Source organism: Oncorhynchus gorbuscha, linkage group LG01, assembly GCF_021184085.1.
Source record: "Oncorhynchus gorbuscha isolate QuinsamMale2020 ecotype Even-year linkage group LG01, OgorEven_v1.0, whole genome shotgun sequence".
NCBI lineage: Eukaryota > Metazoa > Chordata > Actinopteri > Salmoniformes > Salmonidae > Oncorhynchus > Oncorhynchus gorbuscha.
In genome coordinates this window covers 1,766,005-1,838,093 of record NC_060173.1, presented here as the reverse complement: position 1 = coordinate 1,838,093, position 72,089 = coordinate 1,766,005, and the positions used below count along the sequence as shown (strand labels likewise).

Sequence of the window (72,089 nt, the reverse complement as noted above, 5' to 3'; positions counted from 1 at the left end):
AATCGAGAATCTGTGGAAAGAATTGAAAACTGCTGTTCAAATGCTCTCCATCCAACCTCACTGAGCTCGAGCTGTTTTGCAAGGAGGAATGGGAAAAAATGTCAGTCTCTCGATGTGCAAAACTGATAGAGACATACCCCAAGCGATTTACAGCTGTAATCGCAGCAAAAGGTGGCGCTACAAAGTATTAACTTAAGGGGGCTGAATAATTTTGCACGCCCAATTTTTCCGTTTTTGATTTGTTAAAAAAGTTTGAAATATCCAATAAATGTCGTTCCACTTCATGATTGTGTCCCACTTGTTGTTGATTCTTCACAAAAAAATACAGTTTTATATCTTTATGTTTGAAGCCTGAAATGTGGCAAAAGGTCGCAAAGTTCAAGGGGGCCGAATACTTTCGCAAGGCACTGTAAATAAGATATTTCTGTGTGGGGGGGGGGGGGGGTTCTATAAATTTGCTAAAATATCTAAAACCCTGCTTTTGCTTTGTCATTATGGGGTTTGGTGTGTAGATTGAGAGAATAAGACTTTAACGGTCAAAGTAAAAAGGATCTGAATATTTTCCATTCTATATTCTCAAATACCTCATGCCCTCCCCGTAGTGAGTTTAAACTTTAGGCCAGGACAAACTGCCAGTTGGTCAGCAATATCTTAATCCCCTTGATAACAGTCACGGCTGACGTAGCGGGGTTAAACTTCAACGTGTGAGCGTCTCCTTTTGTACACCTCTCTCTGAACACGTAGACGGAGCCGTTACAGCTGGCCACCTTCCAGAAGGACGGCACACAGCTCCACACCTCGGGGAAGCGTAGCCTGGTGAAGCTCTCCAACAGCGGGTTGTAACACACCAGAGAGTCCCCCTCTGCTACGATAAACAGCAGATCCCTGTGGGCGGCGGCGTGCATCACTCCCGCCAACGGCAGGACGTAAGGCTTCAATTGGCACTTCTGAGTCTTCGTGTCGAAGCACTGGATGAGTCGTGACGGCTTGGTAAAGAAGTCCATGTCGTTCTCTTCCCCCCCCAGTATGTAGATGGTTCCTCCCAGGTTAACCCCCGCTGCCCCGGACACCGCCGTATCCAGCTGGCTAGTCTCTGTCCACACGTTGTCCTTCACCGTGTAGTAAATCACTGCGTTGGACAGTGTGTCCTGGAGCGTCTTACCTCCCAGACTATAGACGGCATCCTGGTGCGAGACTGAGACCATGGTGTGGCTGAGACGATCTCGGGGCAGCGGGGCACAGCGCTCCCAGTCCATGGTCTGCATGTTACACTTCCACATGCGACGAGGGATGGACCCCCCTACCACGTAGAGGTCCGGCCCGTGTTTACAGGCTGCTGTGATCTGGTGACACAGGCTGTTCTGGCCGCAGACGCTGATGGCATCGTCCTCGTCACAGTGCAGGGAAATGGCCAGGGAGTGGGTCCTCGTCTCCTCCTTACCTATCAGGTAGATGTGCACCATCTCACCGATCTCCTGCAAAGACACAGTGAGGGACTCAATAGTCACTACATGTATAACTAGAATGATATATACTAAAATTGTAGGGGGAAAAAACTAACATTTGTGTCGGTGAACATGTTTTAGCTACGACCTCCGTAAAACTGGGTGCATCTCAAAAAAAGTCTCCCCAATCTGAAATATTAGAGACGTGCAGTGGAGTTTTGGGTTCTAGAATGAGAACACTGTACCTTGAGGTTCTCCTGGAGAACAGTGGAGAACTCTTCTCTCTCCACCTTGTTGTGGTTGATCCAGGATTGGATGGCGACCGTGGGGTTCTGAGAGGTTGGAACACCGTCTGGACAACAGAAACACGGGTAAGGGCCTGACAAAATGGCCGCCGTGGCATTACCCAGGTGGGTGATAAATATGGTGGTGGGTTAGGTTTCCCCCATTACTATGTAAATCAAATCAAGCAAGAAATCAATAAGTACCTTTGATAATGTCCATGAGGAGACAGAGTGGCAGGTTGAGGAACTCATCAGTCTGGTGAAGTTGGACCAGGTGGATCTTAGCACAATGTTTGGCTGCAGTATACAACTCCTGGTCACTGTGCCTGTCTGCCAGCCACATCACCTACAGCAGGAAGAAGTCAATCAACTGACAGTACTTCAAAAAGCTACCGTGTGGAATAAGATGACAAGATGGTCAGATTGACAGCAGCTACACAGATCCAGTACCTTGACGAATACAATTCACATTTCTATCTGAGTCCTTCCTATCTACAAAGGGAACACACACGTGCTCATTAATTCAGACACCAATGATTGGCTGTATCAGGTCCAGGAAATAGAAACGCAGCCAATCAGCTCACCTGTAGGCAATTCTTGACATCTACGGTGCGTGACAGGAAGCGGGAGCATTCTTCAAACAGAGCAGTCAGCTGGTACATGTCAGCCATCTCATAGGTGTCCTGCAGCTCCTCCACTGTCAGCTTCACTGTCCCGTGGTAGATGTAGTCAACCAGCAGCTGGAAGACTGATGCGCTGTGTAGAAAATAGACTTTATTGTCCAATTGGTGAGAAACAACTCATTGAGCAGTTTATGGGTCAAGTGCCATGTACAAAGGGCACAACGGCAGGCGATGGCACCAGGGATTAGAGACCAGCAGCCTTACCTGACGTCCTTCAGTTGGATGCTACGTGTATGAGTCTCTCTCAGGTTGGATGTGAACATGGATCTAAAGAAGCTGCTCTGGGCTGACAGTACCAGGCGGTGCAGGTTAAAATCCCTCCCCTCCACCTTCACCGTCACGTCAGCAAACAGACCGTCCTGAAGACACGGGGATATAAGATGGAGGAACCGTTAGTGTCATCATACCTCCCAAACTAATGCTGCACTGGGAGACAGACTTCAAATGAATGGAGCATATATGATTCCTTGGCCCTTTCTCAATGTTCATCTTTCCTTGATTACTCACATCCTCTCTCCTTGCCTCCTCTTCAAACCCCATTGGAGGTGAAGGCCTGAGGGGAGGGAACCTTCACCTCTTATAAGTTTTGAGGAGATAGGATGCGATGAATCAGAGAAAGTTGAATTGAGACTCCTTACCTGCAGACATAGGTCCATGATGCTCTGCACCACGCGGCTGGAGTGGGAGCGGTCTGTAAAGGTGTAACCTAGGAAGTAGTTCTCCTCTGCCACCAAGGAGCCTGCTCCTACACTCTGTCCCCCGAACCTGGCCCTACTGGACTCCATCTCACCAGCTAGCAGGGTTAGGCTACATGAGAACCATCGAGAAACACAACAGTTAGTGTGTATAGTTAAAAACACTGGCGGTTTAAGACAACTAAAAAATAACTAAAAAGCAGACTACGAATATGCAGAGATTTAAAACATGCTGGTTCGTGTTTCTATGCGAACTTAAATCACACGGGTTTTAACTGGACTAACGTTATGTATTATTTTGGTTTACGAAACCAGAAAAATAGATAATGCTCATTCATTGACTGTCAGTAAAAGTTAAGTTACTGTAGCAAGCGAAGCAACCAAACGGTACAAATCCTTACCGCGCCACTATGCTGACACCAAACACGCCGAGTTGTTTAACTAACAGTTTAATCAATATCAGATTCTGGTTTAAGATATCATTTATTGGCTAGTAAATCTTTTCAGCCTACCTTTGCTCCTCTATCTGATCTATTTCATCATACGGAAGACGGCGTAATATTCACCGGAAGTAAACAAACCTTTTTCCTGGCCAGCTCAGCTGATGCTGATGCCAGAGATAGGTGCTGCCACTGTGTGGTGGAGATATGTTACAACAGTCTACTTCATTTTTTGTGTGTGTAAATCGCAGGTCTCCAATCCTGGTCCTGGGGCACACAGGGTGTACCGAACTTTGTTTAACTACTACACATTCAGTCATAGGCTTAGTGATGACCGTAGTTGAATCGTTGAATTGGGTGTGTAGGCCTACTAACGTGATGGAACATAAGCCTGCGCACCCAGTAGGTCCCTTAGGACCAGGATGGAACAACTATGCTGTAAACTTATGAGCCAACTGGCCCTCATGCCTTTTTCCTAGGTGGAAGAATGTATGGCATTCTAGCCTAGACTCGTGGCTATCGGACTGAGTTTTATTGAAGAGTAGCAAAGGATAGACGGAGACAGTGAAATCATCATGCAATCAGAGGTATACAGTCATAAAAGAGAGATGGTGGTAAAACCTCGACCAAGAGTTCTCATATGGGTCACCGTAGCGATGGTGTGGTGTCAAGATCTTTTAGAAGGTGAGTTATAATTGTTTTTAAACTAACTGTGAATGAAAGATATGTTGTGTTTTGAATGCAATGCATTCATAAATGGATATAAAATAGATGGATTGTATATCAAGATTTACATTCGCATGTAATTGAATACCGCAACAGGTTCTAAGTGGAAGTTGAGTTAAATTAAGTCCTATATTTCTGAGAGTAACATTATTCATTTTTATCATGAAAAGACCAACTTTCTCTCTCTCAGATGTGTCTGGTACCGTACATGGCGGTCTTCCTTCCCAGGGCTTGGGCCAATCCATCACCGATTCAAACCTGATGTTTGAGGTTGGAGTTACACTTCTATTAGCCTGGTCCCAGATCAGTGAGTCAGTCTGGTCTTGTAGACAATTACCATCAAAGTCAGCAAGAAAGAACAAACAGATCTGGGAACAGGCTTAATTTATATGAGCATATTGTATTTTCTCTTTTGTAGTTTCTGTTTTGCCCCACCATCTGTTTCCTCAACTTCTTTCTTGTACACATGTTATTACACTACCTGACCAAAAGTATGTGGACACCTGCTTATCCATTAATATGGAGTTGGTCCCCCCTTTGCTTCTATAACAGCCTCCACTCTTCTGGGAAGGCTTTCCACTAGATGTTGGAACATTGCTGCTATATCAGCCTCCACTCTTCTGGGAAGGCTTTCCACTAGATGTTGGAACATTGCTGCTATAACAGCCTCCACTCTTCTGGGAAGGCTTTCCACTAGATGTTGGAACATTGCTGCAGGGTTGTGCTTCCATTCAGCAACAAGAGCATTAGTGAGGTCGGGCACTGATGTTGGGCAATGAGGCCTGGCTCGCAGTCGGCGTTCCAATTTATCCCAAAGGTGTTCGGTGGGGTTGAGGTCAGGGCTCTGCACAGGCCAGTCAAGTTCTTCCACACCGATCTCGACAAACCATTTTTGTATGGACTTCACTGTGTGCATAGGGGCATTGTCATGCGGAAAGAGGAAAGGTCCTTCCCTAAACTGTTGCCACAAAGTTGGAAGCACAGAATCATCTAGAATGTCATTGTATGCTGTAGCGTTATGAGTTCCTTTCACTTGAACTAAGAGGCCGGAACTATGAAAAACAGCCCCAGACCATTATTCCTCATCCACCAAACTTTACAGTTGGTACTATGCATTGGGGTAGGTAGTGTTCCCCTGGCATCCACCAAACCCAGATTCGTCCGTCGGACTGTCAGATGGTGAAGCGTGATACATCACTCCAGATAACGCATTTCCACTGCTCTAGAGTCCAATGGCAGCGAGCTTTACACCACTCCAGCTGACGATTGGCATTGCTCATGGTGATCTTAGGCTTGTGAGTGTTGCAACCGAGGACTGGCGATTTTATGCACACATTTTTATGCACTACACGCTTCAGTACTCAGTGTTCCCGTTCTGTGAGTTTGTGTGGCCTACCACTTTCGGCTGAGCCGTTGTTGCTCCTAGACGTTTCCACTTCACAATAACAATACTTACAGTTGACCGGGGCAGCTCTAGCAGGGCAGGAATTTGACAAACTAACCTGTTGTAAAGGTGGCATCATATGACAGTGCCACGTTGAAAGTCGCTGAACTCTTCAGTAAGGCCATTCTACTACCAATGTTTGTCTATGGAGATTGCATGGCTGTGTGCTCGATTTTATATACCTGTCAGCAACGGATATGGCTGAAAAAGCCGAATCCACTAATTTGAAGGGGTGTCCACATATTTTTGTATATATCGTGTATCAAATCAAATCAAATGTATTTATATAGCCCTTCGTACATCAGCTGATATCTCAAAGTGCTGTACAGAAACCCAGCCAAAAACCCCAAACAGCAAGCAATGCAGGTGTAGAAGCACGGTGGCTAGGAAAAACTCCCTAGAAAGGCCAAAACCTAGGAAGAAACCTAGAGAGGAACCAGGCTATGAAGGGTGGCCAGTCCTCTTCTGGCTGTGCCAGGTGGAGATTATAACAGAACATGGCCAAGATGTTCAAATGTTCATAAATGACCAGCATGGTAAAATAATAATAATCACAGTAGTTGTCGAGGGTGCAACAGGTCATGTGTATCTTCCCACATTTGATTTTTACCTCTCCATACAGTTCTTGTTGGGTGGAGTAGAGATCGACAAAGACAACAACATCGCTCTGCTGGACCTGGAGATGGCATCTATGAGGCAGGGACGAGCTTTCCTGGCTCACATCAACGACAACATCCCCAAGACGCTCTCTTCTATGGAGCAGATGGTGAAAGACCTGGAGGACAAGAGAGGGCCTCTCCCTCTCGCCCAACCCCGCTTTGAGAGCCTCATCCTGGGCATGGTCTACTCTGCTCACCAGGCCAAGCTCCAGGAGAGAGAGAAGGACCAGGAGAAATGGGGAGAGGTGCTGATACGTCTGGCTAATATTACAGTCAACGAGCTGCGTAGACTGGAGACCATCACAATATTCACTTAGATTAAGATACAGACTGTTCATTAGTCCCAAGCTTGTAATTAACTTTTTTCATAGAGTATACAAAAGGATATATACAGTAACAGTCAAAAGTTTAGACACACCTACTCATTCAAGGGTTTTTCTTCATTTTTACTATTTTCTACATTATAGAATAATAGTGAAGACATCAAAACTATGAAATAACACATATGGACCAAAAGTAACCAAAAAAAGTGTTAAACAAATCTAAATATATTTTAAATTCTTCAAATTAGCCACCGTTTGCCTTGATGACAGCTTTGCACACTCTTGGCATTCTCTCAACCAGCTTCATGAGGTCGTCACCTGGAATGCATTTCAATTAACAGGTGTGCCTTGTTAAAAGTTCATTTGTGGAATTTCTTTCCTTCTTAAAGCATTTGAGCCAGTCAGTTGTGCTGTGACAAGGTAGGGGGTATACAGAATATAACCCTATTTGGTAAAAGACCAAATCCATATTATGGCAAGAACAGCTCAAATAAGCAAAGAGAAACGACAGTCCATCATTACTTTAAGACATGAAGGTCAGTCAATACGGAAAATTTCAAGAAATGTGAAAGTTTCTTCAAGTGCAGTCGCAAAAACCATCAAGCGCAATGATGAAACTGGCTCTCATGAGGACTGCCACAGGAAAGGAAGACCCAGAGTTACCTCTGCTGCAGAGGATAAGTTCATTAGAGCTACCAGCCTCAGGTAATCGGCAATTAACGGCACCTCAGATTGCAGTCCAAATAAATGCTTCACAGAGTTCAAGTAACAGACACATCTCAACATCAACTGTTCAGAGGAGGCTGCGTGAATCAGGCCTTCATGATCAAATTGCTGCAAAGAAACCACTATTAAAGGACACCTATAAGAAGAAGAGACTTGCTTGGGCCAAGAAACACGAACAATGGACAATAGGCCGGTGGAAATCTGTCCTTTGGTTTGTTGAGTCCAAATTTGAGATCTTTGGTTCCAACTGCCGTGTCTTTGTGAGACACAGAGTAAGTGAACGGATCTCCACATGAAGCATGGAGGAGATGGTGTGAGGTTCACACCCTGAAGCATGGAGGAGATGGTGTGAGGTTCACACCCTGAAGCATGGAGGAGATGGTGTGAGGTTCACACCCTGAAGCATGGAGGAGATGGTGTGAGGTTCACACCCTGAAGCATGGAGGAGATGGTGTGAGGTTCACACCCTGAAGCATGGAGGAGATGGTGTGAGGTTCACACCCTGAAGCATGGAGGAGATGGTGTGAGGTTCACACCCTGAAGCATGGAGGAGATGGTGTGTGGTTCACACCCTGAAGCATGGAGGAGATGGTGTGTGGTTCACACCCTGAAGCATGGAGGAGATGGTGTGTGGTTCACACCCTGAAGCATGGAGGAGATGGTGTGTGGTTCACACCGTGAAGCATGGAGGAGATGGTGTGAGGTTCACACCCTGAAACATGGAGGAGATGGTGTGTGGTTCACACCCTGAAGCAGGGAGGAGATGGTGTGTGGTTCACACCGTGAAGCATGGAGGAGATGGTGTGTGGTTCACACCGTGAAGCAGGGAGGAGATGGTGTGTGGTTCACACCGTGAAGCATGGAGGAGATGGTGTGTGGTTCACACCCTGAAGCATGGAGGAGATGGTGTAAGGTTCACACCCTGAAGCATGGAGGAGATGGTGTGTGGTTCACACCCTGAAGCATGGAGGAGATGGTGTGAGGTTCACACCCTGAAGCATGGAGGAGATGGTGTGTGGTTCATGATTTAGTTAGAATTCAAGGCATCCCATCTGGGTTGAGCTTAGTGGGACTATCATTTGTTTTTTTAACAGGACAATGACCCAAAACACACCTCCAGGCTGTGTAAAGGCTATCTGACCAAGAAGGAGAAAATGGAGTGCTGCATCAGATGACTTGGCCTCCACAATCATCCGACATCAACCCAATTGAGATTGTTTGGGATGAGTTGGACTGGAGAGTGAAGGAAAAGCAGCCAACAAGTGCTCAGCATATGTGGGAACTCCTTCAAGACTGTTGGAAAAGCATTCCAGGTGACTACCTCATGAAGCTGGTTGAATGCCAAGAGTGTGCAAAGCTGTCATCAAGGCAAAGGGTGGCTACTTGAAAGAATATAAAATTGATTTAGATTTTTTTTAACACTTTTTTTCCGTTACTACATGATTCCATATGTGTTATTTCATAGTTGTGATGTCTTCACTATTATTCTACATTGTATAAAACAGGTAAAATAAAGAAAAACCTTTGAGTAGGTGTGTCCAAACTTTTGGCTGGTACTGTATATATTTGTTTAAACAAATTATCATCAGCAACAGAGGTTTACAGAACACCTGAAACACAATTAATACTTTGAAACACAGTGGAACATTGTAAGACATATTTCAAACATTTGTGGTGTCAATCATGATTGTCCATGTTTATATCCATTCCAGCATTTGCTTTGTTTGTCAATGGAAGTTTTGAATAAAAGAACATGGTTCGAACAACTAAAATATAATAAATCAAATCAAACTTTGCCACATGCGCCGAATACAACAAGTGTAGACCTGTTTCCTCCAGCATCTTCACACGGTCCTTTGCTGTTGTTCTGGGATTGATTTGTACTTTTCGCACCAAAGTAAGTTCATCTCTAGAAGACAGAACGAGTCTCCTTCCTGAGCGGTATGAAGGCTGCGTGGTCCCACTCTTCCTTAACCATGTCTCAGTAATGACCAACACATCTGGATTGGAGCTGTGAACCCACACTTTCAATTGATCAATTTTAGGTAATAAGCTTCTAGTATTAACGTGCAGAGAACCCAGGCTTTTACGAGAACAGAAATCAGTGAAGCATATATCATATCAGAGCACAAGTCAGAATTGGGGCTAGCAACAGTAGATGGGCCAGGGTGTACATGCACATTTCCACATATTATCAACAGTAAAACAATCAAGGCACGGCATAGTACAGGGAGATCTCTGCAGTGCTGATTTATGACATCTGAATGTGCATCAGATGGCAACAAGATCATATTATACAGCAGTTTCATCAGGTAACATGAATACAAAGCTGGCGAGAGGTGGTTAGAATAGGATGGGAGGCCAGAACTCTGTGTAACCAATAGAGAGAGTCCCGGGTGTTGGTACAAACAGTCTCTCCCACGGCTGGCTACAAAAGCAAGTTCATAGTCACCAAAGCACGCAGGAGTCATGAGGCAAATAGCATCAAGCACAATAAAAAAAGATAACGACTTGGGGCTAGCCATTGTAAGTTCAGAGTCACTCGCCCCAACAGTGCGTGAGTGCTGGAGGCGAGAGCGAAAGCTGCGGAGAGAGGGGGGAGTGTGGCGGGGGTACCTGTACCATACAGGGGGAGACAGACCAGGGCAGACGGTGAACAGATCGCAAGGAGGAACCCAAGCAGCAGTGCGGCAGGCAACGGGAGGCTTCTCCATTCCTCTACCTTGACTTCTGCTTTGATTGAGATGCCTCAGAAGGAGCCTTCTCAGCCGGTTTCCTTTCTGACTGTGTGCTGGGTGCAGAAATGAAGCAATCAGCAACTAAAAACAGATCACTCTTATTCAACACAAAACAGTTTGTCAACATACAGATATGATATCCGATGCCTCAACTAAAAACACATCACTCTTATTCAACACAAAACAGTTTGTCAACATACAGATATGTTATCCGATGCCTCAACTAAAAACAAATCACTCTTATTCAACACAAAACAGTTTGCAGATATGTTATCCGATCTCAATTCACTCTTATTCAACACAAAACAGTTTGTCAACATACAGATATGTTATCTGCCTCAACTAAAAACACATCACTCTTATTCAACACAAAACAGTTTGTCAACATACAGATATGTTTGAGATGCCTCAGATATGTTATCCGAGCCTCAACTAAAAACAAATCACTCTTATTCAACACAAAACAGTTTGTCAACATACAGATATGTTATCCGATGCCTCAACTAAAAACAAATCACTCTTATTCAACACAAAACAGTTTGTCAACATACAGATATGTTATCCGATGCCTCAACTAAAAACAAATCACTCTTATTCAACACAAAACAGTTTGTCAACATACAGATATGTTATCCGATGCCTCAACTAAAAACAAATCACTCTTATTCAACACAAAACAGTTTGTCAACAACTAAAAACACATCACTCTTATTCAACACAAAACAGTTTGTCAACATACAGATGCCTCAACTCTAAATAAATGGAAAATACAGGCACAGAATAATTCCTCGTTATATGTACATATCTACCTCATTAACTCGTACCCCTGCACATTAACTGGTACCCCATATATATAGCCAAGTTATCATTTGTTACTCATTGTGTATTTATTATTACTTTTCTCTATTTTATTTCTCTCTACATTGTTGTGAAGGGCTCGTAAGCATTTCACTGTTACACCTGTTGTTTACGAAGCATGTGACGAATAAACATTTATTTGACATTATTTATGGAAATTAGCAGTTATGGAAAAAGTACCTAGTTGTCATACATGAGTAAAAGTAAAGATACTTTAATAGAAAATGACTCAAGTGAAAGTCACCCAGTAAAATACTAGAGTAAAAGTCTAAAAGTATTTGGTTTTAAGTATACTTCAGTATTAAAAGTAAAATGATTTGCTAAAATATACTTAAGTAGGCAATCCAAACAGCACAATTTTCTTGTTTTTTTAAAATTTATGGATAGTCAAGGTCACACTCCAACACTCAGACCTAATTTACAAATGAAGCATGTGTGTTTAGGGAGTCTGCCGCATCAGAGGCAGTAGGGATGAACTGAACCATTTTCCTGTCCTGTTAAGCATTCCAAATGTAATGAGTACTTTTGGGTGTCAGGGAAAATGTACGAAGTAAAAAGTACAATATTTTCTTTAGGAATGTAGTGAAGTAAAAGTTGTCAAATATGTAAATAGTAAAATAAAGTACAGATACCCAGAAAAACTACTTAAGTAGTACTTTAAAGTATTTGTACTTAAGCACTTTACACCACTGGAAATTAGACCTTTCCAATGAATTTATGACTGATGAAATGGACTTTTCTCAACACGAATACAAACATACACACTTTTTGGGTAACTATCACTTTAATTTAGGAACAAAATTGGAATCAAACACACTGATCGACAGCTTATTAAACTCACATTTACTGTAGCTAGATGGTTGCACAAGAACAAACGAAAACGGTAGGGGGAAAGGGCAGACAGCCAGACTGCATGTAATGCATGTTCTTCAAATTACTTGATGCACGAGTTCAACATATGTGTTGAGCTCCTTGTACTTCGTTTTATTGCAATTTCCATGCTTACACCACACGTGTTGTGTACCTACTCTGTAAGTTACAGCTTCTACCCAGTAAGCGGCAGTGTTGTATAAATGGCTTTTATTTGGAAGTTCCGGACTTTTTTCGTTTACCAGAAGTAGTTGGGAGGAACTTCCGTTGGTTCAGTCTCCGCTGATTGGTTAAATTTGAAAAATATTTAGTCCGCGAGGTAGAGGGAACGTTGGAGCTGGAAGCAAGAAATCAAACCGTAACAATTCACCATGATACGACCTACGTGAGTAGAAAAATTACAATTTCAATAAAGAAAACATGATTTATCATTAAAGTTATTTGTAAATAACCGATATCTTTAGACCGCTATTTTCGTAATGTAAACCGCGTCAAGTTGTCGTTAGCTGGCTAACGCTAGCCGACCAGGTCAACTAAGGCTAACTTGGTTACCTGTTGTTGGGTTTTTCATTTGATTTGCTTAGGAAGCATAAAACCCCCCGTAGAGCTGCTCCAAAGAAGACATCCAGCAACCAGAAGGACCCAGTTGGTGTAAGTAAACGACAAAAACATTCCTTACTAACTAGTCAGCACATTTGGGAAAAAATGTATCTGCCACTGAGTTGGTTACTGTGATCAGTTTAATGATTTCCTCAATTCTCCTGCATGGCAAGAATAACTTAACTAAATCCATTTGGAAACTTATTTTGTATCTATATATGTTACTCATGTGCTATAATAAAGCCACAGCAGAGCTACATGTATTGAATGTCTGGAGACTGGTGGGTTGGGATGTGTTGAATGTCTGGAGACTGGTGGGTTGGGATGTATTGAGTGTCTGGAGACTGGTGGGTTGGGATGTATTGAGTGTCTGGAGACTGGTGGGTTGGGATGTATTGAGTGTCTGGAGACGGGTGGGTTGGGATGTATTGAGTGTCTGGAGACTGGTGGGTTGGGATGTGTTGAATGTCTGGAGACGGGTGGGTTGGGATGTATTGAATGTCTGGAGACGGGTGGGTTGGGATGTATTGAGTGTCTGGAGACGGGTGGGTTGGGATGTATTGTGGGCTGGGATGTATTGAATGTCTGGAGACGGGTGGGTTGGGATGTATTGAATGTCTGGAGACGGGTGGGCTGGGATGTATTGAGTGTCTGGAGACGGGTGGGCTGGGATGTATTGAGTGTCTGGAGACGGGTGGGCTGGGATGTATTGAGTGTCTGAGACAGGTGGGTTGGGATGTATTGTGGGCTGGGATGTATTGAGTGTCTGGAGACTGGTGGGTTGGGATGTGTTGAATGTCTGGAGACGGGTGGGCTGGGATGTATTGAATGTCTGGAGACGGGTGGGCTGGGATGTATTGAGTGTCTGGAGACGGGTGGGCTGGGATGTATTGAGTGTCTGAGACAGGTGGGTTGGGATGTATTGTGGGCTGGGATGTATTGAGTGTCTGGAGACGGGTGGGCTGGGATGTATTGAGTGTCTGGAGACGGGTGGGCTGGGATGTATTGAGTGTCTGGAGACGGGTGGGCTGGGATGTATTGAGTGTCTGGAGACGGGTGGGTTGGGATGTATTGTGGGCTGGGATGTATTGAATGTCTGGAGACGGGTGGGTTGGGGACCTGATCGAGCTTCATCACATTGAAATTGTGCCCATGGAAGTAATCTAATTGGCTAACTATATGATCCAGCCACTTTAAGCCAATGAAAACCATGTCTGTAAGTGTTTGATAAAGTCTGGATAAGAGCGTCTGCTAAATGACTTAAATGTAAATGTCCCCCAAATTTCCTATGTAGTACACTCCTTTTGACCAGAACCCTACGCCCCCCAGTCAAAACTAGTGTACTAATATAGGTCCAAATTAGTGCACTAAATAGGGAATGTGTTATTTGGAGCTCAGTCTGAGAAAGAGTTGGGGGACGTCAGGCCACTCCTACAGGACTACGCTGAGGTGTGTCACGTTGTAATTGTTTTAGCTGTAGTTATTGTTTTGATGCTGTCTCTCAGGTTTACTGTCGTGTGAGACCTCTTGGAGTGGAGGATGAGGAGTGTTGCATTGAGGTGATCAGCAACACCACCATCCAGCTACACGCTCCTGACGGACTCAAAGCCAACAGGAATGGCGAGTTCAAGGAGGTATGTTTGTCTGAAACCTCTGTGTGAAATGGATTTGTGAAATCTTGGCTATTTCCGCTGCTGAAGAAGAAACTGAAAAGCATGAGTTGACAGACACCCTAAGAATTTTGGGGCGGCAGCGTAGCCTAGTGGTTAGCGCGTTGGACTAGGAACCGGAAGGTTGCGAGTTCAAACCCCCCTGAGCTGACAAGGTACAAATCTGTCGTTCTGTCCCTGAACAGACGGTTAACCCACTGTTCCCAGGCCGTCATTGAAAATAAGAATGTGTTCTTAACTGACTTGCCTGGTTAAATAAAGGTTAAAAAAATAAATAATAATAATTATGTAGGAGTGCATGTATAGCCCATATACAGGTTGTACATGGCATATCTGGGCACTGATTAATGCTTCAATTGGAATGCAGTGGCTGTACAGTAAAATGCTGTACACGACGACAGAGCTCTGGCTCTGCGCTTCAGGTCGCTGTCATTTTAACAATGTTTACATACCGCTTTACTCATCTCGTATGTATATAATGTGTTTTTTTATTTCTTAATTCCATTTTACTTCTAGATTTGTGTGCATAGGTTGTGAATTGTTAAATACTTCTGCACTGTTGGAGCTAGTAACAAGCATTTCGCTACACCCGCAATAACATCTGCTAAATATGTGTATGTTGCCAAAATAATTTGATTTGTATGTGTTTTGTCTGACAGCTGTCCCATCCCTCCTACTAATTTGTCAACTTTTGCAGAAAAAATAGTTTTCTGTGGGAAATGCTGGATAAGACTTGGTGTATTTTGAAAGATCAGATGTTGAGGAATGTAATACTTTGATCTCAAACAGCCGCCGTGGCCAACACACTGAAGGACTCCATTCTATGCACACCACAATTATCCTTTTCCTTGAATTGCATTGTGAAAGACAACACTAAGATCATATTTCATCATTGGGCTAGTCATATTGGCAATATAACATGCTTTCAAAAGATGCCCACTGGAAAAATAAAATAAAGTAATAGTGATGGTGGTAAGTCAAGGGGTATGAATACTTTCTGCAACCACTGTTAACCTGTGTTTCGTGTCTGTCATTAAAGCTAAACAAGGTGCTGTATGTGTCCTGGGATCAGACAGAAGGCCAGAGAGATTTGGGCTAACAGACGCTTTGCTTTGACAGACGCAGTACTCCTTCAAGAAGGTGTTCTGCATTAAGACGTCCCAGATGGAGTTGTTTCAGGATGTTGCCAAGCCCCTCGTGGATGATCTCATTCACAGTAAAAATGGTAAGGGGGAAAACCGGTTCCCTTTCATCTTCTGTTCTGTTGCCCAACAGCTGGTCATCTGTGATCAGAGGCTCGACACTCTTCAGCTGCTGTTTGACAGGAAGATACACAGTGGGATGTTATTACAAGGTCCGGGTCAATAAAACCCTCATGACCTGTACCCTGTATTGGTATGTTAATGGGGGTGAACTGCATACATGACTTCTAGATGGGTTGCTTAGCAACAACCTCAACTATGGTATTGAAAAAAACTGACTGGGTTGGCTGAGATTGTTGACAACATGTATCTATAATTTGTCTCCAATGTTTATTGAAAACAAGATACATTTGCGCAATGCACACTTGTCTCAATACATCGTTATAGTGGTGGTTACCTAGATTGCTAATATGGTTAAAATGAGCTTAGACATGACATCAGTCAACACCTCAAAACAAGACATTGTATCAACAACGAGATGAAACGAGCCACCTAGGATTCTCCACATGGCAGCTTGTTGTCATTGTAGCTAGCTGTCTGGCCATTCAGAACCATAACAACACATAGCAGCTTGTCATTGTAGCTCGCTGTCTGGCCATCCAGAACCATAACAGCACATGGCAGCTTGTTGTCATTGTAGCTAGCGGTCTGGCCATTCAGAACCATAACAACACATAGCAGCTTGTCATTGTAGCTAGCTGTCTGGCCATCCAGAACCATAACAACACATAGCAGCTTGTTGTCATTGTAGCTAGCGGTCTGGTCATCCAGAACCATAACAACACATAGCAGCTTGTTGTCATTGTAGCTAGCGGTCTGGTCATCCAGAACCATAACAGCACATGGCAGCTTGTTGTCATTGTAGCTAGCTGTCTGGCCATTCAGAACCATAACAACACATAGCAGCTTGTCATTGTAGCTAGCTGTCTGGCCATCCAGAACCATAACAACACATAGCAGCTTGTTGTCATTGTAGCTAGCGGTCTGGTCATCCAGAACCATAACAACACATAGCAGCTTGTTGTCATTGTAGCTAGCGGTCTGGTCATCCAGAACCATAACAACACATAGCAGCTTGTTGTCATTGTAGCTAGCTGTCTGGCCATCCAGAACCATGACAACCTTTTTAAAGCGGAGCGTTGTTTTTGTGACGTTGTCAGCTAACCTGTGTATCCACTTGGAACTAAACTGCAGGAAAAGGGGAAGAACGACCTGAACTCTTCCATGAGTAACTTGTTTTCCATTGCAAAATGTTTTGTTACGGTGTGCACTAATGCATGTACGACCCTGTATTAATCAGGACGTCTGTTCTTTTCCTTCTCCAGGTCTGCTGTTTACCTACGGGGTGACAGGCAGTGGGAAGACCTTCACTATGACTGGGTCTCCAGGACAGGGGGGGCTCCTGCCCCGCTCCCTAGACATGATCTTCAACAGCGTCGGCCCTTACCAGGCCAAACGATTCGTAAGAGAAATAACTTAACTTTTTTGTTTTGATGTTTTCTTCTTCAAAGCTGGTCTAATGTCCATAATACATACCGTGTGTTATAATGATGTTGGGACTTGGTTAGAGAAATCTCCCAGCTTCGATCCATATTGAATGGGACAGTCTGGTACTATTTAATTCCACTGTGATGTGCAGGTGTTAAAGACAGATGATAAGAATGGTATGGAGGTCCAGAATCAGGTGGATGCTCTGTTGGAGCGCCAGAAGAGGGAAAACCAGCCAACTGTTGTCCCTAAAACACCCTCCAGGTGAGTGTTTTCTAACGAGGAAGCCTGAAACTCAATCTCTCAAATATATTTTCCCTGTGTGATTGTAATACTGTATGTCAATGGAATATGTTTTATTTCGGGCCCTATAAAAGTTGCAATGTGGACAACAGAATCACGGAATCAAGACATTAAAACATAATTAAACAATATTCAAATGTATGGAATCAACTAAATGTATTGAAAATGAATGAATTTGTCCAAGTTTATCATAAGACATGAATAGAATGCATCAGTGATTCGTATTTCCTGTAACTGTGTAGCCGTTAGCGATCATGCTAATGAAAAGTCTTCTGGCAGATAGGAAAAGCTTTTCCTAAAAACACGTGATTTTGTTAACGAAAACCTACAGAAAACAGTGAGAAACTAAAATGGCCCCAAATGAATTTTATGGGAATCGCAATTCAATCATATACTGTAGAATCCCCATACATATGGTGTCGGGACCTCTGTATGGTGATAATATTGTATTGTGAGGTCCCTGGCAGTTCTCAGCCCGATGTAATACTAAGGTGCTTTAAATGACCACCTGCCAAATGTGTGTAGATTTAGGTATTGGCAGGTGAGACTGTCTATTTCACCAGCCACGTTGGCGGGTGGTCAATTTTCATGTCTCTACAGTGTGAGCATTTTGTAAACTGTTTATTTAACTAGGCATGCCAGTTAACAGATCTTATTCACAATGACGGCCAAACCCGGGAAGACACTGGGTCAATTGTGCGCCGCCCAATGTGATTCGCTATCATGGTCGGATGTGATACAGCCTAGATTCGAACCAGGGACTGTAGTGCACTGAGATGCATTGCCTTAGACCGCTGCGCCACTCGGGAACCCAATATTAAGCATTACATTTGCATATTATAAACTGGGTAGTTCAATCCATTGTCATGTCTTTACTATCATTACATTGAAAACATAGTTTTATACTAATTACAGGGAATCTTTGATAACGCGATCAAAGTAATTAATCGTGTAGCTGTAATTAACTAGGAAATAAGGGCACCAAGGAAAGTATTCAGATTACAAAGTTATCATTTCCCAATATTACCATAGCCCCTCCCTCTGTCACTCAGGAACTTGTTCCAGTGTCTCCCTGCCCCTCCCCCTCTGCAGCACAGCCCACTGTAGCCCCTCCCTCTGTCACTCAGGAACTTGTTCATGTCTCCCTGCCCCTCCCCCTCTGCAGCACAGCCCACTGTAGCCCCTCCCTCTGTCACTCAGGAACTTGTTCCAGTGTCTCTCTGCAGCACAGCCCACTGTAGCCCCTCCCTCTGTCACTCGGGAACTTGTTCCAGTGTCTCCCTGCCCCTCCCCCTACGCAGCACAGCCCACTGTAGCCCCTCCCTCTGTCACTCAGGAACTTGTTCCAGTGTCTCCCTCCCCCTCCACAGCACAGCCCACTGTAGCCCCTCCCTCTGTCACTCAGGGACTTGTTCCAGTGTCTCTCTGCAGCACAGCCCACTGTAGCCCCTCCCTCTGTCACTCAGGAACTTGTTCAGTGTCTCCCTGCCCCTCCCCCTCTGCAGCACAGCCCACTGTAGCCCCTCCCTCTGTCACTCAGGAACTTGTTCAGTGTCTCCCTGCCCCTCCCCCTCTGCAGCACAGCCCACTGTAGCCCCTCCCTCTGTCACTCAGGAACTTGTTCCAGTGTCTCCCTGCCCCTCCCCTCTCTGCAGCACAGCCCACTGTAGCCCCTCCCTCTGTCACTCAGGAACTTGTTCCAGTGTCTCCCTGCCCCTCCCCTCGCAGCACAGCCCACTGTAGCCCCTCCCTCTGTCACTCAGGAACTTGTTCCAGTGTCTCCCTCCCCCTCCACAGCACAGCCCACTGTAGCCCCTCCCTCTGTCACTCAGGGACTTGTTCCAGTGCCTGCCTGCCCCTCCCCCTCTGCAGCACAGCCCACTGTAGTCCCTCCCCCTGTCACTCAGGAACTTGTTCCGGTGTCTGCCTGTCAGCTAGAAATCTTTACCAAGGGGTATGTAGGCTACCTGCCCCTCTCCCTCGGGGGCGTGGCCCTCTGTGGCCCCTCCCCCTTGGGAGCGCGGCCCTCTGTGGCCCCTCCCCCTCGGGAGCGCGGCCCACTGTGGCCCCTCGGGAGCGCGGCCCACTGTGCTGACGTTACAAGCGCGGTTCAGAAATTAGGAGGAAACTGTTTATTAGAGAAGAATGGAATAACTTTTCAACGCTATTTAAGGATATTATATTTATCATGTTTCACTTTGGATTTATTAACTACAAAAAGGTTAGGATGTGTGTTTAAATCCTGGTGCTGCTCTGCACACACACGCTTGTTACCTAGCTAGCTCTGGTCCATCATTAAGTCAACTCCAGGAAGTTCAGACATTCAAGGTTCCTCCACAGAAGCCTCTTAGGTATAATTCTGTGGACCTAATTCAGATAATGATATCATAACAAGATGCCCTGTGCTTCAAGCCTCCTCCGCTACCCTCGCTTGCTCTCTTCTGACACGCAAAATGTCAGTCGCATCTCAAGCCCTACACGTGTCAGTCGCCCATGTAAACAAATATAGCTTGGCACGCGCCATAGCAAGCTGCTCTATCCGCACTGATTGGTGAAGTAATTTAATGTTGAGCTGAAGGTGAATAATTTATTCTTTCAGAGGTTTAAAATGGAACAAAGGCACAATATAACCTGGTATTTTGTGTGTTTGTTCCCGGTTCAGAACTTTATTTTGTGGGTCGGAACGGTTGAACAAAAATGGATGTGGTTTTGTTCAGAACGGAACGATTCAAAATTAATTTGGGTTCCAACCCCTGGTTTCCAGGCAGAGGCTGGACCCAGAGTTTGCAGACATGATCAACCCAGAGGAGGCCTGCAGGGCAGACGGGTGGATGAGGACAGTAGCTACAGTGTGTTTGTGTCCTACATCGAGATATACAACAACTATATCTATGATCTGCTGGAAGAAGCGCCCTATGACCCCATCAAACCCAAGTAAGACACTTACAGCAGATTGATGGAAATGGATATCATATTTTTAATTTATCATGTTTAGGTCAGTCTGTAGATATGGCAAGTATAACTAGTGAAGTTATGGATTAAAATCCTAACCCAGCATATTTTAATTTCTCAGCATAACCCTAGATGAGGCTAATTCCTCAAATACAGAGCATTCAGAAGGTATTCAGACCCCTTCCCTTTTTCCAAGTTTTATTATGTTACAGCCTTATGCTGAAATGTACACGCAATACCCCATAATGACAAAGCAAAGACAAGTTATTAGCTGTTTTTTTTATTTAACAAATTAGCAAACATTTCTATCACATTTACATAAGTATTCGGACTCTTTACTCAGAACTTTGTTGAAGGACCTTTGGCAGCGATTACAGCCTCAAGACTTCTTGGTTATGATGCTGCAAGCTTGACACACCTGTATTTGGGGAGTTTCTCCCATTCTTCTCCGCAGAGCTTCTCAAGCTCTGTCAGGTTGGATGGGGAGCGTCGCTGCACAGCTATTTTCGGGTCTCTCCGGCACAGTTAGATCGGGTTCAAGTCTGGGCTCTGGCTGGGCCACTCAAGGACATTTTAGAGACTTGTCTCGAAGCCACACCTGCGTTGTCTTGGCTGTGTGCTTAGGGTCGTTATCCTGTTGAAAGGTGAACATTCACTCCAGTCTGAGGTCCTGAGTTCTGGAGCAGGTTTTTCATCAAGAATCTCTACTTTGCTCCGTTCATCTTTCCCTCGATCCTGACTAGTTTCCCAGTCCCTGCCGCTGAAAAACATTGCCAAAGCATGCTGCTGCCACCCATGCTCCACCGTTGGGATGGTATTGGCCAGGTGATGAGTGGTGCCTGGTTTCCTCCAGACATGACATTTGGCATTCATGTAATGTCGACGAGTTCAATAATCAGACCAGAGAATCTAGTTTCTCATGGTCTGAGAGTCCTTTAGGTGCATTTTGGCAAACTCCAAGTGTAATTGACCTTTTACTGAGGAGTAGTTTCAGTCTGGCCACTACCATAAAGGCCTGATTGGTGGTGTACTGCAGAGATGGTTGTCCTTCAGGAGAATCTTCCAATCTCCACAAAGGAACTCCGGAGCTTTGTCAGAGTGATCATCGGCTTCTTGTTTTGGTATCATTCCCCAGATCTGTGCCTCAACACAATCCTGTCTCTGAACTCTGGACAATTCCTTCGATCGCATGGCTTGGTTTTTCCTCCGACATGCACTGTCAACTGTTGGACCTTATATAGACAGGTTAGTGCCTTTCCAAATCATGTCCAATCAATTGAATTTGGAAAGTCCTTGAGTGGCCCAGCCAAAGAACAGACTTGAATCTCATTGCCCCGAGACGACTCTGAGCTGATACAGGCCTGCCCCGAGACGACTCGGAGCTGATACAGGCCTGCCCCGAGACGACTCGGAGCTGATACAGGCCTGGCCCGAGACTACTCGGAGCTGTAATCGCCACCAAAGTTGCTTCTACAAAGTATTGACACGGGTGTGAATACTTATGCAAATTACATTTCTGTATTTCATTTTTATTTTTATGCAAACATTTCTAAACTTTTTCACTTTGTCATTATGGGGTATTGTGATGTCATTATGGGGTGTGTAGATGGGTGAGAGAACAATTATTTCATCCACTTGGAATTCAGGCTACAGCACAACAACAATGTGCAATAATTCAAGGGGTATGAAGACTTTCTGAAGGCACTGTATAATGTTTAAAATCAGAGTAGTAGCTATCTCCTGGTCCTACTGGCTACTGGAAGGTATTGTTTCATCAGAGTAGTAGCTATCTCCTGGTCCTACTGGCTACTGGAAGGTATTGTTTCATATCAGAGTAGTAGCTATCTCCTGGTCCTACTGGCTACTGGAAGGTATAGTGTCATCAGAGTAGTAGCTATCTCCTGGTCCTACTGGCTACTGGAAGGTATAGTTTCATCAGAGTAGTAGCTATCTCCTGGTCCTACTGGCTACTGGAAGGTATTGTTTCATATCAGAGTAGTAGCTATCACTGGGTTCTACTGGCTACTGGAAGGTATTGTTTCATATCAGAGTAGTAGCTATCTCCTGGTCCTACTGGCTACTGGAAGGTATTGTTTCATATCAGAGTAGTAGCTATCTCCTGGTCCTACTGGCTACTGGAAGGTATAGTTTCATATCAGAGTAGTAGCTATCACTGGGTCCTACTGGCTACTGGAAGGTATTGTTTCATATCAGAGTAGTAGCTATCACTGGGTCCTACTGGCTACTGGAAGGTATTGTTTCATATCAGAGTAGTAGCTATCTCCTGGTTCTACTGGCTACTGGAAGGTATTGTTTCATATCAGAGTAGTAGCTATCTCCTGGTCCTACTGGCTACTGGAAGGTATTGTTTCATATCAGAGTAGTAGCTATCTCCTGGTCCTACTGGCTACTGGAAGGTATTGTTTCATATCAGAGTAGTAGCTATCTCCTGGTCCTACTGGCTACTGGAAGGTATTGTTTCATATCAGAGTAGTAGCTATCTCCTGGTCCTACTGGCTACTGGAAGGTATAGTGTCATCAGAGTAGTAGCTATCTCAACCAAGGTCCTACTGGCTACTGGAAGGTATAGTGTCATCACAGTAGTAGCTATCTCCTGGTCCTACTGGCTACTGGAAGGTATTGTTTCAAATCAGAGAAGTAGCTATCTCCTAATCCTACTGCTACTGGAAGCTATTGTTTGTTTCAGAGTAGTAGCTATCTCCTGGTCCTACTGGCTACTGGAAGGTATTGTTTCATATCAGAGTAGTAGCTATCTCCTGGTCCTACTGGCTACTGGAAGGTATTGTTTCATATCAGAGTAGTAGCTATCTCCTGGTCCTACTGGCTACTGGAAGGTATTGTTTCATATCAGAGTAGTAGCTATCACTGGGTCCTACTGGCTACTGGAAGGTATTGTTTCATATCAGAGTAGTAGCTATCACTGGGTCCTACTGGCTACTGGAAGGTATTGTTTCATATCAGAGTAGTAGCTATCACTGGGTCCTACTGGCTACTGGAAGGTATTGTTTCATATCAGAGTAGTAGCTATCACTGGGTCCTACTGGCTACTGGAAGGTATAGTTTCATATCAGAGTAGTTATTGCAGTCAGATAAATATTTGTGTTCCTTACTTTGTTAGGTGGAATGGAGGAGGTACTCCTCAGAGGCAGCCCAACCAAGAGTTCATGTATGTCACATATAGAGCATACTCATTTAGCTACATGTATAATATACCCTAATCCTGAATGTTGCAACCAGGAAGTGTTCATGGAATTGTCTGTTGTGCTTTGTAGTGGCAGAAGTGCTTCATTTAATCATGTTGAATGCTCTATTGCTTTGTTTGGAATGTTGCTTGTCTTTCTATGTTGCTTTAGTCTTGACTGTAGCTGCCATCATAATACACAGCATTAGTCTGGTTCCAGATCTGTTTGGAATGTTACGAATGACCATTGTTGTTGGCCAGACGACACAAACAGAGCTTGGACCAGGCTAGCTCAGCACTATCAGTCAGTTGACACTCGGTCCCTCTCTGTAGACCACCCCAGTCTAAGCTCCTAAGAGAGGACCAGAACCACAACATGTATGTGGCCGGCTGCACCGAGGTAGAAGTTAAGTCTACAGAAGAGGCCTTTGAAGTGTTCTGGAGAGGTAAGATCGTCTCAAACCTTCACTAAACACTTAATCAATTGCATTTTATTCAAGGGCGCATCCCGATTTAGACCATTTGCACAATTATTGGGGGGGCGATTGGTCTGTCTGTAAATGCAGCCATTAAAGGCCTTTTTAAATGTTTTTATTATTATTTATTTTTTACAGCAATACTGTTTTCTTAAAGTGCTTAACTCGTCCTAGCCACCCAGAGACCAAGCACCATTTTCATACTATCACAGCCCGTCCATTCTGTGTTTGACCTGGGCCCTATCATGTTCTTGAGTAGGTAATCGAGGTTGGTTGGGTGATTTGGTCGAGCTTGATCTCCTGTTCCTTGTTTATAAGTCGGAAGAATAGGCGTATAGCCAACACTCAGTTCCATAGAGATTCCAGTCTCTCCCACAGTGTAATGTTGTATAGCCAACACTCAGTTCCATAGAGATTCCAGTCTCTCCCACAGTGTAATGTTGTATAGCCAACACTCAGTTCCATAGAGATTCCAGTCTCTCCCACAGTGTAATGTTGTATAGCCAACACTCAGCTCAACAGAGTCCAGTCTCTCCCACAGTGTAATGTTGTATAGCCAACACTCAGCTCAACAGAGAGTCCAGTCTCCCCCACAGTGTAATATTGTATAGCCAACACTCAGCTCAACAGAGAGTCCAGTCTCATGTTGTATAGCCAACACTCAGCTCAACAGAGAGTCCAGTCTCCCCCACAGTGTGATGTTGTAAAGGTGTATTGATGGTAGGCTGACTGTGTCTGTTACAGGACAGAAGAAGAGGCGTATAGCCAACACTCAGCTCAACAGAGAGTCCAGCCGCTCCCACAGTGTCTTCATCATCAAACTGGCCCAGGCCCCTCTAGATGCAGATGGCGACAACATCTTACAGGTAATATCATATATAGTAAATGTCCCTTTGATTCCATTGCAGAGAATGAGATGACAATCTCACTCCTTAACCACTCTGGTCTGACCCATCGGAATCCATGTTTCAAGATGATGGTGCTCACGTGGCCTGGAAAATGTTCTGTGTTGACTATGAAAATAACATTGACATATACAATGACTCAGTGACTGGGTTCATCAGGAAGTGGATAGAGGATGACGTTCCTACAGTGTCTGGGTTCATCAGGAAGTGGATAGAGGATGTTGTTCCTACAGTGACTGGGTTCATCAGGAAGTGGATAGAGGATGTTGTTCCTACAGTGTCTGGGTTCATCAGGAAGTGGATAGAGGATGTTGTTCCTACTGTGACTGGGTTCATCAGGAAGTGGATAGAGGATGATGTTCCTACAGTGTCTGGGTTCATCAGGAAGTGGATAGAGGATGTTGTTCCTACAGTGGCTGGGTTCATCAGGAAGTGGATAGAGGATGTTGTTCCTACTGTGACTGGGTTCATCAGGAAGTGGATAGAGGATGTTGTTCCTACAGTGTCTGGGTTCATCAGGAAGTGGATAGAGGATGTTGTTCCTACAGTGACTGGGTTCATCAGGAAGTGGATAGAGGATGTTGTTCCTACAGTGGCTGGGTTCATCAGGAAGTGGATAGAGGATGTTGTTCCTACAGTGACTGGGTTCATCAGGAAGTGGATAGAGGATGTTGTTCCTACTGTGACTGGGTTCATCAGGAAGTGGATAGATGATGTTGTTCCTACTGTGATGATTAGAACCTATCCAACCCAGAAACCCTGGATAGATGGCACCATTTAACCACGGAAAGGTAACTGGTGAGACATTTTAAGCATCTTAACTCTCAAGGCTCCTGGGTCAGATGACATGTGCAGACCAGCTGTCTGGTGTCTTTATGGGCAGTTTCAATCTCTCCCTATCCCAGTCTGCTGTCCCCACTTTCTTCAAGATGTCCACCATTGTTCCTGTGAGCAAAGTTAACTGAGCTATATGACTATTGCCCCGTAGCACTCACTTCTGTTATCATGAAGTGCTTTGAGAGGCTTGTCATAGATCCTATCACCTCCACCTTACCTGACAGTGACAACTTAGACCCACTATAATTTGCATACCGCCCCAAAAGATCCATGGACGACACAATCGTCATCGCGCTGCACACTGCCCTATCCCATCTGGACAAGATGTTTGAGCCGTAGCGGCTGCCGGTTTGAGCTGTAGCGGCTGCCGGTTTGAGCTGTAGCGGCTGCCGGTTTGAGCCGTAGCGGCTGCCGGTTTGAGCCGTAGCGGCTGCCGGTTTGAGCCGTAGCGGCTGCCGGTTTGAGCCGTAGCGGCTGCCGGTTTGAGCCGTGCTGCCGGTTTGAGCCGTAGCGGCTGCCGGTTTGAGCCGTAGCGGCTGCCGGTTTGAGCCGTAGCGGCTGCCGGTTTGAGCCGTAGCGGCTGCCGGTTTGAGCCGTAGCGGCTGCCGGTTTGAGCCGTAGCGGCTGCCGGTTTGAGCCGTAGCGGCTGGCATGTCAATCAATGAAGAGGCTGAAATTCATTATTTCACAGTGTGATTATTATTATTTTTTTCCTTCGACCCGAACAATTGGCAGTCGCCAATTTGATTTATCGGCAAAAATACATAACGTCCAAAAGCCAGCTTTTACCGGCTAATGTTAACTGTACTATGTACATAATCATTGGACACTGGTCACTTTAATGATGTTTACATCAGGCATTCACAAACGTTTTTGTCCCAGAACCTCATTTTGATATCTGAAAATTGTGACTTCAACCATGTGAAAAAAATTGAAAGCAGCCAATGTTTACTTTCTCATTTTTTGGCTATAGCAGTCAGTTGTAAAACATGAACAGTGCTTTCTAATGTTTTGTTTACATCAGTTGTAAAACATTGAACAGTGCTTTTAATGTCCCAGTTAAGCAGTCATTTTGAAATCTGAAAAGTGCTTTCTAATGTTTTGTTAAAAAGTTGTAAAACATGAACAGTGCTTTCTAATGTTTTGGCTATAGCAGTCAGTTGTAAAACATGAACAGTACTTTCTAATGTTTTGTTATAGCAGTCAGTTGTAAAACATGAACAGTACTTTCTAATGTTTTGGCTATAGCAGTCAGTTGTAAAACATGAACAGTGCTTTCTAATGTTTTGGCTATAGCAGTCAGTTGTAAAACATGAACAGTGCTTTCTAATGTTTTGGCTATAGCAGTCAGTTGTAAAACATGAACAGTGCTTTCTAATGTTTTGGCTATAGCAGTCAGTTGTAAAACATGAACAGTACTTTCTAATGTTTTGGTTATAGCAGTCAGTTGTAAAACATGAACAGTATTTTTGATTGACTTCTCAACTCACCTTCACATACTGTTAATGTGGGGCTATGATGATCGTCAATTTCAAACTAGTCTTACATACTGTATCTTATCTCACCACCACTAATGAGATGGGTGTGGCTTGATGAATGTCGCGTCAGAGCTTCTCAAAGTCGACAGTGAGCACCTCATCTCTGCTGTCACATCCAACCTGGATGGGTATTAGGTTTTAACGCAGACGAGGCACTGAATCCAGCTTCACATCGATGTCAGCTGGTGACGGGTACGATCAGTTTAATGGAGTTGGAAGTCTTAAGATTTCCCAGGGCTGGGTTCCAGGGCTGGGTTCCAGGGCTGGGTTCCAGGGCTGGGTTCCAGGGCTGGGTTCCAGGGCTGGGTTCCAGGTCTGGGTTCCAGGTCTGGGTTCCAGGTCTGGGTTCCAGGTCTGGGTTCCAGGTCTGGGTCCCAGGTCTGGGTTCCAGGTCTGGGTTCCAGGTCTGGGTTCCCAGTGGTTTTGAACGCAGCATTAATGCTCAGAGGGAGACGGCAGGACCCAAAACTCCTCCTTAGTGACCAGCGAATGTGTTGTCTGCAGCATTCGGTCACATGACAGCTCCATCAGCTGTTCGATTTCACTCACTAGCATGTGAACTGAGCCAAACGGCTTGGGAAGTAGGCCCCAAAGGGCTCTGTCGAACGTTGGAGGGGAGCATTTTTAACTTGTGTTGGACACTGATGCTGTGTTCTGTTAGAAACATACACAGCCAAGGGAAGGGGGTAAGAATGATTGGCGTGGACATCAACTATAAGGGGGTGTAAAAAATAACTGTCTAGTTGAAGAGTAAATATGTATAAATGTTTTTGACTGTGTGCTCAGGATAAGAACCAGGTGAGCGTCAGTCAGCTGTGCCTGGTTGACTTGGCGGGGAGTGAGCGCACAAGCAGGACCCGGGCTGAGGGCAGCCGCCTCAGAGAAGCAGGTGGGTTCTAGTCACGTTCCATTCAACAATGTCAGGGTTCTCCCCAGGAGGTTTTAACAAGGTGGGGCTTCTGAGTATGATGGGAAGAGGGCCTTTTGAACACCTGCATCTGCCATCTAGAGCCTTCAATGGTATTAAACCAAAGGGAGAACCCTGAGTATAAATGTTACCCACTACCAGAAGACACAGTCTTTACTTGGACTGCTGAAGAAGGCTCACATTTTCTTCAGGAAATATGTCTTTTCTACTTGTAAGTTGAAATGTATATTTCTGATTTCAGGTAACATCAACCAGTCGCTCATGACTTTGAGGACGTGTATCGAAGTGCTTCGGGAGAATCAAATGTGTGGCACAAACAAGGTTCGTACTGTATTTAATAGATTCTGGACCATTTATGTACTCCATGCTATCGTTGTGTATATGATGATGTAGGCAGTGGAGCCAACTATGTACAGTTGGGGATATGTATCTGTACTACACCACATTACACCACGTATGCTGTACCGCTCTGTAAATGGCCATGCTGCATCGCAGGGTCTGTATTTGGCAGAGTAGATGGGCCATGCTGCATCGCAGGGTCTGTATTTGGCAGAGTAGACGGGCCATGCTGCATCGCAGGGTCTGTATTTGGCAGAGTAGATGGGCCATGCTGCATCGCAGGGTCTGTATTTGGCAGAGTAGACGGGCCATGCTGCATCGCAGGGTCTGTATTTGGCAGAGTAGATGGGCCATGCTGCATCGCAGGGTCTGTATTTGGCAGAGTAGACGGGCCATGCTGCATCGCAGGGTCTGTATTTGGCAGAGTAGACGGGCCATGCTGCATCGCAGGGTCTGTATTTGGCAGAGTAGACGGGCCATGCTGCATCGCAGGGTCTGTATTTGGCAGAGTAGACGGGCCATGCTGCATCGCAGGGTCTGTATTTGGCAGAGTAGACGGGCCATGCTGCATCGCAGGGTCTGTATTTGGCAGAGTAGACGGGCCATGCTGCATCATATGCTTGTGATGCCTGTAATACCTTCTGCACATTATGTTGATAAGTATCTTAATTCATACTAAATCATCCAGAGGACAAAAACCAAACTACTTTAATCTGTGTATAAACTTCGGTTGCTCTGGCTGGGTTTCCATCCACTATTCTAGGATCCGCGTAAAGTAAATGGGTACATTTTCCCACCAAATGTACTTGAGGATAACAATCAGTGATGACGTAGTGCATAAAATGTTCCATATGTTTGCCTCACATTTTCAACTCTACTGTTAGTTAGACAGCTGGCAGATGCAGTGCTGGTAGCCTATTCTACATGATGACATTATTGTGGATAAGAGTGAGAATATTTATTTTATTAGTCAAACTGCAGTCAAGCGTCCGTCCGTCATGTCACCAGAATTAGACCCTGGATATTTATTGACAGGAGCATGAAGCTCGTCACCGTGCCATTCCACCACCCTGTGAAGTTCATCACTTGTAGCATCTGTAGCTTAATAAACATGCTTTCCTAAATCAGGGGGAGGACTCCAGTTTACTTCCATAAGATGGTTATTATATCAATATTTGTGCATAAAATAATTTCCACTGTCATTTCTCACATAATTCATTTGGCAGACACACAGAAGTCCCAATGTGTTGAACACGTTTTCTTCCTTTATAAAATTGTTCCAGTTTCCATCACAACTGTCTTGACTTTACACTCATAAAAACTGTGGATGGAAACGTGGTTAGTGCCTAACAAAAATGGTTGCTATGCAGGTTAGTGCCTAAATAAAATGGTTGCTATGCAGGTTAGTGCCTAACAAAAATGGTTGCTATGCAGGTCAGTGCCCAACAAAAATGGTTGCTATGCAGGTCAGTGCCTAATGTCTGAAGCAACAAAAGTCTACAGTAGGAAGGGCAGCAAATGCATAGAATTAGTAATTTAATAGGGTCTTTATGAGCAAACTCTCCATTTGTCTAGTTTCATAGCTCTTTATTTACTTTGATATATCCATGATACTGTTGAATGATTTCTCCTGGATCAGGAAACGTGCACAGCATTCTCTGTACAGGCCAGATTGAATTTCAAAAGTTAAACCTTGTTTTCTGAGGTCAGGCGGAGAGCAAGGTTTATCCAAACCTTAACTGTTGGAAATCAAATGCTAGACTAGAAGCTGTGTTGATACATGTCGTATTGCTTATAATAACATTGGTCGCGTGTCAGAGAGAATGTCGGTGTCGTGTTGTCGGTCTGTGTGAATCGTTAGGCCTTGAAGTTTAGCCCCGGGTTAACATGCATGCTAATCCAGCCCAGAGCCGGTCTGGGGCTAAGAACAAGGCACCGTGAACAGGCCTAATGGAAGTCTTTCTCCCTCTTCCACACACAGATGGTTCCATACCGTGACTCCAAGGTGACTCACTTGTTCAAGAACTACTTTGACGGGGAGGGTAAAGTACGGATGGTTGTATGTGTCAATCCTAAAGCCGACGACTACGAAGAAACCATGGTGAGTCCATTATCCCCTACGTGGAATAATTCTGCCACCGTTTATTGTTTCTAGGAATGAATGCGTCTTTGGCCTGACATTCTTCTATGGTGACAATTACTGCTTGATTGAACCCACAACTTGGCTTTGGGCTTTTACTTACTGAGCCACACCGGTCCATGGGTGGTCTGTGTGTTTCTACTGCTGGGGGTCTGTCTGATCTGTGTGTGTTTCTACTGCTGGGGGTCTGTGTTTCTACTGCTGGGGGTCTGTGTGTTTCTACTGGTGGGGGTCTGTGTGTTTCTACAGCTGGGGATCTGTGTTTCTACAGCTGGGGATCTGTGTTTCTACAGCTGGGGATCTGTGTGTTTCTACAGCTGGGGATCTGTGTGTTTCTACAGCTGGGGATCTGTGTGTGTTTCTGCAGCTGGTGATGCGTTTTGCTGAGATGACCCAGGAGGTGGAGGTAGCCAGGCCCGTGGACAGGCCCATCTGTGGCTTAGCTGCTGGGCGCCGGCAGAAAAACCAAGCCTTCAAAGACGAGTTGTCGCGACGCCTGGAGGAACGAGGAGGTCCTGTCAATACAGGTAGAGAGGATGACTGTTGCACTTTGAGTAATAATATATATCATGCCACTTGCCAGAAGCTTTTATTCAAAGTCGCTCACGGTACAGTGAGGGTTTACAGTGCCTTCAGAAAGTATTCCTTCCCCTTGACTTATTCCACGATTTTGTTACAGCCTGAATTCAAAATGGATTCCATTGTTTTTTCACCAGTCTACACACACTACCCCATAACGACAAAATGATAACATCTTTTTCTGAATGTATTGAAAATAAAATATCTAATTTTCATAAGTATTCACACCTCTGAGTCAATACATGTTAGAATCACCTTTGGCAGTGATTTTGTGTCTTTCTGGGTGAGTCTCAGAGCTTTGCACACCTGGATTGTAAATATTTGCCCATTATTCTTTTCAAAATGATTTAAACTCTGTCAAATTGGTTCTTGATCATTGCTAGACAACCATTTTCAAGTCTTACCATAGATTTTCAACTTGGCGACTCGAGGACGTAACTGTCTTCTTGGTAAGCAACTCCAGGGTAGGTTTGGCCTTGTGTTTTAGGTGATTGTCCTGCTGAACGGAGATTTGATCTCCCAGTGTCTGGTGGAAAGCGGGCTGAACCAGGTTGTCCTCTAGGATTTTGTCTTTGCTTAGCTCCATTCTGTTTCTTTTTAATCCTGAGAAACCCCCTAGTCCTTAATTATTACACGCATACCCATAACATGATGCAGCCACAACTGTTAGAAAATATGGAGAGTGGTTCTCAGTAATGTATTGGATTTGCCCCAAACATAACACTTTGTATTCAGGATAAAAAGTTAATTCCTTAGCCACATTCTTTTGCCGTATTGCTTTAGTGCCTTGTTGCAAACAGGATGCATGTTTTGGAATATTTTTGTTCTGTATAGTCTGTTCGTTCTTCTTTTCACTCTGTCAATTAGGTCACGGAGTAACTACAATGTTGTTGATCCATCCTCAGTTTTCTACTATCATAGCCATTCAACTCTGACTGTTTTAAAGTCACCATTGGTTTCATGGGGAAATCCCCAAGGGGTTTCCTTCCTCTCTGGCAACTGAGTTAGGAAGGAAGCCTGTATCTTTGTAGTGACTGGGTGTATTGATACACCATCCACAGTGTAATTAATAACGTCACTATGCTCAAAGGGATATTCAATGTCTGCTTTTATTTATTTTTGACCCATCTACCAATAGGTGCCCTTTACAAGGCAGTGGAAAACCTCCCTGGTCTTTGTGGTTGAATCTCTTTGAAAATTCACTGCTGGACTGAGGGACCTTACTGATAACTGTATGTGAGGGGTACAGAGATGAGGTAGACATTTAAAATCATGTTGAACACTTACTGCACACAGTGAGTCCATGCAACGTATTGTGTGAATTGTTAAGCACATGTTTACTCCTGAACTTAAGGCTTGCCATAACAAAGGAGTTGAATACTTATTGACTCAAGACATCATTTTCTGGGGAAAACATTATTCCACTTTGACATTATGGAGTGTTGTGTGTCGGCCAGTGACCATGTTAAATTCAGGCTGTAACAACAATGTGTAAGTAGTTGTTCGGTTCTTATTTTTCAGAGTAAATCACTCACGGACACTAGAGAAGCTTTAACCAAGTTGAATTCTTCCCAAAGGTTCTGATATATATCCCACTTAAGACCCTCCTTCTTCCCAATGGTTGCATCTTATGGTTTCACAGGAAGAGAGTAAAAGGATACCAAATGTTTATTACTTCCTGATGACTCTGTCCTCACCTGTCTCCCCTGTATCAACACATCTCTGTCCTCACCTCCTGACCTCAACCCCTCCTTCACCTAATCCACAGATGTCCACCTGTCTCACCTGTATCAGCACGTTGCTCTCCTTTTGTCCACCCAACACATTCCACAGCTATCTGTCTTTCTACAGAGACCCAGTCTCTTTCACTCCTTAATATACTATGTGTCTGATCTATCATGTCTTTAATGTCTCAGTGTTCAAACTGTTGAACCAAACTGAGTCCAGGTGTGAATACTTGCTGAAGACACTACATGTTGTTTCTCGTAGGAATATGTTATCTGAAGGTGGTGTAAATGATAGGCCGCGGGTGCCACGGTCTTATCCAATGGGTGGTACTTATGAACTGTGGTCTGTGTTCCCCTCTGGGTCTAGAATCCACCCAGTCAGTGATGCACCAACTGCTCCAGAACCTTCCCCCTCTGCCTGCCAGCGAGATCACGGACCCCCATGATGACGTCACTCTGCCCCGCCTCATAGAGGTGCTGGAGAAGAGACACAAGATCAGGCAGATGATGACCCAGGAGTACAACAGGGCTGGTAAGATGGTGACCCAGGAGTACAATGGGGGCTGGTAGGATGGTGACCCAGGAGTACAACGGGGGCTGGTAGGATGGTGACCCAGGAGTACAACGGGGGCTGGTAGGATGGTGACCCAGGAGTACAACAGGGGCTGGTAGGATGGTGACCCAGGAGTACAACGGGGGCTGGTAGGATGGTGACCCAGGAGTACAACGGGGGCTGGTAGGATGGTGACCCAGGAGTACAACAGGGGCTGGTAGGATGGTGACCCGGGAGTACAACGGGGGCTGGTAGGGTGGTGACCCGGGAGTACAACGGGGGCTGGTAGGGTGGTGACCCGGGAGTACAACGGGGGCTGGTAGGGTGGAGACCCGGGAGTACAACGGGGGCTGGTAAGATGGTGGAGACCCGGGAGTACAATGGGGGCTGGTAGGGTGGAGACCCGGGAGTACAACGGGGGCTGGTAGGGTGGTGACCACAAACTCATCAAGCTGTGATGGGGCTTTTTGATCACGTCTTAATTTGTTTTCCTCCTCCAGCCGACATGTTGAAGTCCATGCTCCAGGAGCTGGACAGTAGCCTGGTCTCCAAGGAGAACTTGATCCAGGACCAGAGAGGTCAACTGGGGGAGAAGGACAAGACCCTTCATAGCCAGAAGACTGAGATTGACCGTCTGGAGAAGAAGTCCAAGATGCTGGAGTACAAGGTAAACACAATGAAATAGTACCCAATATACTGCTGGCCTTCACCATTCACTACAAGGTAAACACAATGAAATGGTACCCAATATACCGCTGGCCTTCACCATTCACTACAAGGTATGACGGAGAACAAGTTCCAAAGGCAGGTAGGTGACAGGCGGACATATTGAGTGTACCAGGCAGGCAGGTAGGTGACAGACGGACATATTGAGTGTACCAGGCAGGCAGGCAGGTAGGTGACAGACGGACATATTGAGTGTACCAGGCAGGCAGGTAGGTAGGTGACAGACGGACATATTGAGTGTACCAGGCAGGCAGGCAGGTAGGTAGGTGACAGACGGACATATTGAGTGTACCAGGCAGGCAGGCAGGTGACAGACTGACATTGAGTGTGGCAGGCAGGCAGGTGACAGACGGACATATTGAGTGTACCAGGCAGGCAGGTGACAGACTGACATATTGAGTGTACCAGGCAGGCAGGTGACAGGCGGACATATTGAGTGTACCAGGCAGGCAGGTAGGTGACAGGCGGACATATTGAGTGTACCAGGCAGGCAGGCAGGTGACAGACGGACATATTGAGTGTACCAGGCAGGCAGGTGACAGGCGGACATATTGAGTGTACCAGGCAGGCAGGTAGGTGACAGACGGACATATTGAGTGTACCAGGCAGGCAGGTAGGTGACAGGCGGACATATTTGAGTGTACCAGGCAGGCAGGCAGGTGACAGACGGACATATTGAGTGTACCAGGCAGGCAGGTGACAGGCGGACATATTGAGTGTAGCAGGCAGGCAGGTAGGTGACAGACGGACATATTGAGTGTTGCAGGCAGGTAGGTGACAGACGGACATATTGAGTGTACCAGGCAGGTGACAGACTGACATATTGAGTGTACCAGGCAGGCAGGTAGGTGACAGACGGACATATTGAGTGTACCAGGCAGGCAGGCAGGTAGGTAGGTGACAGGCAGACAGCCATTTAGATGCAAAGCCTGGGACACTTTTTACCATGACAGACTGAGTTTCCCCCACCACTGCAGCTCGGGACACACCACTGTAGGCTATTTGCCCAAGGAATAAGATGTAATGAGGTAGACGGGCCTATTTCATGAAGTTGCCCCTAACATGCATTCCCTTTCACATTGAGTGGTTATTGAAAGGAAGAGGGTCTTGAAAGATGTGTCTAATACATTGAAGAACTATTGTCATTTTCAATAGATGTAAAAACAGACTTTGTTTACTTGCTGTTTTGAGCTGAAAACATTACTTTGAGATGGTGGTGGTGGTGGCAGCATTAAGCCAATCAGAAATGCTATCAGATCCCCAAATGGGCACATTGATATGCCCACATTTGCCCACAGTTCAGGTAGTCTATAGGCCTACTTCTGTGTAATCGGGTGCACATTCTTACCCAACATTGACAAGAGCTCTCAAGACCAGGACTAAATTGACAACTTGTAGATAATAATAATAATAATAATATAGATTTGCAGACGCTTTTATGACTTACAGTCAATAAACCAAAACTACCCTGGCGTTTCTCACCAACTGAGCTACAGAAGGACCACAGATGGAATGAAATAAACCAAAACTTGTTTCTCACAAGTGTAGCTTAGGTTTTGCGCTCTGCAAACGTGTCCACTCTGACAGTGAGAACAGTAACATGCTGACCAGACACGTCCTGTGTCCACGTTATTCAATTATTACACCCACACTGCCCCGCGCTCGCCAACGACCGTCTGCTACGCCAAGGGCTAAAAGGGTCATTCCTATTTCTGACGCAGATCGAGCTGCAAGTCCTGCCTCTCCCATCTCCTCATTGGTTTATAGAAGCAGGTACCCACGTGCAATCTCATTTGGTTATACCCACGTGGGTGATTGAAAGATGAACTGTTGCTGGTTGTCGTGGTAATACAATGAAAGTTTAGATGCCAATCACCATATAAGTTCAAAGATGAAAAAGCCTGGAAGGAGGAGAGATGACTAGAAACTATTCGGTTGGCCGTTTTATGTGTGGATTAATTGTCAGAGTAGAGGACCTTGTGCATTTCAGGTCAAATAACAACTCAATGTGTATATCCCAGGATAAATTAGCTAGCAACAGCAAGCTAGCTAAATAGGACAAATTAGCTAGCAACAGCAAGCTAGCTAAATAGGACAAATTAGCTAGCAACAGCAAGCTAGCTAAATAGGACAAATTAGCTAGCAACAGCAAGCTAGCTAAATGGGACAAATTAGCTTGCCATAGCTAGCTAGCTAAATTGCCATACATGTTCAATGCTTTTTGACTTGTCCCCAAATGAATGTAATTGGTTCAGAGTTTGTTTTTGATATTTTAACCTGTGTGTTTGTGATTGGTGGGGGGACAAAATAAATGTATGCATGATGGCTGAAATAATAATCCATTGAATGCATTAACAGAAATGACCATAACCAAATAAACACTGTAAATGATGGGAATTAAAAGATAATGTACTGCTGGTGATGATATGTAATGGAGAATTGATAGACACTCAAACGCAAACAATTCACACGATGCAGTTAAAATCTTTGTCGACCCAAACAATCGACCCAGTCGACTAAATGGGGTCAGCCCTAGTGGACCAGTCAGGTATTTCCTGGTCTGTAGTGCCATGTACTGTCACTTAACATCTCTCTCTCTCTCTCTGTCAGATTGAGATCCTGCAGAAGACCACCAACATCTATGAGGATGACAAGCGTACGCTGCAGCAGGAGCTGGAGAGCAGAGAGCAGCGTCTGCAGAGAGAGCAGACGGAGAAGAGACGCATGGAGCAACGCATGCAGGGCATGGTCCAGGACACCAAGCACAAGTGGGAGAAGGAGTGTGTGAGTAGCCTAGAGGAGGAGGGTCTATCTCTGTGCCGCAGGGGGGGGTGGGGGAATCTCTCTCTTTCTGCAGGTGGAGGAGGATCTCTCTCTCTCTGTGCCATAGCAGGAGGGGGGATCTCTGCCCTGGGGCTTTGGGATATTTTTTTTAGACTAGAGGAAAGAGTGCCTCCTCCTGTCCCATCAAAGACGGGCCTTGTAAACAAAAATTGAGAGATCTACAGGCTTTATCCAAGTCCAGCCAAACCTTTCAGACAGGATACAGTGATCAGTATCAAAACTGGCCTGTAACAACATGAAGGGCACTATGGTAGATGGCAGCCAAAGGTTTAAGAGTAGCAGCAGCTGCACTTTGATAAATAACATCACCATAATCTACAACGGATCAAAAGGTTGACTGAATAATCTGCTTCCTACTGCTCAGAGAAAGACACCATCTGTTTCTGTAGAAAAAGACGACTTTATATCTTAACCAGCTCATCTCTGTGTTTTATAAACGTCAGCCCATATACATCCAAATGCCTCAGTCTTTATCTGCAGGAACGCGTTCCATTGGAGAACCATCTACTGACGGAACATGCAGTTAATCTGGAACATTCTGACCAAACTTGAAAAACAATGTATTTAGTTTTGCCCATATTAAGCTCAAGTTTTAAATCGGCAAAGAGATTCCTGCATACACTGCATTCGGGAAGTATTCAGGCCCCTCGACTTTTTCCACATTCTGTCACGTTACAGCCTTATTCTAAAATGGATTAAATAAATAAAAATCCTCATCAATCTACACACAATACCCCATAATGACATGTTTGCTCATTTATATATATACACACACACGTTCGATCTCCTAGAGATGAACGTACTTTGGTGCAAAAAGTGCAAATCAATCCCAGAACAACAGCAAAGGACCTTGAGGAAACGGGTACAAAAGTATCTATATCCACAGTAAAACGAGTTCTATATCGTCAACCTGAAACGCCCCTCAGCAAGGAAGAAGCCACTGCTCCAAAACCGCCATAAAAAAGCCAGACTACGGTTTGCCACTGCACATGGGGACAAAGATTGTACTTTTTGGAGAAATGTCTGATGAAACAAAAATAGAACTGTTTGGCCATAATGACCATTTATGTTTGGAGGAGAAAGGGGGATGCTTGCAAGCCGAAGAACACCATCCCAACCGTGAAGCACGGGGGTGGCAGCATCATGTTGAGGGTGCTTTGCTGCAGGAGGGACTGGTGCACTTCACAAAATAGATGGCATCATGAGGAAGAAAAAGGATGTGGATATATTGAAGCAACATCTCAAGACATTAGTCAGGAAGTTAAAACTTGGTCGCAGATGGGTCTTCCAAATGGACAATGACCCCAAGCACACTTCCAAAGTTGTGGAAAAATGGCTTAAGGACAAAGTCCAGGTATTTGAGTGGCCATCACAAAGCCCTGACCTCAACCCTATAGAAAATGTGTGGGCAGAACTGAATTTAAAATAAACAGCCTAATTTACATAAGTATTCAGACCCTTTGCTATAAGATTTGAAATTGAGTTCCGGTGCATCCTGTTTCCATTGATCATCCTTGATGTTTTTACAACTTGATTGGAGTCCACCTGTCAAATCAATTGAATTTACCACATGATTTGGAAAGGCAAACACCTGTCTATATAAGGTCCCACAGTTGACAGTACATGTCAGAGCAAAAACCAAGCCATGAGGTCGAAGGAATTGTCAGAGCTCAGAGACCGTATTGTGTCGAGGCGAAGATAGAGGGATGGGTACCAAAAAGTGTCTGCAGCATTGAAGGTCCCCAAGAACACAGTGGCCTCCCTCATTCTGCAGCATTGAAGGTCCCCAAGAACACAGTGGCCTCCCTCATTCTGCAGCATTGAAGGTCCCCAAGAACACAGTGGCCTCCCTCATTCTGCAGCATTGAAGGTCCTCAAGAACACAGTGGCCTCCATCATTCTGCAGCATTGAAGGTCCCCCAGAACACAGTGTCCTCCATCATTCTGCAGCATTGAAGGTCCCCAAGAACACAGTGGCCTCCATCATTCTGCAGCATTGAAGGTCCCCAAGAACACAGTGGCCTCCATCATTCTGCAGCATTGAAGGTCCCCCAGAACAGTGTCCTCCATCATTCTGCAGCATTGAAGGTCCCCCAGAACACAGTGGCCTCCATCATTCTGCAGCATTGAAGGTCCCCAAGAACACAGTGGCCTCCATCATTCTGCAGCATTGAAGGTCCCCAAGAACACAGTGGCCTCCATCATTCTGCAGCATTGAAGGTCCCCAAGAACACAGTGGCCTCCATCATTCTTAAATGGAAGAAGTTTGGATCCACCAACACTCTTCCTAGAGCTGGCCGCCCGGTCAAACTGAGCAATCAGGGGAGAATGGCCTTGGTCAGGGAAGTGACCAAGAACCCGATGGTCACTCTGACAGAGCTCCAGAGTTCCTCTGTGGAGATGGGAGAACCTTCTAGAAGGACAACCATCTCAGCAGCACTCCAACAAGCAGGCCTTTATGGTAGAGTGGTCAGACGGAAACCACTCCTCAGTAAAAGGTAAATGACATCCAGCTTGGAGTTTGCCAAAAACCACCTAAAGGACTCTGACTATGAGAAACAAGATTCTCTGGTCTGATGAAACCAAGACTGAATTCCTTGGCCTGAATGCCAAACGTCACGTCTGGAGGAAACCTGGCACCCTCCCTAAGTTGAAGCATGGTGGTGGTGGCATGATGCTGTGGGGATGTTTTTCAGTGGCCGGGACTGGGAGACTAGTCAGGATTTGAGGGAAAGATAAATGGAGCAAAGCACAGAGATCCTTGATGAAAATTTGCTCCAGAGCGCTCAGGACCTCAGACTGGGGTGAAGGTTCACCTTTCAACAGGACAATGACCCTAAGCACACAGCCAAGACAAGGCAGGAATGGCTTCGGGACAAGTCTCAATGTCCTTGAGTGGCCCAGCAAGAGCCTGGACTTGAACCCAATCTAACATCTCTGGAGAGACCTGAAAATAGCTGTATAGCAACTCTCCCCATCCAACCTGACAGAGCTTGAGAGGATCTGAAAAGAAGAATGGGAGAAACACTCCAAATACAGGTGTGCCAAGCTTGTAGCATCATACCCAAGAAGACTAGAGGCTGGTAATTGCTGCCAAAGGTGCTTCAACAAAGTACTGAGTAAAGAGTCTGAATACTGATGTAAAATGTCAGTTCAAAGGTCCAGGTGTAGTTTTTGCTTTGTCATTATGGGTTATTGTGTGTAGACTGAGGGAAAATAACAAGGCTGTTACAGAACAACATTTGGAAAAGGGGTCTGAACTTTCTGAATGCACAGTACATATGTACAGGATCTAACCACTAACATAAATCGACTCTAGGGGGCTAGCCGATCTACAAACTTCTGTCTAGTATCCAAACAGTTTGGGCTACACAATAATATGACCCTTTATGGAAAGGTTAGACTCACGCACACGTTGGTGGTTTTGCTCTACGACACCCACAGGCCTCACAAGACTCGTCTGAAGGTCCCCCGGTTGAAAAATGAATGGAAGTCTATATGGAGACCCCTCCCCCAGCATAGACAGGGCTTAGTCTGTAGACTTTTGAGACCAGTGTTCCATGACCATCTACATAGGGCAGCAGTACTGGAGGATAGCCTCATGACCATCTACGTAGGGCAGCAGTACCGGAGGATAGCCTCATGACCATCTACATAGGGCAGCAGTACTGGAGGATAGCCTCATGACCATCTACATAGGGCAGCAGTACTGGAGGATAGCCTCATGACCATCTACATAGGGCAGCAGTACTGGAGGATAGCCTCCATGACCATCTACGTAGGGCAGCAGTACTGGAGGATAGCCTCATGACCATCTACGTAGGGCAGCAGTACTGGAGGATAGCCTCATGACCATCTACGTAGGGCAGCAGTACTGGAGGATAGCCGGCTAGTGACTGAAGAGGCTGAATACTTATGTAAATAAGTTACTTTTGTTATTTTATTTATACATATATATTTGCGCACATTTCTAAACCTGTTTTGGCTTTGTCATTATGGGTTGGTGTGTGTCGATTGAAGGGGGGTAATTATTTAATCAATTTTAGAGTAAAGCTGTAACGTAACTAATTGTGGAAGAAGGGAAGGGGTCTGGTTTAACTTTCCGATTGCACTGTGTTAGATATACTGTCAAGTGATATGTTCATTTAGAAGTGCCGCGTTCGGACAGATCTAATAATCAATATGCCAAGTCTTAGATTGTTTAGGGCCTGTAGCTGAGATGTGATGTAGGGTTGCACAATTTGGACTAAATATCTCATATTTGGCTAAGGTAAACTTCCGACATACTGTCAGGGTAGGGAACATCACTTCTAAAACGAGGTCAGTTGAATGAATACATACTGTGCTAACTGAATACAAATCAGTTCCCAGGAGGCCAAAGCATCTCTCAACCCGATCACGTGCTCCGGACTCGGGCACCGGGGTGACGGTGGACTTTAGTGGGCCCACATACTTCCAACGGTATATGTAATTCCCTCGCCATGGAGTTTACCACGATGATGGTGGAAGTTGTCAAATGGGAGGGGGGGTGGGGGCGGCTGGAAGCGGTTAAACAGCCACAGATCCCGGTCTGATGGAATCGTGAGTGGCCGCTGTGAGTGGCCGCTGTGAGTGGCCGCTGTGAGTGGCCGCTGTGAGTGGCCGCTGTGAGTGGGCACCTCCCACCTTCCTCCAACGATGATCCGCTGGATGGGGGTAGCGCAGGCAAGCCTGTGAGGCGTGTGAAGGCCCCATCCTAAGCACTCCCTCCCCTGCCACTATAGCTGAGGAACCCCGTGTGCTTGGCCTGGTCGTTTAGGGTGGTGCTCTCAGATGCCTCCTATTGGGTAGCATCCTTCAGTAAGGCCGGTTGTTCCTGGAGCTCCTTGATCTTCTAAGTGAGGCCAAATCATCCCACCTGTTAATTCACAAATGTCTTTACATTTTTCACAATGGAAGGCGGCGAGTTACACTAAAACAAACATTTAGAGTTTCTTGGTTTTTGTGGAGTTTAACTGGCGCCCATCTTCAGTCATAATTAGCTTGTATATGCACAGATGGTGTGCACTCAGGTCTGGAAATACAGTCCCAGCACTAAGGCCAACGTGAGGTTTATTTTTTTTTTTAAATGAAGCAGGGTGGCTCCAATAATCCAAGTTTATGTGTTAAACTTCACTCTAGTTGGTCAGAGCAGCTGGCTAACAGCTGGTGGCCAAGCACTTTGAAGAACACAAACGTAGACTAGACTTCATCAGGGTGCTTGATCTATACATCTGTTTTCCTACTCGTTAGTTAACTTACTCCATTAAGCTCTCGCATTAACACGTGTCCTGAGTTGTTGGTTTTGAACTGACAACCATCATCTGGGCACATGTTGTGTTAACCCTGGCTGGTTCTGTTTCCAGGAGCGTCGTGTGTGCGCCAAGCAGCTGGAGATGCAGAACAAGCTGTGGGTGAAAGACGAGAAGCTGAAGCAGTTGAAGGCCATTGTGACGGAGAGCAAGACCCCCTCAGACCAGCGCCCCGTCCCCGACAAGCCCCAGCGCCCCTCCCGGGAGAGGGACCGCGTTCCCGCCAAGAGATCGGCCTCACCGTCACCCGTTCCCGTACGTTACCACGACATGCGCTTCTAGAGCACTGACTCATCCAGCTAATATACCCCACTGAAGTGTTTTCCTTTCCTAATCAAACTACTGTTTCCCCCTTTACTGCTGACAGGTTGACCAGCCTCTGTTGACTGGCAGGTCTGTTAATCATGATGTGAAAACACATCTAACTGACTGGTCTGTTAATCATGATGTGAAAACACATCTGACTGACTGACTGACTGGCAGGTCTGTTAATCATGATGTGAAAACACATCTGACTGACTGGCAGGTCTGTTAATCATGATGTGAAAACACATCTGACTGACTGGCAGGTCTGTTAATCGTGATGTGAAAACACATCTGACTGACTGACTGGCAGGTCTGTTAATCATGATGTGAAAACACATCTGACTGACTGACTGGCAGGTCTGTTAATCATGATGTGAAAACACATCTGACTGACTGGCAGGTCTGTTAATCGTGATGTGAAAACACATCTGACTGACTGACTGACAGGTCTGTTAATCGTGATGTGAAAACACATCTGACTGACTGACTGGCAGGTCTGTTAATCATGATGTGAAAACACATCTGACTGTTATTTTATGTGTTACAATGTGGACTTAATGAGTTGAATTTACTGACCCTGACCTTTATGTAGAAGGTTTAACTGAAATCCACCATTCTATCCCATACTTTGTCAGACTTTGAATGTAACATTTATGTAATTGTGTGTTGTCTATCTGGTGTTCATGCAGCCTGTGTGTGTTTGTTAGTGTGTGCAGCCAGCCATGTATGGGATGAATGGTATGTAATGGATGGATGCTATGTATCCCAACTAGCTGGTTGACTTGTCTATCTGCACCACCACCATACTCTGCCCTGCAGCCCGTCCACTCCACGTCCAGCCAGGCCCTAGACCCAGTGTACGCCCCTCCCCATCCCCAGCAGGTCAGACAGTGGCCAGGCTCCCACCCCACCTCCCCTCCTCAGAGCGCTAGCACCGGCACCAGTTCCCTCTCTGTCACCTCCTGCATCTCAGAGTGGGAGCAAAGAGTCCCTCAGGACAGACATGCTGACCCGGCCCAGTACGGGACCCCTAAGACTAGAACCCTAGCTCAGACCCAGGGTCTACCCAGCAGCCTTAGCAGGAGGAGAGGCAGGTGTTGGGAGAGGGCCAGAGAAAGAGAGGAAGAGAGAGAGGTTCCTGACCAGACCTGTGAGCTAGAGGAACAGGAAGGAGCATACAGGGTCAGTGAGTCTCATCAGACTAAGGTGGTAAGGTCATCTGGTAGGTAGCAGAGCTGCGGTTAAAGTAGATTCCTCCAACCAGCTCATCAGCTGACCTTTATGTTTGTGGGCTAATGTTTGTATTAACACTCCCTCCTATATAACTGGTACTATGTTCTTGTTTACACTTTAGACTGAAATAAAATGATTTTCTAACTTAACAGGATTGGTTCTTCTAAAACATGTCCACTACCAAGCCATGTTTGTTGTTTTCTACCACCATGATGACTGATCCCTGATTTGAATCAGATTGAGTTTTGTTTGGTTGGCTAGATTGTACTTCCTGTAGAGTTGATGTTCTATTATTGTCACTAACTCCAGGAATGGTTTTATTGTTAGCAACACATGATTCTCTGACTTTCACTCTGCTTGGTTTCCGTCGACGACCAGACGGGCCCCCCGGTGCGTGCGGTCCACAGGCGCTCCCACTCTGCGGGCGGGGAGAGGTGGGTGGACCACAAGCCGTCGTCTAACGTGGAGCTGGACACGGTGATGCAGCCCATCCTGGGTTCCAACGCCATTAAGGTCTCGGCCCCCAGCGAGAAGGCCCTAGCCAAGTGTGACAAGTACATGCTCACTCACCAAGACGTGGCCTCTGATGGAGAGATACAGACCAAACTCATCAAGGTATGTACCAGCCAGACTTGCAGAAAGCTCTCTGAATTTATCTACCCTGTTTATTTACTTATTTACTTTAATCACTGAACACAACCAGCGCTTATTAGAGAGGGGCTTCTATTTTGGCTGGGGCTTCTATTTGGGCGGGGGCTTCTATTTCCTTACTAAACCCCCCACCCCCACCTTGCTATTTGAGCCGGGCTTCTATTTCCTTACTAAACCCCCCACCCCCACCTTGCTATTTGAGCCGAGCTATTTCCTTACTAAACCCCCCACCCCCACCTTGCTATTTGAGCCGAGCTTCTATTTCCTTACTAAACCCCCCACCCCCACCTTGCTATTTGAGCCGAGCTTCTATTTCCTTACTAAACCCCCCACCCCCACCTTGCAGTCTCGTCCTCTTCTGATTTTTGTTCTACTTTTTGACTTGGCCGTTGTAACTTTTGGATCGATCCCAGATTGCCTGGCTGTTGCTTCACCCAAATTTTGTTCTGTCAATTTGGTCATTGCTAGCTTGATTTTGATGTAATTTTCTTTTAGGTGGCACCATGGCTGGCAACGATGACAAAATATTTTGTTAATGACCGTGGGAATATCAGTTGTCCATTGTAAACCTTGAAATCTGTTTATTTGCTGAAATGTGTGCCGATGCCTGGTGTCGTAGCGTTTGCTGTCATTACATGTAAAGACTGTTATCAAATCAATTCTCTGTGTAATTATTCCTTACGTGATTAAACTAATCATGTAACTTTAATTAACTAGGAAGTTGGGGCACCACGGGGGAATGTTTATAGTCTATTTCCCGAATTAACTCTTATCGATTACAGTCTTCAATTAATGTGTTATGACCTCATCAGTCTCATTCCTGAATGTTGCAAACCCTTGGAGATCTGCACCAACCCTAACATCATGAATCAGCGATATACAAACTGGCTTAGTTATTTATTTACTAACTAATCAATCACAGAATTGATTAGATCAGTTGTAGATTGTTATAATGGATACGTCAGAGTACCATTCGGTCGTTCAACCGGTTGCGTTTACCAGACTATAGAATTAAAACAGCTGCAGTCTGAATAATTGTTCTTTTAGTTTGTAGATTTCTTAGCCATTTTCAATGTGGGAATGATCTCCACGTTCTCTGGTCTTGTCCTTCGGTAGAGTTGTCAACCATTTCGACGTGTAGCGACAGCTTCCATGTTTTCTAGTCTATTGTACATTCTGTCGGAAGTGGGTTTTATACTTTTAGCAATGACACCGTGTAATGTCTGTGCTCACTGGGGTGCTCCGTGTAATGTCTGTGCTCACTGGGGCGCTCCGTGTAATGTCTGTGCTCACTGGGGCGCTCCGTGTAATGTCTGTGCTCACTGGGGCGCTCCGTGTAATGTCTGTGCTCACTGGGGCGCTCCGTGTAATGTCTGTGCTCACTGGGGCGCTCCGTGTAATGTCTGTGCTCACTGGGGCGCTCCGTGTAATGTCTGTGCTCACTGGGGCGCTCCGTGTAACGTCTGTGCTCACTGGGGCGCTCCGTGTAACGTCTGTGCTCACTGGGGCGCTCCGTGTAACGTCTGTGCTCACTGGGGCGCTCCGTGTAACGTCTGTGCTCACTGGGGCGCTCCGTGTAACGTCTGTGCTCACTGGGGCGCTCCGTGTAACGTCTGTGCTCACTGGGGCGCTCCGTGTAACGTCTGTGCTCACTGGGGCGCTCCGTGTAACGTCTGTGCTCACTGGGGCGCTCCGTGTAACGTCTGTGCTCACTGGGGCGCTCCGTGTAACGTCTGTGCTCACGGGGGCGCTCCGTGTAACGTCTGTGCTCACTGGGGCGCTCCGTGTAACGTCTGTGCTCACTGGGGCGCTCCGTGTAACGTCTGTGCTCACGGGGCGCTCCGTGTAACGTCTGTGCTCACTGGGGCGCTCCGTAAACGTCTGTGCTCACTGGGGCGCTCCGTGTAACGTCTGTGCTCACTGGGGCGCTCCGTGTAACGTCTGTGCTCACTGGGGCGCTCCGTGTAACGTCTGTGCTCACTGGGGCGCTCCGTGTAACGTCTGTGCTCACTGGGGCGCTCCGTGTAACGTCTGTGCTCACTGGGGCGCTCCGTGTAACGTCTGTGCTCACTGGGGCGCTCCGTGTAACGTCTGTGCTCACTGGGGCGCTCCGTGTAACGTCTGTGCTCACTGGGGCGCTCCGTGTAACGTCTGTGCTCACTGGGCGCTCCGTGTAACGTCGGTGCTCACGGGGGCGCTCCGTGTAACGTCGGTGCTCACGGGGGCGCTCCGTGTAACGTCGGTGCTCACGGGGGCGCTCCGTGTAACGTCGGTGCTCACGGGGGCGCTCCGTGTAACGTCGGTGCTCACGGGGGCGCTCCGTGTAACGTCGGTGCTCACGGGGCGCTCCGTTGTCGGTGCTCACGGGGCGCTCCAACGTCGGTGCTCACGGGGGCGCTCCGTGTAACGTCGGTGCTCACGGGGGCGCTCCGTGTAACGTCGGTGCTCACGGGGGCGTGGCCACTGACTGATCCGAAGTTACTTTGAAAAAGGATTCTCATTTGGAAGACAAACATCACGTTGTCTTTCCAAAAGTGTTCTTATGCTTAATCATTTATTTTATACAACATTCAGATGCCAATAATTGACACAAACAAACGAGTTGTCTCTCCTGTCCTTCATGAGGTCACCAGATGAAACCAACTCGACATGCCTTAAGTGTCCACTGACCGTTCCAACTGCTTCAACCTTTTGATGTCCAAGTGTCTCTGTGTTCCACAGTCACATACATGTCTATATACAGGGAGTACCATTACTAAGTCAATGTGCAGGGGTATGAGGTAATAACATGACTATATACAGGGAGTACCAGTACTGAGTCAATGTGCAGGGGTACGAGGTAATACCATGTCTATATACAGGGAGTACCAGTACTGAGTCGATGTACAGGGGTACGAGGTAATACCATGTCGATGTACAGGGGTACGAGGTAATACCATGTCGATGTACAGGGGTACGAGGTAATACCATGTCGATGTACAGGGGTACGAGGTAATACCATGTCGATGTACAGGGGTACGAGGTAATACCATGTCGATGTACAGGGGTACGAGGTAATACCATGTCGATGTACAGGGGTACGAGGTAATACCATGTCGATGTACAGGGTACGAGGTAATACCATGTCGATGTACAGGGGTACGAGGTAATACCATGTCGATGTACAGGGGTACCAGGTAATACCATGTCGATGTACAGGGTACGAGGTAATACCATGTCGATGTACAGGGGTACGAGGTAATACCATGTCGATGTACAGGGGTACGAGGTAATACCATGTCGATGTACAGGGGTACGAGGTAATACCATGTCGATGTACAGGGGTATGAGGTAATACCATGTCTATATGCAGGGGTATGAGGTAATAACATGTCTATATACAAGGAGTACCAGTACTGAGTCGATGTGCAGGGGTACGAGGTAATACCATGTCTATATAAAGGGAGTACCAGTACTGAGGCGATGTGCAGGGGTATGAAGTAAATAAGGTAGATATGTACATATTAGGTAGGGATACAGTGACTAGGCAACCAGATTAAACCGTAACAGCAGTGTATGTGATGAGTCAAAATGTTGGCCTTCATGATCAATGCAAATAGTTAAACAATAGATACCGGACTAACTATTTAGCAATATTATGGCTTGGTGGGAGAAGCTGTTCAGGGTCCTGTTGGTTCCAGACTTGGTGCATCGGTACTGCTTGCTGTGCGGTAGCGAAGAGAACCGTCTATTACTTGATTGGCTGGAGTTTATGACCATTTTTAGGGCCTTCCGCTGACAACGCCCTGTGTAAAGTGTGTATATAGCGCCTTGCAGTTGGATGCCAAGCAGTTACCATACCAAGCGGTGATGCAGCCGATCAAGATGCTCTCAATGGTGCAGCTGTAGAACTTTTTGAGGATCTCAGGGCCCATAAAAAATATTTTCTTGGATGTGTGTACCATGATAATTCCTAAGTGATATGGGCACCGGACTTGAAGCTCTCCTCCTGCTCCACTACAGCCCCGTTCGGTGTGGATGGGAGCGTGCTCGGCCCTCCTTTTCCTGTTGTCCACGATCAGCCCCTTGGTCTTGCAGACGTTGAGGAAAAGATTGTTGTCCTGACCTCACACTGCCAGGTGTCTGACGACCTCCCTATAGGCTCTCGTCGTCGATCGGACCAGCAAACTTAATAATGTTGTTGGAGTTGTCCACGGCCACGCAGTTGTGGGTGAACAGGGAGTACAGGAGGGGACTGAGCACACATCCGAGTAGACCACGTGTTGAGGGTCATCATGGCGGATGTGTTGCTTCCACTCGGGATCTGGGGGTGGCTCGTCAGGAAGTCGAGGATCCAGTTGCAGAGGCAGGTGTTTAGTCCCAGGGACCTTAGCTTAGTGATGAACTTGGAAGGAACTATAGTGTTTAATGCTGAGCTTGTAGTCAATGAACAGCATTCTCACGTCAGTGTCCCTCTTGTCCAGGTGGGAAAGGGCCGTGTGCAGTGCAATAGAGATTGCGTTATCTGTCGGGGCGGTATACGAATTGGAGTGGGCCGAGGGTGTCTGGGATGATGGATTTGATGTGAGCCATGTCAGCCTTCCAAGTAATTTCAGGGCTACATGTGTAAGTGTTACGGGGTGGTAATAATTTCCAAGTTACCTTAAGTGTTCTTGGGCACAGGGACGATGGTGGTCTGCTGGAAACATGTAGGTATTACAGACTTGGTCAGAAAGAGGTTTGATAATGTCACTTTAGACCCTTGTCAGCTGGTCAGCGCATGCTCTGGGTATGAGTCCTGTTAATCTGTCTGGCCATGCGGCCTTGTGAATGCTACCCTGTTTCAAAGGTCTTGCATCCTCTACGGTGAGCGAGATCAGTCGTCCGGAACAGCTGCTGCTCTCATGCATGGTACAGTGTTGCTTGCCTCGAAGCGATCATAGAAGGAATTTAGATCGTCTGGTAGGCTCGCGTCACTGGGCAGCTCGTGGCTGTTTCCCTTTGTAATCCATGATGGTTTGCAAAACCGGACACACCCGACGAGCATCAGAAACGGCGTAGAAGGATTCTATCTTAGTCCTGCAGTGATGTTTTGACTGTTTGATGGCTTGTCGGACGTCGTAACAGGATTTCTTATTCGTGTCCCGCTCCTTGAAAGAGGCAGCTCTATCCTTCAGCTCAGTGCGGATGTTGCCTGTAATCCATGGCTTCTACTAATTTACTATTACTACTTTGACTAATTTACCAGTACTACTACCACCACCATGCAGAATTGGTCAGGAGCTCATAAAGGTGTCAGCTGTCCATCTCTACAGCGCCATCTTTAATGCTTGTGTTCTCATGCCTGTATTCCTGTGGGGCTCAGTTGGCAGCGCATGGCGCTGGAAACGTCTGGTTGTGGGTTCGATTCCCACGGGGGACCAGTATTGAAATTGTATGCACTCACTACTGTGGTGGCTCTGGATATGAGTCTACTCATTGACTAAAATGTGTTCTGATGCCTGTGTTGTTTTAGGGTGAAGTGTTCAAGACACGAGGGGGAGGACAGGCAGTCCAGTTCACTGATATAGAAACTCTGAGACAAGAGCTGCCCACTGGACCAAGGTAGGTGTCCTGTCTACTGCTACTAGTACTGCTACTAGTACTGCTACTAGTACTGCTACTAGTACTGCTACTAGTACTGCTACTGGTACTGCTACTAGTACTGGTACTGGTACTGCTACTAGTACTGGTACTGGTACTGCTACTGGTACTGCTACTGGTACTGCTACTGGTACTGCTACTGGTACTGCTACTGGTACTGCTACTGGTACTGCTACTAGTACTACTGGTACTGCTACTAGTACTACTAGTACTGCTACTGGTACTACTAGTACTGCTACTGGTACTACTGCTACTGTTACTGTTACTAGTACTACTGCTACTAGTACTACTGTTACTGCTACTAGTACTACTGTTACTGCTCACTTAGTACTGCTACTAGTACTACTGTTACTACTGTTACTGCTAACTTAGTACTGTTACTAGTACTACTGTTACTGCTAACTTAGTACTGCTACTAGTACTACTGTTACTGCTACTAGTACTAGTGTTACTGCTAACTTAGTACTGCTACTAGTACTACTGTTACTGCTACTAGTACTAGTGTTACTGCTAACTTAGTACTGCTACTAGTACTACTGTTACTGCTACTAGTACTAGTGTTACTGCTAACTTAGTACTGCTACTAGTACTACTGTTACTGCTACTAGTACTAGTGTTACTGCTAACTTAGTACTACTGTTACTGCTACTAGTACTACTGTTACTGCTACTAGTACTAGTGTTACTGCTACTAGTACTACTGTTACTGCTACTAGTACTACTGTTACTGCTACTAGTACTACTGTTACTGCTACTAGTACTACTGTTACTGCTACTAGTACTACTGTTACTGCTACTAGTACTACTGTTACTACTGTTACTGCTACTAGTACTACTGTTACTACTGTTACTGCTAACTTAGTACTGTTACTAGTACTACTATTACTACTGTTACTGCTAACTTAGTACTGCTACTAGTACTACTGTTACTGCTAACTTAGTACTGTTACTAGTACTACTATTACTACTGTTACTGCTAACTTAGTACTGCTACTAGTACTACTGTTACTGCTAACTTAGTACTGTTACTAGTACTACTATTACTACTGTTACTGCTAACTTAGTACTGCTACTAGTACTACTGTTACTGCTACTAGTACTAGTGTTACTGCTACTAGTACTACTGTTACTGCTAACTTAGTACTGCTACTAGTACTACTGTTACTGCTAACTTACTTCATGCATCCCATGTTGAGTTGAATTAAAATACTCCAGAAATGTTCCATACGCACAAAAGCTTATTTCTCTCAGATTTTGTGCCAACATGTGTTTACAGCCCAGTTAGTGAGCATTTCTCCTTCACCAAGATAATCCATCTACCTGACAGGTGTGGCAGATCAAGAAGCTGATTAAACAGCATGATCATTACACAGCTGCACCTTGTGCTGGGGACAATAGAAGGCCACTCTAATATGTGCAGTTGTCACACAACACCATGTCACATGTCTTGAGGGAGCGTGTAATTGGCATGCTGACTGCAGGAATATCCACCAGAGCTGTTCCCAGAGAATTTAATGTTAATTCCTCTACCATATGCCGCCTCAATGTCATTTTAGAGAATTTGGCAGTACGTACAACTGGCCTCACCTGCAGACCATGTGTAACCACGGCAGCCCAGGACCCCCCACATCCTCCTTCTTCACCTGCAGGATGGTCTGAGACAAGCCACCCGGACAGCTGATGAAACTGGGTTTGCACAACCAAAGAATTTCTGCACAAACTGTCAAACCTTTCAGTGAAGCTCATCTGTATGTGCATCGTCCTCACCAGTGTCTTGACTTGCTCCTCACGGATCAATCCCACTTTTAACTGTGCCTGGCAGACGGCGTGTGTGGAGTCATGTGGGCAAGCGGTTTGCTGATGTCAACAGAATGCCCCATGGTGGGGTTATGGTATGGGCAGGCATAAGCTACAGACAATTAACACAATTACATTTTATTAATTTGAATGCAGAGATACCGTGATGAGATCCTGAGGCCGATTGTCGTGCCATTCATCCGCCTCATCACCTCATGTTTCAGCATGATAATGCATGGCCCCATGTCGCAGGGTTCTTCCATGGCCTGCATATACTCACCAGACATGTGACCCTTTGAGCATGTTTGGAATGCTCTGGAATGACTTGTACGACAGCGTGTTCCAGTTCCCGCCAACATCCAGCTACTTCGCACAGCCATTGAAGAGGAACAACATCCCACAACCAACAGCCTGATCAGCTCTATGTGAAGGAGATGTGTTGACTGCATGAGACAAATGGTGGTCACACCAGATACTGACTGGTGTTCTGATTCGCACCAGATACTGACTGGTGTTCTGATTCGCACCAGATACTGACTGGTGTTCTGATTCGCACCAGATACTGACTGGTGTTCTGATTCGCACCAGATACTGACTGGTGTTCTGATTCGCACCAGATACTGACTGGTGTTCTGATTCGCACCAGATACTGACTGGTGTTCTGATTCGCACCAGATACTGACTGGTGTTCTGATTCGCACCAGATACTGACTGGTGTTCTGATCCGCACCAGATACTGACTGGTGTTCTGATTCGCACCAGATACTGACTGGTGTTCTGATTCGCACCAGATACTGACTGGTGTTCTGATTCGCACCAGATACTGACTGGTGTTCTGATCCGCACCAGATACTGACTGGTGTTCTGATCCGCACCAGATACTGACTGGTGTTCTGATCCGCACCAGATACTGACTGGTGTTCTGATTCGCACCAGATACTGACTGGTGTTCTGATCCGCACCAGATACTGACTGGTGTTCTGATCCGCACCAGATACTGACTGGTGTTCTGATCCGCACCAGATACTGACTGGTGTTCTGATTCGCACCAGATACTGACTGGTGTTCTGATTCGCACCAGATACTGACTGGTGTTCTGATCCGCACCAGATACTGACTGGTGTTCTGATCCGCACCAGATACTGACTGGTGTTCTGATCCGCACCAGATACTGACTGGTGTTCTGATTCGCACCAGATACTGACTGGTGTTCTGATTCGCACCAGATACTGACTGGTGTTCTGATCCGCACCAGATACTGACTGGTGTTCTGATCCGCACCAGATACTGACTGGTGTTCTGATCCGCACCAGATACTGACTGGTGTTCTGATCCGCACCAGATACTGACTGGTGTTCTGATCCGCACCAGATACTGACTGGTGTTCTGATCCGCACCAGATACTGACTGGTGTTCTGATCCGCACCAGATACTGACTGGTGTTCTGATTCGCACCAGATACTGACTGGTCTGCTCAACTCTTCTTTTCTTTTTTTAAAGGTATCTGTGACCAACAGATGCATCTCTGTATTCCCAGTCATGTTAAATCCATAGATTAGGGCCTCATTTAATTAACTGATTTCCTTTCTTGAACTATAACTCAGTCAAATATTTTAAATTGTTCCATGTTGCGTTTTATATTTTTGTTCATTGTACTTTCATGCATACAGTGCATTCGGAAAGTATTCATTACATTACATTTAAGTCATTTAGCAGACGCTCTTATCCAGAGCGACTTACAAATTGGTGCATTCACCTTATGACATCCAGTATTCAGACCCCTTCTATTTTTCCACCTTTTGATAGGTTGCAGCCTTGTTCTAAAATGGATTACATCGTTGTTTTCCCGCTCATAAATTTACACACAATACCACATGACAAAGCAAAAACAGGTTTATTAAAAATAAAAACTGAAATCACGTTTACATAAGCATTCAGACGCTCCCCGTCCAACCTGACAGAGCTTGAGGATCTGCGGAGAAGAAACTCCCCAAATACAGGTGTGCCAAGCTTGTAGCTTCATACCTAAGACATGCGGCTGTAGTCGCTGCCCAAGGCGCTTCAACAAAGTACTGCGTAAAGAGTCTGAATACTTGTTATTGGGCGGCAGGGTAGCCTAGTGGTTAGAGCGTTGGACTAGTAACCGAAATGTTGCAAGTTCGAATCCCCGAGCTGACAAGGTACAAATCTGTCGTTCTGCCCCTGAACAGACAGTTAACCCACTGTTCCTAGGCCGTCATTGAAAATAAGAATTTGTTCTGAACTGACTTGCCTAGTAAAATAAAGGTGAAAAGTTTTAAAAATCAATTTTTTAAATATAGATTTTTTTTACAAATGTGCAAACACTTCTAAAAATGTCTAATCTTGGATCACATAATGATAGGTTTGTGAATCTTAGATCAGAACGATAAGCTGAAGATCATTTGCTTTTGTATCGTCTGATGTCAAACACTTACTGTGTTACTTACAGCCGTAAGAGGAGGTCGTCAGAGGGCAACACTGCCCAGGGGGGTGACCGTATGGAGGGAGACTGGACAGATGTGGAGACCAGGGTAAGAGACAGGGCTCACTCTCTACACGGGCTGTACTGTTTTGTCTGGTCCCAGGTCAGTTTTTGCTGTTCAAGCCCTAGTGTTACGAAACTCATAACAAGCCCACTGATTTTGCTGCACTCACTGGTCTGGAACCTGAATCATTATGTCTAGGGGTCCTAGGCCTTGTTGACTGGAATGGAACCTGAATCATTATGTCTAGGGGTCCTAGGCCTTGTTGACTGGAATGGAACCTGAATCATTATGTCTAGGGGTCCTAGGCCTTGTTGACTGGTATGGAACCTGAATCATTATGTCTAGGGGTCCTAGGCCTTGTTGACTGGTATGGAACCTGAATCATTGTCTAGGGGTCCTAGGCCTTGTTGACTGGTCTGGAACCTGAATCATTATGTCTAGGGGTCCTAGGCCTTGTTGACTGGTCTGGAACCTGAATCATTATGTCTAGGGGTCCTAGGCCTTGTTGACTGGTCTGGAACCTGAATCATTATGTCTAGGGGTCCTAGGCCTTGTTGACTGGTCTGGAACCTGAATGAATGTGTGCATTTATGTAAGAAATCGGTGTATGTGCCTAGATGTCAAATATATATATTTACTTAGGGAGACGGCAACATTACCTTGGTCCAGGGCCAGCTTTGCCTCTGACCTCTTGGTCTTCCAAGCAAATTAGTATTTGTAAAGATGGTGAAGATATGTTACACCCCACATGTACAAAAAGGAAAAATGCATAAGGCATCCCCAAACTAAAGACTGAACCAAAGGAAAAGCCTCACTGCTTACCAGCTGGGACCCTGAGCTGTGGTCATCAACCAGGCTCAGCAACTGGACAAGGTTTCTGCTGCCCCTGGGGGATGGAGTGTGGCAGTGTATCCTGGCCTAACTGTGTGCTAACACCACGACCTGTGACTGACCATAGGACAATGACCAAGACCGTACACTCATATCTGGTACCAGGCTGTCATGGCTGTAGGGTATACAGTAAGGTACAGGTAACTGCCAAAACAATGGATGCACTTGAGCCAATTAGGGATACAAAGTATATCGAAAGCAGATGCTTCCACACAGGTGTGGTGCCTGAGTTAAGCAATTAACATCCCATCATGCTTAGGGTCATGTATAAAATGCTGGGAGGCCATTATTTTGACTACCATGGCTATAGCATGACAAAGCCCCCATCCACAGGGCAGTCTGTCACCAGATCTCAACCCAATAGAACACATTATTGGAGATTCTGGAGCGGCTCCCAAGACCAGTTTTCCACCATCAAAACACCAAATGATGTGGAAGAATGGTGTCTCATCCCTCCAACAGAGTTTCAGACACTTGTAGAATCTTTGCCAAGGTGCATTGAAGCTGTTCTGGCTCGTGGTGGCTCAACGCCCCCCCATTTTAAGACACTTGATGTTAAAACATTTCTGATCAGTTACCTGTAGTTAACCATTGTAGAAGCTTCCACACTGTGTGTGTTCTATGTTCCAGTGTTCTATGGCTGTGGAGATGAGGGCTGGATCTAACCTGGGTCCAGGCTACCAGCACCATGGACATCAAAAGTAAGTATAATGTCCATAGGTTTTGTTTTACAAATGCGTCTGAACTTTCGGGGGACACTTTTCAAGGTTTCTGAATTAATACACAAGTGTACAAAACATTAAGAACACCTGCTCTTTCCATGACAGACTGACCAGGTGAAAGCTATGATCCTTTATTGATGTCACCTGTTAAATCCACTTCATTCAGTGTAGATGAAGGGGAGGCGGCGTGTAGATGAAGGGGAGGCGGCGTGTAGATGAAGGGGAGGCGGCGTGTAGATGAAGGGGAGGCGGCGTGTAGATGAAGGGGAGGCGGCGTGTAGATGAAGGGGAGGCGGCGTGTAGATGAAGGGGAGGCGGCGTGTAGATGAAGGGGAGGCGGCGTGTAGATGAAGGGGAGGCGGCGTGTAGATGAAGGGGAGGCGGCGTGTAGATGAAGGGGAGGCGGCGTGTAGATGAAGGGGAGGCGGCGTGTAGATGAAGGGGAGGCGGCGTGTAGATGAAGGGGAGGCGGCGTGTAGATGAAGGGGAGGCGGCGTGTAGATGAAGGGGAGGCGGCGTGTAGATGAAGGGGAGGCGGCGTGTAGATGAAGGGGAGGCGGCGTGTAGATGAAGGGGAGGCGGCGTGTAGATGAAGGGGGGCGGCGTGTAGATGAAGGGGGGCGGCGTGTAGATGAAGGGGCGGCGTGTAGATGAAGGGGGGCGGCGTGTAGATGAAGGGGGCGGCGTGTAGATGAAGGGGAGGCGGCGTGTAGATGAAGGGGAGGCGGCGTGTAGATGAAGGGGAGGCGGCGTGTAAAAGACGGATTCTTCAGCCTTAAGGTAATTGAGACATGGATTGTGTATTTGTGCCATTCAGAGGGTGAATGGGCAAGACCAGACATTTCAGTGCCTTTGAACGGGGAATGGTAGTAGGTGCCAGGTGCACCGGTTTGGGTCAAGAACTGCAACGCTGCTGGGTTTTACATGCTCCACAGTTTCATATGGATCAAGAATGGTCCACCACACAAATGACATCCAGCCAACTTGACACAACTGTGGGAAGCATTGGAGTCAACATGGGCCAGGATCCCTGTGGAACGCTTTCCACACCTTGTAGAGTCCATGCCCCGAAGAATTGAGGCTGTTCTGAGGGTTGGAACTGTTTTGTACACTCCTGAAGCATTGGACTCAACGTTAGCCAGTGGAACCTTGTAGAGTCCATGCCCTGAAGAATTGAGGCTGTTCTGAGGGTTGGAACTGTTTTGTACACTCCTGAAGCATTGGACTCAACGTTGGCCAGTGGAACCTTGTAGAGTCCATGCCCTGAAGAATTGAGGCTGTTCTGAGGGAAAAGTGTGGAGGGGGAGATGCAACTCAAAATGAGGAAGATGCTCCCATGTTTGGTATGTTCAGCACATGAGGAAGATGCTCCCATGTTTGGTATGTTCAGCACATGAGGAAAATGCTCCCATGTTTGGTATGTTCAGCGCATGAGGAAGATGCTCCCATGTTTGGTATGTTCAGAGCATGAGGAAGATGCTCCCATGTTTGGTATGTTCAGCACATGAGGAAGATGCTCCCATGTTTGGTATGTTCAGCGCATGAGGAAGATGCTCCCATGTTTGGTATGTTCAGCACATGAGGAAAATGCTCCCATGTTTGGTATGTTCAGCACATGAGGAAAATGCTCCCATGTTTGGTATGTTCAGCACATGAGGAAAATGCTCCCATGTTTGGTATGTTCAGCACATGAGGAAAATGCTCCCATGTTTGGTATGTTCAGCGCATGAGGAAAATGCTCCCATGTTTGGTATGTTCAGCGCATGAGGAAGATGCTCCCATGTTTGGTATGTTCAGCGCATGAGGAAGATGCTCCCATGTTTGGTATGTTCAGCGCATGAGGAAGATGCTCCCATGTTTGGTATGTTAAGCACATGAGGAAAATGCTCCCATGTTTGGTATGTTCAGCGCATGAGGAAGATGCTCCCATGTTTGGTATGTTCAGCGCATGAGGAAAATGCTCCCATGTTTGGTATGTTCAGCGCATGAGGAAGATGCTCCCATGTTTGGTATGTTCAGCGCATGAGGAAGATGCTCCCATGTTTGGTATGTTCAGCGCATGAGGAAGATGCTCCCATGTTTGGTATGTTCAGCGCATGAGGAAGATGCTCCCATGTTTGGTATGTTCAGCGCATGAGGAAAATGCTCCCATGTTTGGTATGTTCAGCGCATGAGGAAGATGCTCCCATGTTTGGTATGTTCAGCACATGAGGAAGATGCTCCCATGTTTGGTATGTTCAGCGCATGAGGAAGATGCTCCCATGTTTGGTATGTTCAGCACATGAGGAAGATGCTCCCATGTTTGGTATGTTCAGCGCATGAGGAAGATGCTCCCATGTTTGGTATGTTCAGCGCATGAGGAAGATGCTCCCATGTTTGGTATGTTCAGCGCATGAGGAAGATGCTCCCATGTTTGGTATGTTCAGCGCATGAGGAAGATGCTCCCATGTTTGGTATGTTCAGCGCATGAGGAAGATGCTCCCATGTTTGGTATGTTCAGCGCATGAGGAAGATGCTCCCATGTTTGGTATGTTCAGCGCATGAGGAAGATGCTCCCATGTTTGGTATGTTCAGCGCATGAGGAAGATGCTCCCATGTTTGGTATGTTCAGCGCATGAGGAAGATGCTCCCATGTTTGGTATGTTCAGCGCATGAGGAAGATGCTCCCATGTTTGGTATGTTCAGCGCATGAGGAAGATGCTCCCATGTTTGGTATGTTCAGCGCATGAGGAAGATGCTCCCATGTTTGGTATGTTCAGAGCATGAGGAAGGTGTTTGTGTGTTTCTAAAGTGAGTAACTGTTATGTTTTTGTGTTTTTAGACGCAGAAAGCCCTGAAGATCCTGTCTGGGCTGCTCCATACACCCTCATCCCTCACCCCTCCCTCTGTCCTCAGCCCTCCTCGCCCCTCCCTCTGTCCTCAGCCCTCCTCGCCCCTCTCCCTCTGTCCTCAGCCCTCCTCGCCCCTCTCCCTCTGTCCTCAGCCCTCCTCGCCCCTCTCCCTCTGTCCTCAGCCCTCCTCGCCCCTCTCCCTCTGTCCTCAGCCCTCCTCGCCCCTCTCCCTCTGTCCTCAGCCCTCCTCTGTCCTCAGCCCTCCTCTGTCCTCAGCCCTCCTCTGTCCTCAGCCCTCCTCTGTCCTCAGCCCTCCTCTGTCCTCAGCCCTCCTCTGTCCTCAGCCCTCCTCTGTCCTCAGCCCTCCTCTGTCCTCAGCCCTCCTCGCCCCTCTCCCTCTGTCCTCAGCCCTCCTCGCCCCTCTCCCTCTGTCCTCAGCCCTCCTCGCCCCTCTCCCTCTGTCCTCAGCCCTCCTCGCCCCTCTCCCTCTGTCCTCAGCCCTCCTCGCCCCTCTCCCTCTGTCCTCAGCCCTCCTCGCCCCTCTCCCTCTCCCTCTGTCCTCAGCCCTCCTCGCCCCTCTCCCTCTGTCCTCAGCCCTCCTCGCCCCTCCCTCCTCACTTCCACGCGGCTGGTGTGCAATAGCTAACACTCTGGAAACTTTTTATTTTTAATCTTTAGCCTTAGTAACAACTATTTAAACATTTCCTATTGCTTTTTTTTTATATGAAAAACAGTGTGTGTTATACACTACCGTTAAAAGGTTTGGGGTCACTTAGAAATGTCCTTGTTTTTGAAAGAAAAGCAACAAAGTCCATTAAATAACATTAAATAACATTGTTAATGTTGTAAATGACTATTGTATCTGGAAACGGCAGATTACTTTTAATGGAATATCTACATAGGTGTATAGAGGCCCATTATCAGCAACCATCACTCCTGTGTTCCAATGGCACGTTTTGTTGGCTAATCTCAGTTGTGCACCGCGGCCTCCCACTCTTTCTATTCTGGTTAAAGACAGTTTGCGCTATTCTGTGCAGGGAGTAATACACAGAGTTGTATGAAATCTTTCTTGCGTGCAATAGCCTTCATTTCTCAGAACAAGAATAGACTGATTTTCAGAAGAAAGGTCTTTGTTTCTGGCCATTTTGAGCCTGTAATCGAACCCACAAATGCTGATGCTCCAGACACTCAACTAGTCTAAAGAAGGACAGTTTTATTCTTTCTTTTAAACATCACAACAGTTTTCAGCTGTGCTAACATAATTGCAAAATGGTGATCAACCAGCCTTTTAAAATGATAAGCTTGGATTAGCTAACACAACGTGCCCTTAGAACACAGGAGTGATGGTTGCTGATAATGGGCCTCTGTATGCCTATGTAGATATTCCATTAAAAATAAGATTTTTCCAGCTACAAAAGTCATTTACAACATTAAGAATGTCTACACTGTATTTCTGATCAATATGATATTTTAATGGACAAAAAAAGTCGGTTTTTTTTTAAAAAGGAGGAAATTTTCAAGTGACCCCCAACTTTTGTACAGTAGTATGTGTATATATACATCAACTTATTTTGTAAAATATTTAATATTTTGGTGTATGGTGTGGTACATATAAAGCCAGTATTAACTGAATGCATCATGATTCAGCCAAAGATGGACTGCTGTGGTTCATAACGAACTGGGCCTGTTGACAATATAACAATAGTTCAATGTTTTCAGATTTAGTTTTTTTCAGTTTTTAATTTTTTTTTTTTACACATTTAAGGGATAGTTGTATTTTGTTAGGTGGCACATAGGCAAGTCAGTGAAGAGTAGCCTGGTTTCAGATCCGTTTGTACTGTTGCTAAATACTATAGTTATTGTGGCGTGACAATGAGCACAGGAGTTGACAAGACGACACGGATCTGAGACCGGGCTAATGTCGGGATACATTTTGTTCAGTGAAATATTTTCTCTGCTGATTTTCTGTCTGAAACTAAATTCAAGCCTTCATTCTTGTTCACTTTCGTTTTGAATCGGCTGGTATATTATATTTTTATATTTCTCTGGTCGTTTTGTAAAGATATTTTATTCTGGTTTGAACTGAACTGATCTCCACAGCTTTCATTGTAAAAGTAGTTTAGGAATTAAATTCCTTTCTAAACACCTTTTTTTTGTGGTATTTTTTGTATATGGAATGAGTTTTGCATGTGAAGTGTTAACCTAGATCATCAGCTTTTTTATGGTACACAATTCTAAAGCCCTTCTGGATAAGAGCATCTGTTAAGTGACTAAAATGTAAAAAAGTATAAATGGCTGGACTGGATATTATAAGAATGACTGTAATTTACTGTAGAGGATCGGCTGTTCTCTTCCTGAACGTAGAATGCACTGGAGGGAAAAGGGATTGGGGCAATGTGTAAAAAAAGCAACTTCCCCATCACCACAAGAAACCTCCCAGCCTGCAAGCTCTCTCTAAAATAACTGTTGTAATGCCATTGGCTTAGGCTTAGCTGTAGATCCTTCTCTCCTTACGAACTATGCCTCCTATGGTCTCTGTCCTCCTCCTGCCCCTGCCTCGATTTACATGTAGTCTGAATATCTACTGTTTTTCTCCTCCTACTCAAAATAAACCGGGTGAGCTGCGTTCAACACCTATCCTACCAACCAACGGGACATTAAAAACGGTAATATCTTGTGTTTCACTGAGTCGTGGCTGAACGACAACATGGATAACATACAGCTGGCTGGGTTTTAGGTGCATCTGGAAGAGAACAGCAGCCTCTGGTAAGATGAGGTGGGGTGGTGTGGGTCTATTTGATAGGTCACCGCTGGTGCGCCAAATCTAATATTAAGGAAGATCAAATCACATACACATATTTAGCAGATGTTATTGCGGGTGTAGTGAAATGCTTGTTCCTATCTCCAACAGTGCAGTAGTATCTAACAATTCTCAACAATGCACACACCTAAAGTAAATGGTGTTAAGAAATATATAAATATTAGGGCGAACAATGTTGGCGTGTCATTGACTATTATACAGTAGAATAGTGTGTGTGAACATCCCAGGTTACCACGAGAATTTATCTATTTTTAGTTGTCTATTTACCACCACAAACCGATTCACTAAGAGGCCATAAGCAAACATGAAAATGCACATTGAGGTGGGTCTCCTAGTGGCCAGGGAGTTTAATGCAGGCAAACTTAAATCTGTTTCACCTCATTTCTACCAGCATGTTAAATGTGCAACCAGAGGGGGAAAAACTCTAGACCACCTTTACTCTAAACACAGAGAAGCGTAGATTCCCTCCATTTGGCAAATCTGACCATAATTCTATCCTGATTCCTGCTTACAAGCAAAAACTAAAGCAGGAAGTATCAGTGACTCACTCAATACGGAAGTGGTCAGATGACGCTGATGCTAAGCTACAGGACTGTTTTGCAGCACAGACTGGAATGTTCTGGGATTCCTCCGATGGCATTGAGGAGTACACAACATCACTCGCTGGCTTCATCAATGAGGACATCGTCCCCACAGTGACTGTACGTACATACCCCAATCAGAACCCATGGATTACAGGCAATATCCACTCTTGAGTTAAAGGGTACAGCTGCTGCTTTCAAGGAGCGGGACTCTAACCCGGAAGCTTATAAGAAATCCTGCTATGCCCTCAGACGAACCATCAAACAGGACTAAGATTGATATAGCATCAATACAGGACTACGATTGAATCCTACTACACTGATGCTCATCAGATGTGGCAGGACTTGCAAACTATTACGGACTATAAAGGGAATCCCAGCCGTGAGCTGCCCAGTGACAAGCCTACCAGGCGAGCTAAATTACTTCTATGTGTGCTTCGAGACAAGCAACGCTGAAGCATGCATGAGAGCATCAGCTGTTCCTGATTACTAATCGCGCTCTCCTCCGTAGGTGATGGACCTTTCAAACAGGTCAACATTCACAAGGACTCAGGGCCAGACCGATTACCAGGGCATGTACTCCGAGCATGCGCTGACCAACTGGCAGGTGTCTTCACTGACATTTGAGTCTGTAATACCAACATGTTTCAAGCAGACCGCCGTAGTGCCTGTGCCCAAGAACACTAAGGTAACCTGCCTAAATGACTACCGACCCGTAGCACTCACGTCTGTAGACATGAAAAGCTTTGAAACACTGGTAATGGCTCACATCTACAGAGGGTAGTGTGTACAGCCCAGAACATCACTGGGGCCAAGCTTCCTGCTATTCAGGATCTCTACACCAGGTGGTGTCAGAGGAAGGCCCTAATAATTGTCCAAGATTCCAGCACCCTAGTCAGACTGTTTTCTTTGCTACCACACGTCAAGCAGTACCAGAGTGCCAAGTCTAGGTCCAAAAGGCTTCTTAACAGCTTCTACCCCCAAGCCATAAGACTCCTGAACAGGTAATCAAATGGCTACCCAGACTGTTTGCATTGACCCCCACCACCTTTTTTTACGCTGCTGCTACTCCGTTTTAACCATGCACAGTCACTTTAGCCCTACCTACATGCACATATTACCTCGAAGAACCTGTACCCCTGTATATAGCCTCCAGACTGACTCTACTGTAACACCTTGTATATAGGGGAGGCGGCAGGGTTGCCTAGTGGTTAGAGCGTTGGACTAGTGACTAAGACATGATAAAAATCTGTCTTTCTGCCCCTGAACAGGCAGTTAACCCACTGTTCCCGTCATTGAAAATAAGAATTTGTTCTTAACTGACTTGCCAAGTTAAATAAAGTAAAATACAAAATGGCCTCCACATTTAATCGGTACCGTAACAGCCTGTTTATAGCCTCGTTACTGTTATTTTATTGTTGCTCTTTTCTTAATTGCATTGTTGGTTAAGGGCTCGTCAGTTAGCATTTCACTGTAATACAACACCTGTTGTATTCATTTGAGTTGATGAACCTTTAATGTTGATGGGCCATACCAAGGTGTGCCAGTAAAGAGTTGAACTTTATACCCATTACAAAGACATCACTGAAGACCTACCATCAGCCTGAGTCCTCTAGTGGCGGGTCCTCTAGTGGCGGGTCCTCTAGTGGCGGGTCCTCTAGTGGCGGGTCCTCTAGTGGCGGGTTATGCCACTGAAATAATAGCTCTGAAAAGACTACCTGAATGCAGTGGCTATTTTAGCATGTAAATCTTGTTTGGGAAGACTCCCCCAAATTATTTTAGATGCATGCCAGCAAAGCCACTACACAATTCTAAACAATACATTAATTGCACTATAAAGGTGACATGGTGCCCACAAACTGTTATTCAATGATGACATTTCTCTAGAAAAGGTTATAGGCTACATGTGCACCACCAAGTCAGAACAGTCGGTGAAATTAAGAGGTGAAAATAGACCAAATTATTAGTGTGAGGCACATGGGCTACTAACATCTTACTACACAACATACACTTAAACCCCCGAGCTGACAAGGTACAAATCTGTCATTCTGCCCCTGAACAGGCAGTTAACCCACTGTTCCTAGGCCGTCATTGAAAATAAGTTAAATAAAGGTAAAAAAAAAAATCATTTTTTAAAATTCCTTTTTACAAAGAACCAGATGACACCACTTTCTTTTTTTCCTTTTTATTTACAGATAGCCAGGGGAACACTCAGCCAGGGGAACACTCCATCATTTACAGATAGCCAGGGGAACACTCCGACATCATTTACAGATCAGAGCCAGTAGGGATGACCAGGGATGTTCATCATTTACAGATAGCCAGGGAACACTCCGACATCATTTACAGATAGCCAGGGAACACTCCGACATCATTTACAGATAGCCTGTCCTGGGAACACTCCAAAATCATTTACAGATAGCCAAGGAAACATGACATCATTTACAGATAGCCAAGGGAACAGTTGTCAAACATCATTTACAGATAGCCAGGGGAACACTTTACACATCATTTACAGATAGCCAGGGGAACACTGACATCATTTACAGATAGCCAGGGGAACACTCCGACATCATTTACAGATAGCCAGGGGAACCTTCTGTAGCTCAGTTGGTAGAGCATGGTGCTTCAGACCAGCCAGGGCTGATGAAACTGGGTTCTGTCTGTGGGGAAAACTCATTGTAGAATGTATGCCACATGACTAGTAGGTGGGCGCTTTGGATGGCTGTGGCCCTGCTAAATGGCATATATTGTTGCATTATATTTTTAATGTTTGACATCAATTACAGATAGCCAGAACACTCAGCCATAATTTACAGATAGCCAGGGGAACACTCCATCATTTACAGATAGCCAGGGGAACACTCCGCCTCGGTTGACCATGGATGTTCTCTGTTTAGTGAGTCCTGCAGATCAGAGTTCAGTAGGGATGACCAGGGATGTTCTCTGTTTGTGAGTCCTCAGATCAGAGGCAGTAGGGATGCCACAGGGATGTTCTCTGTTTAGTGAGTCCTCCAGATCTTTTCAGTAGGGATGACCAGGGATGTTCTGTTTAGTGAGTCCTCCAGATCAGAGGCAGTAGGGATTGCCAGGGATGTTCTCTGTTTAGTGAGTCCTTCAGATCAAGGCAGTAGGGATGACCAGGGATGTTCTCTGTTTAGTGAGTCCTTCAGCTCAGAGGCAGTAGGGATGACCAGGGATGTTCTCTGTTTAGTGAGTCCTGCAGATCAGAGGCAGTAGGGATGAACAGGGATGTTCTCTGTTTAGTGAGTCCTTCAGATCAGAGGCATCTCCAAGGGATGACCAGGGATGTTCTCTGTTTAGTGAGTCCTTCAGATCAGAGGCAGTAGGGATGACCAGGGATGTTCTCTGTTTAGTGAGTCCTTCAGATCAAATGGCAGTAGGGATGACCAGCAAACTGGGATGTTCTCTGTTTAGTGAGTCCCTTTGATCAGAGGCACCTTAGGGATGACCAGGGATGTTCTCTGTTTAGTGAGTCCTTCAGATCAGAGGCAGTAGGGATGAACAGGGATGTTCTCTGTTTAGTGAGTCCTTCAGATCAGAGGCAGCAGGCGCGACCAGGGATTTATCTCACTGATCAAGTAAAGCCGACAATGTTCCTGTCCTACTAAGAATTCTAAATGTAATGAGTACTTTTGTGACTGTAAGGAAAGATGTATGGAGTAAAGTACATTTGAAAGTTGTCAAACATACAAACACAGATACCCCCAAAAAACAAGTACTTTACACCATTGTGTTCACAGAGTTCTTGGAAAATATTCAACCCATTTTCACCCTACCCACCTCTGTTTTTTTAGTTTTTATTTATTTATTTTTTCTGCTCTTTTGCAACAGGCCTCTACCGCATGACCAGGATCATTTATCATCTGGCTTCTTCACCTGCGGGATCGTCTCAGACCAGCCACCCAGACAGCTGATGAAACTGAGTATTTCTATCTGTGGGAAAACTTGTTAATGGCTGTTTATTCCATGTGTAACTCTGTAGGTGGACCTATGCATGGCTGTGGCCCTGCCCAGTCATGTGAAAAAAATCATCAATTGTTGCATGTTGTGTTTTTAAAGTTTGTTAAAATAAAATATAATCAAAAATCTCCCATGTGCTGTGTGTGTCCTTCCTTGGGCTTAATCTCCTAAATATTGTGTCCTGCCTGCAATTAGTGGGCTCCTTCGATGGTGTTTGCTAGAGCTGACTGCTTTTCGTTATGCTGGCTAACAAGTAATAATCTAGCTAAATTTAGCAGGTAGATTCCACTCTACACAAGGTCTAGTATACCTATTAGAATTTATTTCCCAAATTAATTTGGTTATCAAGCTGCTGGCCCTTATTACATAAAGGATTGCAGTTAGAGTGCAGTGTAACTGCAGGATGCTGTGACTATTGCGTCCAAAATAAAGCATGTAAATGCACTTTTACTGCAGTTTCAAAACCGCATTCTTCTTTTGTTGTTGTAAGGGTCAACCCGGCTTGCTAACTAAACAGACGGCTCATCATAGCCCATCACAACGCTGGACTGGCCAACGGAAGCTTGTAGATGTACTCTTTCTCTGTGATCTGGGACAATGATGCCATGCTCAAAAGTCACAATTGAAAGCGCTCAAGTTTAATTTGTGGTCTTGATGGTTGAGAGAGAGGAGCAGAAGTCGGTGTATGTCAAATGAAATGTTTATTGCTCACATACACACGGATAGCAGATGTGATTGGGAGTGTAGACCGACTGCCGCTGTTAAAGACTAACTTCACGCCACCTGGTAGTGCCGGTCTAGACTGCACCACATCCTTGTAAAGAAGCTAGCTAGCTACATTAGCCAGCTTAGTTAGCCTAGCCATCTAGCTTGTTGATGTAGAAAGGCTAATTGAGGATATTTTGAGGCGTCCTTGTCTACGACAACTCTATTCATATGAAACAACAGCCTACCTGTTGGTTGGATCATTGTAGCCGACTCCTTCTCATTTAGCCAACCCAATTCAGTCATTTTAATTACATTTTGTATTGATTAGAAATCTAGAAGAGAAAAACAACTTGATTGAGGAGGTGTGTCCAAACTTTTGACTGGTTGGTTCAGAATCGCCGTTATAATCATTGACCAGTAAGGAGAATTAAGTAAAAACACGAGTCCTATCTCCATCCATGGCTAATTTAGGAAAGGGACAACTTTAGCTAGCTAGCCACCGGAGGACAACAACACAACGAGATGCAACAATTCAAGTTGTTTCTTTCAATGACGTATTGCTCTCAATGCGATTTGATTGGAGTGGCTTCTCTTGACACTTGTTTTTTTGGTGTGCCAGGACCATTCACAGTTGAGCTTGCTCAGGTTAGCTCAATGCTGATTGGCTAATTTCTTATACCTTTTTTTATCAAGGGAGGTCAAATGCTCGCTGGCTTCCCTTGCTTTCCATTCAATGCTACTAACGGCAACAATATCATACCAGTTTGGAGCAGATAGATGGTTGATACAGAGAGACAGAGGGGCACCGTTTCACAGAGGGGCACCGTTTCACAGAGGGGCACCGTTTCACAGAGGGGCACCGTTTTACCTGCTCGGATACTTCTCTTGGCAACCATGAATACATGCAACTGCCTTTAGTAAACCAAGAGACAATATAACAGTGAAGTAACTAAAGCTTCCTGTGTTTGTCTGGCAGGTGGTTCCTGTTCATGTCCTGTCCAAGATGGAGTACCAGCTGAGTTATGTGGAGTTTTACCAAGACTGTCTGCTGTGGGCCGAGACACTAGTACACTCCACACTACAACACTACTATACCTCGACTACTACACTATTACATTATACTACTAAACAACTACACTACTATACTATACCACGACACTACTACACTATACCACTACACTATACTACTACACTACTATACCTCGACTACTACACTATTACATTATACTACTAAACAACTACACTACTATACTATACCACTATACTACTAAACAACTACATTACTATACTATACCACTATACTACTAAACAACTACACTACTATACTATACCACTATACTACTAAACAACTACACTACTATACTATACCACTATACTACTAAACAACTACATTACTATACTATACCACTATACTACTAAACAACTACATTACTATACCACTACACTACTACACTATACCACTACACTATACTACTAAACTACTACACTACTATACCTCGACGACTACACTATTACATTATACTACTAAACAACTACATTACTATACTATACCACTACACTACTAAACTCCTACACTACTATACCTCGACGACTACACTATTACATTATACTACTAAACAACTACATTACTATACTATACCACTACACTACTAAACTCCTACACTACTATACCTCGACGACTACACTATTACATTATACTACTAAACAACTACATTACTATACTATACCACTACACTATACTACTAAACTACTACTCTACTATACCTCGACTACTACACTATTACATTATACTACTAAACAACTACACTACTATACTATACCACTACACTATACTACTAAACTACTATATTACTACACTACTATACTACTATAATATACTGCTACACTACTATACTCCTACTTTGATATACTACTACACCACTACACAAATATACTACCAAACTACTATATTACTACACTACTATACTACCACAAGAATATATTACTACAATACTATACTACTACACTACTATACCACTGCACTACTATACCACTACTCTACTATACTACCACACTACTACACTGATATACTACTACACTACTGTACTACCACACCACTATACTGCTACACTACTACACTACTATACTACCACACCACTATACTGCAACAATACTACACTACTATACTACCATACCACTATACTACTACACTACTATACTACCATACCACTATACTACTACACTACTATACTACCATACCACTATACTGCGACACCACTACACTACTATACTACCACACTACTACACTGCTATACTACTACACTACTATAATACCACACCACTATACTGCTACACTACTATACTACCACACTACTATACTGCTACACTACTATACTACCACACCACTATACTGCTACACTACTATACTACCACACCACTACACCACTATACCACTACACTACTATACTACCACACCACTATACTGCTACACTACTATACTACCACACTACTATACTGCTACACTACCATACCACCACATCACTATACCACTACACTACTATATTACTACATAAATATACTGCTACACTACACTACTACTATATTATTATTATTATTATATATATTACTACTATATTACTACACTACAATATTACTACAATATTACTACACTACTATACCACTACACTACTATATTACTACACTACTATATTACTACACTACTATACCACCACACCACTATACCACTACACTACTATATTGCTACATTAATATACTGCTACACCCCTACACTACCATATTACTACAATTGTACACTACTATACAGCCACACTACTATATTACTACAATCGTACACTGCTATACTACTACACCACTCTATTACTACAATGGTATATTACTACCTACACCACACTAGTACTACAATAGTACACTACTATACTACTACTACACCGCTATACTACGCTATACTACCGCTATACTACTATACCACTACACTATTACAATAATATACTACTACACTACTATACTAGTACACTGCTATATTACTACACTGCCATACTACACTAATATATTACTACACCACTATACTACTGCACTACTATATTACTACACTACTATACTGTAGTGTGTCGTTCAAAGCTCAATGGTGCGACTGCCTGTACTTCCGGAGAACGTCAACCTTTCACGAACAGCGAGATAGCAAGAAGAAGAAAAATAATGAAAGGGTTGCTTGTCTGTCTCTATTGACTGATAATTATACAATATTTATACACTACACTACTATACTACTACAATAATATACTGCTACACGACTATACTACTATAATAGCGCACTACTATGCCTCTATATTACTACAATTCTATACTACCACACAAATATACTGCAATACTATACTACCACACTACTATATTACTAAGCTGCTATACTACTACAATACACTACTATACTACCACACCACTATACTGCTACACTACTATACTACCACACCACTATACTGTGACACTACTACACCACTATACTACTACACTACTATACTACCGCACCACTATACTGCGCCACTACTACACTAATATACTACTATACTACTACACTACTATACTACCATACCACTATACTGCGACACCACTACACTACTATACTACCACACTACTACACTGCTATACTACTACACTACTATACTACCACACCACTATACTACTACACTACCATACTGCTACACTACTATACTACCACACTAGTATACTACTACACTACTATACTGCTACACTACTATACTACCACACCACTATACTGCTACACTACTACACTACTATACTACTACACTACTATACTACCACACCACTATACCACTACACTACTATACTACCACACCACTATACTGCTACACTACTACACTACTATACTACCACACCACTATACTGCTACACTACTACACTACCATACTGCTACACTACTATACTACCACACCAGTATACTGCTACACTACTACACTACTATACTACTATACTGCTACACTACTATACTACCACACCACTATACTGCTACACTACTACACTACTATACTACTATACCACCACACCACTATACTGCTACACTACTACACTACTATTCTACCACACTACTACACTGCTATACTAATACACTACTATACCACTACACCACTATACCACTACACTACTATACTACCACACCACTATACTGCTACACTACTATACTACCACACTACTATACTGCTACACTACTATACTACCACACCACTATACTGCTACACTACTATACTACCACACTACTATACCACTACACTACTATACTACCACACTACTATACTACTACACTACTATACTACCACACCACTATACTGCTACACTTCAGCACTGTCTCCTATACAGGTAAGACTTCAGTGAACTCCAGTCAAATCGCAAAACTAAGCAAGACCTGCCAGTGGCACGGAATGGATGAATAGAAAACACTGAATGTTTTAGCTAAATGTTTTGAATAATTTTCCTCCTCCTCCTTCAGTGGAATACCTCGGTGGTGACTCACTGCTCTCACATGACTGTTTGGTTGTTTACTTTGCTCTGTTGCCACGACTACAGCCATTTATGGGTCTAACTAAAGAATGCACCACAGAGGGAATGAGAGAGCAGCCAACTAATGTTTCAGCCTCACAGAGTTGGACTTTTCTGTGCTGCTTGATGTTATCTGATGTCTAGAGCTCTGAGAGAGTTTCATGTTCTCTGTAGCTCAGGAATGTGTTGAGGACACACCCTGGTGTTATCACTGACACTGTTTTACAGGTCATAGTCAATAATAGTGGACTGTTACACACTGTGCTACAATGTAGCCTAATAGTAGGCTGTTACACACTGTGCTACAATGTAGCCTAATAGTAGGCTGTTACACACTGTGCTACAATGTAGCCTAATAGTAGACTGTTACACACTGTGCTACAATGTAGCCTAATAGTAGACTGTTACACACTGTGCTACAATGTAGCCTAATAGTAGGCTGTTACACACTGTGCTACAATGTAGCCTAATAGTAGACTGTTACACACTGTGCTACAATGTAGCCTAATAGCAGACTGTTACACACTGTGCTACAATGTAGCCTAATAGTAGACTGTTACACACTGTGCTACAATGTAGCCTAATAGTAGACTGTTACACACTGTGCTACAATGTAGCCTAATAGTAGACTGTTACACACTGTGCTACAATGTAGCCT

The 72,089-nt window shown here is 45.1% G+C and overlaps 3 protein-coding genes across 4 annotated transcripts; 2 read left to right on the top strand and 1 right to left on the bottom strand.

The window, feature by feature from the left end:
• Positions 1 to 391: 391 nt before the first annotated feature.
• On the bottom strand, positions 392 to 3,669 carry kbtbd4 (kelch repeat and BTB (POZ) domain containing 4). Of its 2 annotated transcripts, none has more exons than XM_046296813.1 (7): positions 3,620 to 3,669; positions 3,051 to 3,219; positions 2,617 to 2,771; positions 2,314 to 2,485; positions 1,934 to 2,075; positions 1,691 to 1,797; positions 392 to 1,475 (listed from the first exon to the last, which is right to left on the bottom strand). In XM_046296813.1, exons 2-7 carry the CDS (start codon positions 3,195 to 3,197, stop codon positions 615 to 617), a joined length of 1,584 nt encoding a protein of 527 aa, XP_046152769.1. In that variant the 5' UTR covers positions 3,198 to 3,219; positions 3,620 to 3,669; the 3' UTR covers positions 392 to 614. The 2 variants fall into 2 exon arrangements, with proteins under 2 accessions (XP_046152769.1, XP_046152848.1); XM_046296892.1 differs by having other exon boundaries at positions 3,509 to 3,645.
• Positions 3,670 to 3,833: 164 nt separating this feature from the next.
• LOC123994420 (protein FAM180A) lies at positions 3,834 to 6,833 on the top strand. The gene is made up of 3 exons (XM_046297009.1): positions 3,834 to 4,231; positions 4,464 to 4,543; positions 6,340 to 6,833. The coding sequence occupies exons 1-3, from the start codon at positions 4,123 to 4,125 to the stop codon at positions 6,691 to 6,693; spliced, it is 543 nt and encodes a 180-aa protein (XP_046152965.1). The 5' UTR covers positions 3,834 to 4,122; the 3' UTR covers positions 6,694 to 6,833.
• A 5,319-nt stretch (positions 6,834 to 12,152) lies between these two features.
• Positions 12,153 to 58,947, top strand: kif23 (kinesin family member 23). The gene is given in 24 exon segments (XM_046342874.1): positions 12,153 to 12,276; positions 12,476 to 12,542; positions 13,997 to 14,125; positions 15,281 to 15,386; positions 16,689 to 16,825; positions 17,003 to 17,115; positions 19,919 to 19,977; positions 19,980 to 20,088; positions 23,246 to 23,293; positions 23,642 to 23,754; positions 24,529 to 24,650; positions 27,851 to 27,953; positions 28,234 to 28,313; positions 30,313 to 30,432; positions 30,839 to 30,998; positions 33,145 to 33,309; positions 33,831 to 33,997; positions 36,667 to 36,840; positions 42,285 to 42,485; positions 44,148 to 44,384; positions 49,915 to 50,003; positions 54,309 to 54,390; positions 55,867 to 55,937; positions 58,780 to 58,947. Coding segments are annotated over 24 exon segments (2,682 nt in total). The 5' UTR covers positions 12,153 to 12,262; the 3' UTR covers positions 58,796 to 58,947.
• Positions 58,948 to 72,089: the final 13,142 nt, after the last annotated feature.

What these genes read in the sequence shown, in the direction of transcription:
- LOC123994420 (XM_046297009.1), top strand. Translation starts at nt 4,123, where the DNA reads ATGCAATCAGAGGTATACAGTCATAAAAGAGAGATGGTGGTAAAACCT. An exon ending in GTGTCAAGATCTTTTAGAAG is followed by an intron (nt 4,232 to 4,463) that starts GTGAGTTATAAT and finishes TCTCTCTCTCAG; the next exon opens with ATGTGTCTGGTACCGTACAT. An exon ending in ATTCAAACCTGATGTTTGAG is followed by an intron (nt 4,544 to 6,339) that starts GTTGGAGTTACA and finishes CTCTCCATACAG; the next exon opens with TTCTTGTTGGGTGGAGTAGA.
- kbtbd4 (XM_046296813.1), bottom strand. Translation starts at nt 3,197, where the DNA reads ATGGAGTCCAGTAGGGCCAGGTTCGGGGGACAGAGTGTAGGAGCAGGC. An exon ending in TCATGGACCTATGTCTGCAG is followed by an intron (nt 2,772 to 3,050) that starts GTAAGGAGTCTC and finishes CCGTGTCTTCAG; the next exon opens with GACGGTCTGTTTGCTGACGT. An exon ending in CCTCATGGACATTATCAAAG is followed by an intron (nt 1,798 to 1,933) that starts GTACTTATTGAT and finishes TCTGTTGTCCAG; the next exon opens with ACGGTGTTCCAACCTCTCAG.